Genomic DNA, 72,089 nt, shown 5'->3' on the forward strand with positions numbered 1-72,089 from the left:
ACTGGAAGATCTCACCAGTAATAATTTCATTCCATTAATGGAACAGAAACACTAGGGACATTTAGTTCACTAAATAACATAGTTCAGAAGATAGCAAAACTTTGAATGAATAATTGGTATAGTGGTAATACAATAAATGAAAACTCAATGAATTTGTTAAATTGTCAATACTAATACTAAAAAGATCAACCAAAATGACCAAAAATCAAAATAAAGACATTGGGGCTTTTAGATGCCTTCAAATTCCTAACTCTTAAAATATTGGACAACTCTATGAAAATAGAGGTCAGCCAGACAAAATTCAGCAAGCACATTTCCAAACAACCGGATAAACCAAGACAATATTTCAGCTATGTAATATGTGAAGATAATAGAAAATAGTGCCACTCAGTGAAAACTAAATTCAACCGCTTTCAAGTTACAATTTGGGTAACAAAAGTTTGTAACAAAAGTTTGATGCATTTCTGCAATCTGGATGCACTCTTCCTTCTTCATTCACATTTTATGCCTCTATATTGCTCTTATTGCCTGAAGAAAGCAATCCAAATATGAAAGAACATTTAGATTGTAAATTTAGGTTCCGAAACCAATATCATACATGCATGCATGTGAACACACAATCAATTGAAGCTCAATCTACAATTTACTCAAACTAAAACCCATAATCTATATCTATATATATTTTTTATTTTTTATTTATCAATCCTGCATAAATCCTAGTAGCCTTTAGTGAGAGATTTATAAAGGCTACCAGTAATTTATCAATTTCATAAATCTTGCATCGCTTGCACCATATCCCATTTCCAATGGACTGGATTCATCATATCAAGCACGATGAAAATAGTTTTTAGAAAATGCATAAAATTGGAAAAAAATAAGTAACGAAAATGAAACCTAGCACCCGTGTACCTGCTGAAGCAATCTTAGTGTGGCAAGCTTTTCCAGCGTGGGAATGTATTAAGATAGATGGACCTCTGGTACAGAAGATGCTGAAGTAAGCTTACCCCAAGTTTGGAAATTTTGGTTAACAAAGGCTGCACTTTTGATGCAAGATCTAGAGGGAGAAACTCATGCCCCAAAAGATGGTAAAGATCTTTTACTTCTTGAGTCACACAGGTCATTACGCCTTTTGCAACCTGCCAAAATGTCAAGATCAGACAATGCTGAAAAGAAATCAACATAAACACTTTCCCCCTGAACTAGTTAAAAATACCATGTCAAATAAAGGGGTGTAGTGGACATTCAAGATTAAGACCTATTAAATTGATTGACGGTGTTTATAAAATTATTGCCAGTGTTAGCATTGAGATTGAGGAAGGCAATTGCACAGCTCATCTCAGAATCCAACTAAGAGCAAAGATGACAGAGCCCGCCTCCAGAAATGGCACAATGTCTCACGTTCCATCAAATTCATCTAGAAAAGGAGCAGGCTTTGTTACTAATGGCATTCATATTAACTATACATGATCTCTCAATGCATCACATTCAAACTAAAACAGATGTTCATAAATCTAGTTTTGGTTGTCTGATAATTTCTTTCTTCAGGAAAAATAGAGAGGACATGTGCAATCAATATAATGTGCAAATCGTTTACACTCTCGAAGTATGTCAACTCCCCCACACCCTAAATCTACCCAATACATAATTTAATGGTTTTAAACTGCTAACAGAACATTCATACTTGATAATGAGGCACAGAATCATAATTGACAGGTCTTGTGAAATCCCAGATATTTCTTTCAAGCAAGGAAATTCATGTGCCTGCAGGAACCAAATATTCCAGTCAAAAACCCGATCAAGTCATTTCTCCAAGAACATTCCCAATTTGTTCACAATGGAGGTTGTCCAAAAGATTGGACAAAACTTAAGAGCATCATATGTTTCTAACTTCAACCTCCATATTTATCCAGAAAAGAAATTATTAGGTTCTATTACAAAGATTAAAGCAAAATCAAACCAGAAAAGGTCAATAAAATAATGATTGAGTGTAAAATTGGACAACACAACAAAATGGATGAAACTATGGCCCAAATCACACTCAGATTATTGGCAAACTATCTCCCAAAAATATATGTAGAAATTAACATGAAAGCATACCCAATTGAACATTACCACTTCTCTACTCTCAAGCATAACCAAATACGCAGACCTGCTAGAGTTCAAGTTCAGTTGCAATCTTTAACTGCCCAAATCTTGTATCAAGATTCAATTGCAAGCTTTCTGGAGCTGATAGATCAGGTCGGTCCCTCTGGTCTCTGTATTTATTAAGGTTGGCCAAATGATTCCTGATGATTTCACATAGCCTGCGAAACTCTGTTGTGCGTTTGTATTGCTTGCAGAACTGGAAGGCACGGTGTGTAGTCATCTACAGAAAACATAAAACAAAAAATTAAATAAAAAACTCGTTAGTTTTAACTGCTTAATTGGATTATCAAACATAAAGCCTTACTACTTTAAAACATCTCTGGATGTGAATAAATAACTAGGCACCTAGTCTCCCTAAACCTGCCATACAAATTCTGCATTTGAACCACCAAACCTTGTTTATATAATATATCTAGACACACAGAGAGAGAGAGAGAGAGTACCGATTATAGTTTAGAAACAAAGTAGACTATTCGCCACCATTGGAACTTGAGATGCGAGTAATCGATGGGTCAGAGTTCAGATCTGAATCTTCGAAATCGCTTCAATGGAGCTTCGAAATCGCGTCGATGGAGCTTCAATCTGAACCTTCGATGAAGCTTAGATCTGAAAATTCAATGGAGCTTCGAAATCGCTTCGATCTGAATCTTTGATGAAGCTTTGATCTGAAACTTCGATGGAGCTTCGAAATCTTCGATCTGAATCTTCGAAATCGCGTCGATGGAGCTTCGATCTAAATCTTCGATGAAGCTTAGATCTGAACCTTCAGGAGCTTCGAAATCGCTTCGATCTGAATCTTCGGTGGAGCTTAGAAAGGGTTGAGAGAGAGAGAGAGAGATCTGTGCGTATGTATTAAGGGTTGAGAGAGAGAGAGAAAGGGTCTGATTCAAAATAAGGTTTCACTTTCACAAAAGGAGGCGCGTGTGCGTACCGCATTTGGAGGCGTTTTTAAACGCCTCCCATTATAAAACGGTGTTGTTTTGTTTAAGAGAATATGCGGCGTTTATAAAACGCCGTTAAATATTAATAACAGTGACGTTTAAAAAAACGTCGTTAAAAAAGCGCCACCAAATTCGCCTTTCCCTGTAGTGAAAAAAGTGAGAGATAAATAAAATAAAAAATGAGAAAGGTCTAGAACTTCATTTCCTTTATGTTCATGAGAAAAGAAACAGGAAAAGTAGATAAAATATATCGGGCTCAAAACATAGAGGATTGCTCCCTTTAGCTCAAAACAAAAAGGGTTGTTTCAACAAATTCAAAAAAACCCAAAAAAAATTCACAATTTCTCATAATGCAAGTTTTTTTTGGTCACCATCATAAAGAGTGATAGTGAGAAACTTTATTAAAGTTGAGAGTATAATAATTATTTCATTTTTAAAGTCTAATCTTATCGCTCTATAAAAAAATACTTTAAAAGATTCTGACTTTTATCACAACTTTATAATTTAGTTTCTTTAATTATTTTTTTTTTTTTTGACGTTGTCTGGTTTAGTATGTATTGTAACACCCCCAAAACTTATAATAAATACATCTACAGGCATATATAAATGATAGCATAAATCAAGTAAATAGTCATTTCATTACATGAAGTTAATGATACAAAAGGGTTCAACGTGAATAAATGCCCTATTGGCTTATACCTTTCCAAGTCTTGACTTAGTTACAACAAAATGAGTTTCGTTCAATACATTTTAAGCCATTGGCTTTACAAAAAGAAATAAACAAAAGTAGAGAAGCTCTTGTTTCCAAAAGTCCCTCCAAGCTATTGTTTTGGCGGAGACATGTCACCAACACTTGAAAAAGTTATTCCCAAATAGGGTGAGTCACAGCTCAGTAGGAATCATCTAACATAGTATATGAAATTTAGCAAAGGTATAAGTACAAGGAGTGTATATAATGTCTATGATAAAACATCCACGATTTATATTCTTATAAGACATCAAATCTCAAATCATAATTCGGTTTCCTCCAATTCATTTATTTATGTCAATTCATGAGTTAATTTCATTATTTTTCATCAACCAAACTGAGACTACAACTCAATGATTTTCCAATCATACAAATCATTCATAAACACTTCAAACTATCCTTTCACGGATATTTAGTTCACGGGAAACCGTCAAACGGGATTCATGTAAATGTAGGCTATAGAAGTACTACAATTGTCATTTTACAGAAATTTCGTCCGCGGGATCAGCACCCATGTATAATTTCGGGACTTTCACCCAGGACACTCCGGCCAACTTAATTATAATGGAGTCCATCCCCTTTCTTCTCCCAAACAATGGAGTTCATCCCCTTTCTTCTCCCAAAGAATTATTCATACATATGCATTAATGTATTTAAATACATAATCATACGTGGAGCACTTCCTCTTTCCACTCCCAAATAATCGTACATATACAATGCATATAAACATACTCATATTCAATGACAATCAACAAAAGATTAGTTTCGATTCACCTAATCCGCATGCAATTTCTATAACAATCATAGTTATCCTCTACCTATAGCCCAATACAGTTATTTCTAAATAGATATTCAATCTCAAGACAGATAATTTATTCAAGATTTTCGAAGGATGAGATAATACATAACCAATCTCACCATTCATATCAATACCCTTCCAATCTCACATTTTCGATGTCAACTTCAATTATTTATACAAAATAATAGTTTGATCCAACTAGGGCAAACTTTTTCCTTTTTCCCAAACATTAACCAAGTGCCAAAATCATCAAATTAGACACAACACAACATCATTTTCAAACCCAACAATCATTTATTTTACCTTCACCCAAAACCCCTCTTTCCATTTTATACCAAAACCCCTCTTTCCATTTTATACCAAACCCTAGGTTTTGCTTAAAAGATTCCCAAAGCACACCATTGTTACACAAATGACAAATATTCAAGCTAAATAACATATGAAGGTGTAGAACAATCCCTACCTCAAGAAGAGAAGACGAGCAAAGCAAGGTTGAAATTCCAAAGACACCGAAATCCAAGTTTGTTCGGATCAAAATGAAGATCTTGAAGCACTCTACCTTTTTCTCAAAGGCACTAGGGTGAAAAGATCAACGGATCTAGATGAAATCGAAGAGAAAATGTGAGTTTTAGAGAGAGAAACTCAAGATTTAGGTTTTTGAAAAGTTTTAGAGAGAGAGAGGAATGAAAAAGTGGTTCAAAATGTCATCTTCACGGATTGTTATGCACGCAGTTCGCTCGAGCGTAGAAAGTGACGCTCAAGCATCAGACACAAAATTCCTCTCGAGCGCAAGAAGTGACACTTGAGCGTGGAATACACAATTTCAGAAGTTTGCAGACGAAAGACCCCACTCAAGTGTGAGACTAGACGCTCGAGCGTCCAGTACATTCTTCCAATATTTTGCAGAACTGCAAATTATTGAAAGTTGACAAATCCAGCTCGAGCGCAAGAATTGCCACTCGAGCGAAGAAGCAAAATTTGTGTAGCCTGCTCGAGCGCAAGAATGTCCGCTTGAGCGGAAGAGCCAAAATCTGGGTATCATATGTTTGAAAAAATAAGCAACCAATATGTTCCAAACATCCAACTACAACTCGATAACCAAGATAAGGGGAGACAGGGGAAACAAGACATGAATATCCGTTCTAAATCATACCAATCCGAGTCTGGAATGCAATAGATAACGGATCAAAACTGGAATCTCTATATATGTGTACTTGAACTGATTTTAAAGCATAAAATTAACAATTAAATAAACTTGCAATGACTAATTAGCGTGACTTTAACATAATCTTAAATTTTTTACTGTTGGATCAATTTTAGAGTGAGGTCAGTGGCTTATCATGTTGTCATGAAATATTATTTTTAAATTTACTTAATGCGGTAACGTAATCTTAAATTTTAATTTAAAATTTTCACCATTGGATCAATTTTTAGAGTGAAATCAGTAGCTCATCATGTTGTCATGAAATATAAATAAAATATTATTTTTAAATTTACTTATATTGATGCCGTAGAGGTTGGATTTTTATTTGTTGATTATAACCATCCATTTTATTTTAGATAAATTTAAAAATAATAATTTAGGTTAGTATATATTTAAGGGAAAACAATCCGACAGTAAATGTCAGGAAAAATAATTATAATTTTTTTTATTAATATATAATTAATTTTCAATAATATATAATTAATTTTCAATGACACTACTTTAGTGTAATTTAATAAATTTTCAAACCACTATCAATTTTATTGAGATTGTAGATTTGGATCGTAAGATAATAGATTGATGGTTTTGGGATATATATAGTTTTAGGACTATTTGACTAAAAATAATATATATCCCATGCTTTTTTTTTTTTTTATGAGATTAAATGTTTGTAAATGACTATTTTAATAAATCTCATGTTTGGTTTAAAAATTATAAATTGTTTAGAATAGCAATACTAAATTTGAAGTATATTTTATTTTATTTTTATTTGAAATATATTTTATTTTATTTTGCAAAGACTATTTTAATTTTATTTAAACAAGACATTAGAAGTATGTTTTCATTTATGATTTTGCTAATACAAAAAAGAGAAAGAAAAGAAGTAAAAGAAGACTTATATCTTGAGATTAATTTACACCTGTTTAAAAAAATTCAGCATATTTAAAAAAATTAAAAAAATGAAATAAATTATATATATATATATATATATATATTTGAGGGTCAATTTCATTATTTATCTAGTTAATACAAAGATTGGCTCAGTCTACCTATTTCTGTCCCACACACCCGCATGGGATTGAGTTATCTCACATTTGGTAGATTATTAGTCACCATTAGTCCAATTTTCACTTTTCTAACTAAACATTAGACTATCCATTTTATTAAACATAAAGTTCAATCTCATACCCTAATCCTACCAAACAAACACTCTTTTTGAAATAACCTCTATTTATTATAGAGAGCTCCATCTATCTGTATTTCTTTCCTACTTTCTTGTGTATTAAACTCTAGGATACACTACAACATTTTCTTAGTTTAGTGACATTTGAAAGTGCCACAAAACTATTCTTCCAATGACATTTTTTGGTCTTGTGGCATTTTGAACAAGTGCCACTTCTATCGGTGCCACGGTAGATACAAGTGCCACGGTAGATATTTGCAAGTGCCACTGCACCATCATGGCTGAAAACTTTCAATGACATTTTAATGTCATGGTAGATATTATTTGTGGTACTGCGCCATTAAAAAAAGAGTTAGTGACACTTGTAAGTGCCATTACACCATCAAGACTAAAACCTTTCAGTGACACTTTAATGTCATGGTAGGCACTATTCGTGACCCTATCAAGTGCCATTCATGACGATAATTCGTTGTAGAACAATTTGATCCGCTCTTGCGGGGACTCGAACCGCCAACCTTCCGCACCATAAACCTTATACACCACACTCTTCCCACTACACCTCCATAGTACCACATGATTATATATGCAACATATATTATTTACATAGTACATACATCCATATTAATATAAAAGTATATGTATAAACATAATTATTTTATTGAACATAATTATTTTATTGAACATAATTTATGTAAAATAAACTATTTACTACCAAAATAAAAAAAAAGGACCACTTTTGGCTACTAAAAATATTTTTTAGTCGCCGATTCTATACTTTTGGCTACTAATTGTTTTTTAGTTGATAAAAAACTTAACTTTTGTCGACCAAATCGGATTTGGTCACCGAAGATGCACTTTCAGCTACCAAAATTTTGGTCACCAAAAAATTTTATTCCCGCCTTAGGATTTTAGTTCTCCCGTGCTAAAAATAACCACTTCTGGTGACTAAACTTATTTTTTAGTCGCTAATTGTAGACTTTTGGCTACTAAAATTTTTTTTGGCACAAAAAAGCTTTACTTTTGGCTACTAAAATTTTTTTAGTCGGTAAAACCTATATAATCAGCGACCAAACTTATTTTTAGTCGCTAATTGTAGACTTTTGGCTACTAAAATTTTTTAGTCGCCAAAAAGCTTTACTTTAGGCTACTAAAAATTTTTTAGTCACTAAAACCCATATAATCAGCGACCAAACTTAGTTTTAGTCGCCAATTGTAGATTTTTGGCTACTAAAATTGTTTAGTCGTAAAAAAGCTTTACTTTTGGCAACTAATGCTGTTTTGGTCGCTGAAAGCTATACTTTCAGTGACCAAATTTTTTTGGTCAGGAAATTTAGTCGCCGAATATGCTTTTTCCTGTAGTGTATATTGAGTTTAATTCATTTATTTTTAATCATTTACTGCATTTTAAAAATTTAGAAAATATATTGGCATTTTTTGTTTTTTCAAAAATGCCATTATAAGCTTGGAAAGTTTTTGGCTTAGTGGCATTTCTCAAAATGCTATAAAATATTTGTTTATGACACGTTTCACCTAAGTGCCATAAAAAGTAATTTGCACTTACCTAGTGTCTTGACATTTTTTAAAAAATGCCATTGCAACTAAAGTTTAGTGGCATCTGTTGGTAAATGTCACGAACATAATTTTTTGTGTCATTATTTTATAAAATGTCATAAAATTGATGTGACATTTCTTTATTGAAATGCCACTAGAGCCTTATATGTTTTGTGGTTCTGTGGCATTTTTCTAAAACATTTAATGCCAATTTTTATTTTTGTGGCATTTTCTAAAAACATGCTACTAGTGTAGTGTCACTAAAGTGTAAATTTGTTGTAGTGACATTTTTGTTGTAGTGAAGTGACACTTTTTTTAATTGAAATGCAACAAGAGTCTTGTATGTTTGTGACTCTATGACATTTTTCTAAAAAATGCCACCAAATATTCTTTGTGTGACATTTTTTTAAGAACATGCCACTAGTATGGTGTCACTAAAATATGTTTTTGTTGTAGTGTTGTGACACTTGTTCATTGAAATGCCACTAGAGCCTTTTATGTTTGTCGTTTTGTGGCATTTTTCAAAAGCGTGCCACTAAATATCATTTTTGTGGCATTTTTTAAAAATATGCCACTAGTGTAGTGCCACTAAAGTATGTTTTTGTTGTAGTTTTGTGACACTTGTTCATTGAAATGTCACTAGAGCCTTTTATGTTTGTCGTTTTGTGACATTTTTCATAAACGTGCCACTAAATATCATTTTTTGTGGCATTTTGTAAAAACATGCCACTAGTGTAGTGCCACTAAAGTATGTTTTTGTTGTAGTGATACATGCTATATGCACTCTATTATAAATTAAAATAATTTTATTATAAAATTTCATAATATTAATCACAAAATGAGTAATCTCGTTATAAATTGGCATAAGAAAAAATGTAGTAACCAAGTCTCAAAATTTTGTAAAATCAAAAATAAAATTTTTGACATTTTGTTATGCTAATTTATAATGAGATTACGCTTTTTTTTTTTGTTAGTATTACGAAATTTTATGATAAAATTACGTCAATTCATAAAAAGTTGTATGTGGTATGCACCTATGGGTGCACATCATTCCCATATACAGGTTTCGTTAGGAAAGTAGGTTGGTTTTTTAGTTTTAGCTTAGGCTAAAATGTCTTATTTGAATTTGATATTTTAATTTTTTTGACTATTATAAAAAATAAAAAAAAATAATTATAATTTAAATATGATGATATTTTATTTTATTATTTTTTTATAATTATTTTAGCCTGCTAACCCATGCAAAGCAAGGGCACAATAGCCCCAAGCTCATCCTCCAATCTATTATCTTATGCATGAGTAATTATACATCTCGTAATTTTAAAATTTTAATTAAGTTCTATGGATATGACAGAAAATAAAATATAAAAAAATATATCTATAAGATTAAAATATTACATAAGAGTGAGACCCACTTACATTAAAACCCATTAAAGCTCGAGCTACCATCGTTAAAGCTCGACCAACCCATCATTTTTGCTTTATCAATCCCCAAAATCTTTGCAACCAGTCACTGCTCTTTCTCTCTCTCTCCCTGATCTTTCTTCTTTCTTGTTTTTGCTTTTGTTGTTTTGGATTTGTGTTGCAGAGATGAATGATCCTAATCCCAAGTATACTTCTCCTAATCCTGCTCAAGGTACCTCCTCTTCTCTTCTCTACTCCTCTCTCTCTTATCTGTGACTAATCAATCAATCAAGCTGATTTCAGAGTTGTTTGTTTTGTTGGAAAATTATTTTTTTCATGGGTTTGTTGGGAATTACTCGGGCTTATTGTGCTCGACTACTGTGAAGATCTCGTTGACTTCATAATTACCCATCATCATCCCTATTTGTTTGTTTGTTTGTTACCCGGGTAAATTACACACCCACCCTTACAAATCAGCCATTGTGATTTTTTTTCGCTCTTTTGAGATTTTAATTTCATAATAAATCAACTTTTTCATTAATACATTATTAAATCAATTAATTGTTTCTAATAATATTAAAAATATGTTTTAATTAGTAATTTAGATAATTTAATTATTATATAAGAGAACAATTATAAATTTTATTTTTTTAGTTAATTCTATTATATAAAAAATTATAACAAAGGGTATTTGTAATTTTCTAAACTATAGAGAGTAATTTGTACTTTAAAAATACCTAAAGGGTGCATTTGTAATTTACCCTAGTTATCCTAAAGTTTTGATGAATTTTTTATTATACACATCCCTTAAAACGGATATACTATTTGCATTTTTTATTATATCATTTTCTTTTTTAGTTATGATTAATTTTCTTATTTAGTTATAATATTATTTTAATTATGACTCATGGATCTTTAGTTATGTTAGACTATCTCCAATGGTTTATCAGATGTATCACCAAATTCAAATTTGATAAAAAAGAGGGATTTTTTGTGCTCCAATGGTTTAATCAAAACGATATCAAATTGAGAAAATAGCAAAAGTTTCACCAAACTGAAGATCTAGGTATCTTTCACCAATTTACTGTGTAGGACCGTTGTGAGTTGACACACCGAACGACCGGCCGGTTGTCCCCTCGGTTATCCGGTTACTTCAATAATTCCCACAAAAATGATACTAGATCTGAAGGAAGGAGATAAAGATGAAGAAGAACAAAGGAAGACGATCTAATCCCTCTCTCACTCAACACAACCCAACCATTCATATCTGCTCAACCATTCATATCTGCTCTTCTCTGCTTCTGTCTCTTCTATCATATCCCTGTCTCACGCAAGATGTTGAGATTCGCGTAGATAAAAGATTCGATGCTCATCCTTCAATCTCCCGTTACTCGATCGATCTAATCCTTTCTTGTAGTTTACGATCCATTCAGTGTGTTTCGTCCCTCATAGATCCTAAACTTTCCATTTCTCGAAAATTTGTCTTCCGAAGGTTTAAAATTTGTCTAATTCGATTAGATTTTGATTGCTAGATCGCTGTTATTATTATTATTTCTTGTGATTGGTGTATGCAATTTAGATATTTTAGAGTTGAAATATTTGACTATTATGCAGGATGGGGGCTACTAGTTCATTCTCATAACCACATCAGCTTCTCTCTTTCTCTCTCATTTCACCTCCTCCTCTGTTCAAGATTTGTATTGATTTTTTTTTCAGATTGCCTTGCCGGTCGACCGGCAGGTCGTCCCCCCAGTCGACCGAAATTTTGCTGATAGTGAAAAATATACCGTTAGAACGCTGGATATCAAATAGAGAAATTTCTTAAATTTTTATTCAGATTTGGTGAAATATTTGATTCATCATTGAAAATATTCCAATATGTAGTGTTTGATTATAAATTTTTTATAATAATTATAACATAAAAAATATAAATTTATGTCATTTTATTCTATCTCAACGTTGTAAGATCTCTTTCTTTTGTGATAATTCTTAGATGATCAAAAGTAAGTGGATATTATACCTTTGGGTTTGAATAATAAAATATTTTCTTTTATCCTTTTAACTTTTATTTATTATTTTATTTTATAAGTGGCTACTATCCTTCTTCATTTGTACGCCTCCCTGGATTGGTTTTAGGCTTTGTTTGTCATAACTTAAAAAAGTTAAAAAGTCAAAAAGTCACTATTCTATTTAAGTAAATCCAATCCATACCCAATCCATATTTTATAAAAAGTCAAGAAATACATTTATTTAGATCATCCCAAACCACCCCTTAGTTTCAATAGAATTATACACCTCGCTGGATGGGTTTTGGATTCAATTTTGAGAAATAATTTTTAGATGGGTTTTGAATTGTCTGTACTGAATTTTTTTTTTCACATTTTAGTCTTTTTAAAAGAAAAATAATATTTAGATATTTCAAGATTAGATGCATATAAAAGTTTTAAAAAAATTAATTAAAGTGTAAAAAAAATTCACTAAAACAAATGAAAATCTAAACAAAAATGCACACATATTTTTGTTTGAATTTTTTTTTATATAGTATTCTTTTGCAATATTTAAGTCAATTTGTTTGTTTTTTTTTTTTACTTTTTAGATGCAGCTTAATTATTTATATCTAAAAATACAAAAAAAAATTAATTGAAATATGAAAAAAATTTATTAAAAATAAATAAAAATTCATCTAAAAATAGTTTTTAAAAAAGCCAACCAAATATTTTTTTTATAATAATTGAGAGGGTAATTTATATGAACATTGGGCCGAGCTGGACAATGGGCCGTTATGCGCCACAGTACGAAGGGCTGAGTAAAAAGGCCTCAAATCCAGTCTGGTCTAAGCAGGACTTAAATTTAAGACCGGTTCCAGAAGTGCATTGTTATCTCGGTCCGGGAGAGCGCGACAGTTCGGTCGCTGGGTCACCACCCTCAGAGTTAGTCCGGTCGCAACATATTACGATTAGCCTGGTCGTGTCTTCTAAACCGAAGTATGATAAGCCTTCTTCAAGATACTTCGGTGTTAGTTCGGTTCGACACTTCTATGGATAGCTCGGTCTGGGCATGCGAAGCCGAGGTAGAAGCAAGGAAAAGAAGAGCTGGACTGAAAGTTAGATCTATCATACCTGCATATCTAGTAAGGCAATGGTATTTCGGTCCCATAGAAGTCTGACCATGGTAAAACCATCTCATTTGGTTTAAGCAGTGAGGAGGGTGTTGAAGGATAAGCATTATCTTTCAGGAGTATGAATCCTAGGAGGACTCTGCATGGAGGAGTAGAAGTATAAATCTTTCAGGAGTATCTTGAAGAAGGATAAGCCTTCTTCAAGATACTTCGGTGTTAGTTCGGTTCGACACTTCTATGGATAGCTCGGTCTGGGCATGCGAAGCCGAGGTAGAAGCAAGGAAAAGAAGAGCCGGACTGAAAGTTAGATCTGTCATACCTGCATATCTAGTAAGGCAATGGTATTTCGGTCCCATAGAAGTCTGACCATGGTCAAACTATCTCACTTGGTTTAAGCAGTGGGGAGGGTGTTGCAGGATAAACATTATCTTTCAGGAGTATGAATCCTAGGAGGACTCTTCATGGAGGAGTAGAAGCCCTATTAGGACTATGCCACACGGAACCTATAAAAGCTCACAAATATCACCTATGCAGAGGTAACACAACTTTGATTCCTGAATACACAGAGCTTTTGTCTACTTGTCTATTTTGCTGACTTAGGCATCGGAGGGTTTTCGGCACACACCCACCGGCTAGCTCACGTTTGTGTTTTCAGGAAGTAAAGCGACGACGTTTGAAGGAGCGCAGACTTGATTAACAGGATTATACGAGAAGGTTTATTTCTTTCCCATACAATTGGCACCGTCTGTGGGAAGTGCAGACTAGAACAAGACCTCTTGATCAAGCTTTTCCTCTTTAAAAGCAATGGCGCACAACGAAGATTTGCCGCAGTCCGCCATCGACGGACAAACACCAGAGGGGGGTGTAAGGCGCGAAGGCCTACCTTCTATCCCTCCCATGGCGGACTTGGAGCCCCGACGACAAAATCCCAAGAGGGATGCAAGGGGGAGGCACTACTAAAGAAAGGGCCTTTTGAGTCGGTTTTTTGAGTCGGCAAATTTTACCGTCGCAAAAGGTAGCCTTTTTGAGACGGCACAGAGTTACCGACTCAAATACCAAACCTTTAACGTTGGCACCGTTGGCCGACACAAAAAATTAATATTTGATAGCATTATTTGAGTCGGTTGAATTTACCGACGCAAAAGATAGACCTTTTGAGTCGGCATAGACCTTTTGCGTCGGCAAATTTGTGCCGACGCAAAAAATTAGACCTTTTTGTGTCGGCAACTGATGCCGTAGCAAAAAAAAAAAATTTATAGCCAAGATATATATATATTTACTTGATTATATTTAATAAATATATTTATTTATACATATACTTTTATATTAATATTGAGTGTATATACTATAAATAATATATATCTCGTTTAATATCTGAAAGAGGTATGGTGGTGAAGTGGATTTAGTGCGGTGACCTCGGGTCAAATTGTCCAAATGGTGTGTGTTTGAAACTTGGGAGCCTCAATGAGAAAACTATGAGTTAAATTTTTTAAAACATTTAACCACTTTTTGAGTTGGCAATCTACCGTCTCAAAAAATTAAAACTTTTTGCGTCGGCAGATTGCCGACTCAAAAACTTTTTGCGACCCCACCATTTTCGTCCCTTGAGTTGCCGTTGAAACGCCGTCACAAAAAGTTTTTGCGTCGGCAAATACGCTATTTGCGACGGCACGCTGCCGACTCAAAAGCCCTGTTTTCTAGTAGTGAGGAGGCGGACTAACAGCCCCCGTCACTCTCATTCACAAAGTCCTGACAGACAAAGGCGAAGGATTGATCCTCAAGTTTTGGAGGACCATGTAAAGAAGCAGGACGAATTAATACGACGGATGGCAGCGGACATGGAGATTATGAAACGCCAAATGAAGGGAAAATGAGTGGCGACAGGAGAGGGGCGCAAAAATAAGACGCCCTCTCGCCGCTCAGAAGACCGTGGAAGGCATTCCACACCATCACAAGCAGAGAGTAGAAGCCTCAGGATAGGCGATACTCAGTCCAAAACCTCCAAAACTCGTTACTCCAGGTCTGAGAGAACGAGATCATTAAGGTCTTACATTGAATGAAGTACATATCGACCCTCGCACTCGCACCAAACATCATCCAAGCAGACGGAGTTGCCAAGATCATCCGATTTGCGGATCATGCTGGAAGAAAAGGCACGATGGAAGGAGGATACTAGGGCGCACAACCCCCACAGGGTATCTGCCCTTCAGCGGTTGGCTCCTCGGATGAATGGAAGCGTCGAGGTCGGAATGCCGTCACCACGCCCTGCCTACGAACCAACGGACAAAGCGTTAGCAAGGCTGCAGACCTCGCCGTTCGTTCCGGCAATTGAAAACGCGCCCCTCCCTTCAGGTTTCCTTCAATCCAAATTCACCACGTACGAGGGGAAGACGGACCCCTACATACACCTAAGCCACTTCCGCCAGGTTATGGCAGTATATCGGCGAAACGAGACTTTGATGTGCATCCTCTTCCCATCAAGCCTTGGTGACCTAGGCTTGACTTGGTTCGAAAAACTTCCAGAAGGCAGCATAGCCTTCTGGGCACAATTGGCGGAGGCGTTCGTCACGAGGTTCAGAACGAACACCAAAACCCCGGTGGAGATTGACCAGTTACTCTCTATCGACATGGGCGAAAAGGAGACACTAAGATCCTACAATAGTCGTTACTGGGAGACATTCAACCAGATTGGGGACTGCCCCACCAATCTCGCCGTTGCACAGTACAAGAGAGGCCTTCTAGTCGGAAACAGACTAAGGGACTCAATCACCATAACACCGCCCCTCACCATGGAGGCCTTGATGGAAAGAGTGCATCAGCACATCAAGGTGGAAGAGGATGGCGCCCGTGCCAAAACAAAATCTGGCACGACCGCAGTACCAGATAAAAAAACCACAGCAAAGATCAACGCGGTAGAACGTCCGAACAAAAACGGACGAGGCAGGTGAGACAACGGAGAGGACCAGGATAAAAGATGGTTGAGAGTCCGCACTGCCATAACCACGGTATTCAAGAAACCGATTCTGAGCGAAATACGCGATGAACCTTTCGTCAGATGGCCAGCTAAGCTAGGAGAAGCACAGAAAGACTACGACGAAAGATCGCGATGCACCTTCTACAAAGAAAAGGGGCACCGCACTGAAAATTGCATGCCATTGAGACAGCATCTGGAGGAGTTAGTGGCTGCCGGTCACCTGGATAAATACATTGAAGGAGGGACGCAACCAGCCCCCCTGGACCACAATAACCCCAATGGAATGCCAATTGACGCCCCACCTCAAGGTGTGATCAATGTGATACATGGAGTATTCGAACCTGAGTGTGTATGCGAGCTCAGAGGATCGATCAAGAAGGCTGAGCACTTAAGAGAAGTACTAAGCGCTCAACCTACCATCAAAAAGAGGAGAACAGACCCTACGAACGTCATGTCTTTTTCAGACAAGGACTTGGAAAGAATATATTGCCCTCACAACGATGCACTGGTCGTCACCCTCCGCGTCAAGGATTACAACGTCAAACGAATTTTGATAGACCAAGGTAGCTTGTGTGAGATAATGTACTACGACACCTTCAAACAACTGAAATTGGAGGACAAAGACCTGGCACCGGCTGTATCCCTCCTGATCGGATTCAACTCAATACCAAAATGGCCAGTCGGCAAAATTATCCTGCCAGTCAGGACAAGAAGCGTGACAAAACAAGTGGAATTTTGGGTGCTGAAGGTCCCTTCCACTTACAACATAATCTTGGGAAGAACATGACTCCATGCCATGAAATCAGTAGCGTCATCCTATCATCAAGTAATGCGGTTCCCCAACGCAGCCGGAGTAATTGAAGAGGTCTTTGGAGACCAGATTATGTCCAAGCAATGCTTTGTCATGGTTAATGGCAGTCGCGTTGCCAAGGGATATGTTCATTCGGTGGAAGAACCTGAGAGCAATGAACTGTTCGCAGATGTCGGCAAAGCAGCTGACCAAAAAGCGTGGAAGATTTAGTAAAGGTAGGAATAGATGATAAGAACCCGGATAAGTTCTTTTTGCTCGGTTCGTCGTTGTCCAGCACTAAGAGATTAGAGGTCTTGGAATTCCTGACCTCTAACATCGAAGTGTTCGCCTGGACACCATACGACATGCCAGGCATCGATCCAAACTTCATCTGTCACCAACTCAATGTCCACCCATCTGCCAGACTAATCATTCAGCACACTCGCAGATCGGCACTCCACCACGCCGAAATAGTGGCAGAAGAAGTGGGAAATCTACTAGAGGCAGGAGCTATCAGAGACGTGCACTACCCCAGATGGATTTCCAACACGGTCGTAGTGCCAAAAAAGAATGGCAAATGGCGTGTCTGCATCGATTATAAGACAGTCAACAAAGCATACCCAAAGGACAGCTTCCCCTTACTATGGATAGATCAACTGGTAGACCTGACGGCAGGGCACAACCGACTTAGCTTTCTAGATGCGTACAGAGGCTACCATCAGATTACAATGTACGAACCAGACCAGGAGGTCACGTCCTTTACAACTCCAAGAGGACTGTATTGTTACAAGGTCATGCCCTTTGGCCTAAAGAATGCAGGGGCAACATTCCAGAGAATGATCACCAAGATGTTTGAGCCATTGTTAGGCAGAACAATGGAGGCTTACATCGACGACATGGTGGTCAAGAGCAAGGATGAGAACGACCATCTAAGGGACCTAGGTGAGATGTTCTAGATTCTGAAGAGGCACAAGTTGCGCCTTAATGCATCTAAGTGCGCGTTCGGTGTAGGATCTGGCAAATTCCTGGGCTTCCTGGTGACCAACCGGGGTATAGAAGCAGAACCCTCCCAGATCAAAGCTATTCAGGATCTGGAGAGACCTAACTCAGTAAAAGAAGTACAACATCTCACCGGCATAGCTGCTGCACTCAACTCATTCATTAGCCGGTCGTCAGACAGACTACGATCATTTTTTCAAGCATTGAAAGCCAAGTTCGAGTGGGACAAAGAATGTGACCGCGCTCTGGAAAGCTTGAAAGAATACATGTCTTCTCCACCATTACTAGTAACCCCAATACCTGGAGAAGACCTCTTCTTGTACCTGCCAGTCTCTTAGCACGCAATTAGCGCAGTATTGGAATAGAACATCTGCCCATTTATTATGTCAGCAAAACATTGTTGGGCGCCGAAACGAGGTACTTGCCACTGAAAAAACTGGCCTTGGCCTTAATGATGGCCTCAAGAAAGTTGTCGCACTACTTCCACGCCCACACCATAGTCGTCCTCACAGCTTTCCCATTAAAAGCTTTGTTTGAGAGGACAAACTTTTCTGGGCGAATCTTGAAATGGGCAGTAGAGTTGGGACAATTCGACATCAAGTTCCAACCCAGAACCGCGATAAAGGCCCAAGCTTTGGCAGACTTTGTCGCAGAATTCACCCTAGGAAGTCATCATATCTGCCCAGTCGACCTGACCGATACAACCGAACCAGGGATAGAAGTGGACGCCGGAATAGCGCAACCCCTAGTGCAGGATATTTAGCCAGACCCCAAGGCAGACCGGAGTAAAGAAAGCAAGGCAAAAGCAAACCAAGCTACACCGAGCCAAGACTCACCAACAAATAAAGACTTGGAACAATCAGATAGCGAGGGGCAGACAGCAAGCATGGACCTTGAAGAATACACCAGCAACATTCTTGACCCCACGACATCATCTGACCCCTCCACTTGCTGGAAGTTGTTCATTGGAGAGATGTGGAAGCTCTTTGTGGATGGGGCATCCAACCGCCATGGTGCAGGACTTGGCATAGTCCTCATCTCAGCAGACGGCCTGGTTGTGGAGCAAGCAATCAACCTTGGCTTCCCCGCATCAAACAACGAAGCGGAGTATGAAGCACTTCTTGCAGGACTCAAATCAGCATTCTACATGAAGGCCACCGAACTAATGGTCTACAGCGACTCACAGCTGGTGGTAAACCAAATTTCTGGCGACTATGAAGCAAAGGATGACAGGATGGCCAAGTACCAAGAATTGGTCAGAACAGAGATCAAGAAATTTGAAGTAGTAAGGATAGAACAGATTGGCAGGGAGGAAAATAGTAGAGCAGACGAACTAGCAGGCTTTGCGTCAATGGCAGATACATCCATCCCTCCTCCACTACTAATTGACTACCTACCAAGACCAAGCATTGAAGACCCCGAAGCAGAAGAGGTATGTTGCGCCGACCTAGGCCCCTCATGGATGGATCCCATCATACTGTTCTTAAAAGACGGCGTCTTACCGAAAGACAAGAAAGAAGCCAACAAAATTCGAGCAAAGTCGCAGCGATTTTGGCTCTCCCCAACTATGGCATTATACAAAAAGTCATTCTCAGGACCTTATCTAAAGTGTGTCCACCCCAGTAAAGTAGAAGCATTCTTGTTCGAAATACACGAAGGGGTGTGCGGAAGCCACCAAGGAGAAAGATCGTTAGCCTACAGAGCCATTTCATAAGGATACTGGTGGCCATACATGCAGGCAGACTCGGAAAAGTATGTGAAGAAGTGCGAGAAATGTCAGAAGTTCGCACACCAAATACATCAGCCAGCCAGAGAACTTCTACCATTGTCCAGCCCATGGCCCTTTGCAATGTGGGGCTTGGACATAGTAGGACCACTTCCAACAGCGCCCGAAACACAGGAAGTTCTTTCTCACAGAAACAGACTACATCACAAAGTGGGTGGGAGCAGAAGCATTAGCATCGATCAAGGAAAAAGATGTGAACAAGTTCGTCTGGCAGAATATCATTACTCGATTCGGCATACCTAAAGCCCTAATATCAGACAACGACACCCAGTTTGATGGTAGAATCTTTAGAGGCTTTTGTGAAGAATACAAAATAGAGTTCTACAATTCTACACCGGCATATCCCCAAGCCAACGGCCAGGCAGAAGCGTCAAACGAGGTCATCTTGGATGGACTAAAGAAAAGGTTAGAAAGAGCAAAAGGCAAATGGGCTGACGAGCTTCCTCATGTTTTATGGGCTTACCGCACCACACCTCGACGATCAACAGGAGAAACACCATTCTCCTTAGCCTACGGCATGGAAACAGTAATCCCACTGGAAGTTGGCCTCCCCACAATTAGAAGTGAAAATTTTGATCCAGACTTGAAAGGAAAAGCCATAGCATTGGAGCTTGACCTTGCAGAGGAAAGAAGAGACAGAGCACTGGTTCACATTGCCTCATACCAATAAGAGTTATCCAGGAAATACAACAAAACAGTACATCCAAGGCAATTCAAGATCGGAGATTGGGTGCTGCGCAAAGTAATGGGAAACACCTTGGTCCTATGAGATGGCAAATTAGGGCCTAATTGGGAAGGACCCTACAAAGTGGTCGGATTAGCTGGCAAGGGGGCATATCACTTAGAAGATGAGAACGGAAAAGCAATTCCCAGGCCATGAAACACTGCCAATCTCAAACTATTTTATTTTTAGCTTTTCTTCAAAATACTTGTAATTTTCTTTTTTCCCCAATAAAACAAGTAGTTTTCTTTTCAGCATAAATGTTTTATTCTGTAAAAAGAGATTGTATTAAGTAAGTTAGGGACATTAACAGCAAGATTGGTCAGAATAACCAAACACTTTACTCTAGGTTGGCTGGAAAAACCAATCTAGAGGTTGGCTGGAAAAATCAACACCCCTCCTAAGCCTAAGATAAGGATCTAGGCTGCAGGATGTTTGGTCAGAATAACCAAACACTTTACTCTAGGTTGGCTGGAAAAACCAACACCTCTCCTAAGCCCAGGATAAGGATCCAGGCTGCAGGACATTTGGTCGGAATAACCAAACATTTTATTCTAAATTAGCAGGGATAACCAATTTAGAGGTTGGCTGGACTAAACCAACTTTTGGTACTCTTTAGCCGAAATACAGACATCGGCTAAAGAGTGGTTGGCTGGATTAAACCAACTCTTGGTACTCTTTAGCCGAAGAAAGGATATCGGCTAAAGAGTGGTTGGCTGGATTAAACCAACTCTTGGTACTCTTTAGCCGTAGAAAGGATATCGGCTAAAGAGTGATTGGCTAGATTAAACCAACTCTTGGTACTCTTTAGCCGAAGTACAGACATCGGCTAAAGAATGGTTGGCTGGATTAAACCAACTCTTGGTACTCTTTAGCCGAAGAAAGGATATCGGCTAAAGAGTGGTTGGCTGGATTAAACCAACTCTTAGTACTCTTTAGCCAAAGTAAAGACATCGGCTAAAGAGTGGTTGGCTGGACTAAACCAACTCTTAGTACTCTTTAACCAAAGTAATGACATCGCCTAAAGAGTGGTTGACTGGACTAAACCAACTCTTAGTACTCTTTAGCTGAAGTAAAGACATCGGCTAAAGAGTGGTTGGCTGGACTAAACCAACTCTTCGTACTCTTTAGCCGAAGAAAGGACATCGGCTAAAGAGTGGTTGGCTGGACTAAACCAACTCTTGATACTCTTTAGCCGAAGTAAGGACATCGGTTAAAGAGTGGTTGACTGGATTAAACCAACTCTTAGTACTCTTCAGCCGAAATAAGGACATTGGCTAAAGAGTGGTTGGCTAGACTAAACCAACTCTTGGTACTCTTCAGCCGAAGTAAGGACCCCTAAAGAGTGATTGGCAGGTGTACTTGCAAATGTTTGCAAATGTTAAAGACCAATATAAAGTATCTCGGCAAGAAAATATTAGTCTGAATACAAAATAAATGCAAGCATGGCAGCAGACCAAACTGAATGTTGAAAGGCTCTTCATTTAAAATTCAAAAATATAGAGAAAAGAGTTCATTCAAAACCAGTTCAGAAGAATGTTACTTCAGCCGGGTTACAATTGTCCAAAAGCAGAAAAGAAAAGAAAATACAAAATCAGTTAAAAAGATCATCTATTTCGGCGTCAAGATCAGTATCAACATCAACCTGAAGACTAGTGGGAGCTCGGCTTCGATCGGAAGTATGGTCTCTGTTGGAAGCACGGTATCAGTTGGTTACTCAGTAGTCAGGTCTTCCACTGTGGGCTCCGCTCGAGCTAACTGATCGGCAGGATCATTGACGACCGGGGTGTCGTTAGGCTCGGTTTCATCATCATCTGAACCCTCAAGGAATTGTTGCTGAAGGGTAGCATTGTACTCCGCTAGTGAGCTCGGTATAAAGTATGAAGGAAGATTGAATACCTCGGCTTCGGGTCCATGACCGAGCTGCACCACGGCCCCCCTCCAACCGCATTTGAAGAAGAAATCCTTAGCTGTCTCACATTGTTGCATGTAAAGGGCCTCCCCCTCCTTGAAACTTGCAGCATTCGCTTCATCCACCTTCTTTTTTAGCTCGGCGATCTCTGCATTTTTCTTTCCTTCGAGCTTGGCCAGCTCACGCAGGTACTTGTCCTTCATCATGGTTAGGGCCTTTTGTTTGTCAGCATTAGCCGAGGTAAGTAGCCCGGTTAGACGGGTTACCTCGGCCTCTAGCTCGGCTGTCCTTCGTTGGGAGTCTTTTAGCTCGGTGGTTTTTGCTTCAACTTCGGCCATGGCTTGCCTTGCTGTTTTACGAAGCTCCAGCACACGCTTATGTGCAATTTGACTCTTTTGCATGGCCTGAAAAAGAATGGAAAGAAACTATTGACCAGACCGAGTAAAAAAGTTGGAAAAATTAGGGAGACCAGAGGGGCTACTTACCAGGATCATTGATTTCGTTGCTGACCGGATAGCCTTGAGCTCGGTCAACTGGTTGTGATGCTCTATATCAAGGGGCAGACATACACTCTTAGCCAGATTGAAGGCTAGCATATGGTCTTTGTCAGCCACCACTGAGTCAGTATCACGGATAGCACGGTTTTGAAAAGTCATTTTTGGAGCCCACTTGGAGGAACTAGCCCGGTCAGAATGCACCGGCGGAGGGCTCGATGGAGGGCTCGGTGGAAGGATGGTTTCATCTTCATCAGCAAGGCGTTGCTCGGTTTGGGTAGTCCGGGCGCGCTTGCTTGGGCGTGATGAAGAAGGTTGTTGAGATGGAAGGGTCACCACTGTTTCTTGAGTCTGGACTTGTTGCGGTACTTTGGCTCGAAGGGTTTTGGTTAAGAGGGCCCGTACTCTGTTCCTCTTCGCCATTTCTTCTTCTTCGGTAGTACGAACCAGGTTAATTTGTGGCAAGTTGGGGTCCGGTTCGGGAGAGGCTTCCAGTAAGAAGTCTGTTATTCTGGCTTTACGTCGGCTGCTGTATCTGTACGTCGGCTCAAAATTCAGCAGCTTGGCCCAATTTCTTGCTGGATATCGTAATGCGGCGCGGAGAGTGTTCAGATTGGGGTAACTGTATAATGACTTGAGGTGGGCTGAATCTGCATAAAGAAGGCAAGTGTTAGTTCGGTTCAAAAATAGGAGACCGAAATAAAGAGAACCATGCAATAGAGCCGAGGTAATTATACCAGTGGTTCCTTTATTCCAGTTTATTCGGTCACCAGGAATCTGGGCTTCATGGTCTTCGAAATTGCCAGATACCCAGAAAAAATCATCATCGTTTAAGTCTTTGTCCGATGTGTTCTTTATTATTTTCTCACGTCGGCGACGTATTCTTAAATAATAAATCCACCCGTCTTCTTTTGAACCTATAGAATATTGGTGAAATAGTTCGGCTAAACTGAGATTAATACTAGCACGACGGTTTAGCTCGGCTATACCATTTATTATACGGTATGAGTTTGTGGAAAGCTGAGTTGGGCATATCCTAGTTTGCCTAAGGAATTCACAAAGCAAGGGCTGTACAGGAAATCTTAGGCTGGTCTCTACAATGGAAAGGAGGGTGAAGGGAACAAAACCAGGGTTCCCCCAAGGTATGATATCCTGTTCGGCTAAGGTGAGATGGACGTCGTCAGGGATGTTGTACTCCCTTCAGAATTCGGCCAAGCCACCAGGTGTTTCTACTAAAAACCTATATTTACCCATTTACTCTTAAGTTATGAATAATTTAACTGTGATAGCTCGGTTAAAAAATGATGCTGAATAGCTCGGTTAAGCATGTGAAGGAGTGCCTGGCAACCTAAGTCTGCAAAGTGAAAAAAGAAAGGGGTTATGCACAGATCGATGGGCCGTGCTAAAAAGAAATCAAGGTAAAATAAATTAAGTCCTATCTCGGTTATGTGAAGAACTACGGGTGTTAGCTTGGTTTCAGCAAGGGGTCTGTTAGCTCGGTTTCAGCAAGGCATTTGATAACCCGGTTGAGCCTCAAGGGGCAGCTTTCTTAGTTCGATTTGAACTTGGAAGGCTGGTTTAGCCCCTAGATTCAGCTCGGGCATAGTTAAGGTTTTCAAGGCTTGACTTGTTAGAACTACAAATATAGCAATTAAAGAGTTAGCTCGGTTGGTTGGTCCGGCTAGACTGACATCCACGACAAACAACCTCCTAGTTTAGTTATATTGTGATTTTGGATCAAAACTAGTGTTTTTTATGTTATTTCTTGAATCAGAGAGGCTCTATTACTAAGTTTTTGCAGAAGATTCAAGATAAGGCAGAAAATAGAAGTAAAAAAAGTTTTGCAAAAACATATAAAACAAATGTTATGGGCTAAAAAAGTATGAAAGCCAGAAAAATAGAACAGATTTGTGTTACTCACCAAAGTAAGAGGAAGGAAAGGGAAGTAGAAAACAGCCACAAACGCAAGCTTCGTAAAATGCAAAACAATGGAGACGCAGGCAAGAGAGAGAACAAGAGGAGAGAAGATGAATAATGTGGTGAGATTCAAAATGAATAGGTTTGTTTTGTTTTGTTGCAAAAACCAGAGGCGGGAACTGTTCAAAATTCACGAAGTACGAAGATGGCGTGACAGCTGCCTTGGGCCAATCAGCGTATGCCACATGTCATGGAAATGAGAAGCGATTCAGTTGCTGTGATTGAAAAGACGTCTTGACCGGACAAGGAGAGCCCGGTGTGGAATTAGCTCAGCTGGAAAAGTTAAAGGGTTTTTAGTTCGGTTGGAAGGCTTAAAAACCTTAGCTCGGCTGGTAAAACAAGTAATCCCTATCATGCTACGCAGATGGAATTAACGGGAAATTGAGAGGGTAATTTATATGAATATTGGGCCGAGTTGGACAATGGGCCGTTATGGGCCACAGTATGAAGGGTTGAGTAAAAAGGCCTCAAATCCAGTTCGATCCAAGCAGGACTTAAATTTAAGACCGGTCCCAGAAGTGCATTGTTATCTCGGTCCGGGAGAGCGCGGCAGTTCAGTCGCTGGGTCACCACCCTTAGAGTTAGTCCGGTTGCAGCATATTACGGTTAGCCTGGTCGTGTCTTCTAAACCGAAGTATGATAAGCCTTCTTCAAGATACTTCGGTGTTAGTTCGGTTCGACATTTCTATGGATAGCTCGGTCTGGGCATGTGAAGCTGAGGTAGAAGCAAGGAAAAGAAGAGCCGGACTGAAAGTTAGATCTGTCATACCTGGTTATCTAGTAAGGCAATGGTATTTCGGTCCCATAGAAGTCTGACCATGGTAAAACCATCTCACTTGGTTTAAGCAGTGAGGAGGGTGTTGAAGGATAAGCATTATCTTTCAAGAGTATGAATCCTAGGAGGACTCTGCATGAAGGAGTAGAAGTCCTATTAGGACTATGCCACACGGAACCTGTAAAAGCTCACAAATATCACCTATGGAGAGGTAACACAACTTTGATTCCTGAATACACAGAGCTTTTGTCTACTTGTCCATTTTGCTGACTTAGGCATCGGAGGGGTTTCCGGCACACACCCGCCAGCTAGCTCATGTTTGTGTTTTCAGGGAGTAAAGCGACGACGTTTAGAGGAGCGCAGACTTGATCAACAAGATTATACGAGAAGGTTTATTTCTTTCCCGTACAATAATGATATATTCTTTTTTTGTTTTATTTCATTGTGATGTGATTGAAATTTAGTGAACTTTGTTCTAATAAAAAGATATTCTTCTTCATTATTATTAATGAAATTCTATGATAACACTCCATTATATGCACCTTTAGTAATGAATTTTGTACAGTTAGTTATGATATATTATGATACTAGTTATGACTCATTGTGATATTGATTATGTCATTATTTTGATTATGATTTAAATATTTTTTAATTATAACTAATGTGACATTTGATTATAATTTTTTTTTTTTAATTATGACTTATGATATTTGTGCAAAGATCCTAACTTACGTATAACATTACCATTATTATTATTGTATTTGTGAGTGAAAATAAATTTTAGATATTGTTGTCGGCTGAGTTTTTTAATTATAGTACTTAATTGACTCTTTGTTCCCATAATATGGAAAAAGATGCATGCACCCCAAAAAACAACAAAAGCAAAAAAAAAAAAAAATTTACATTGAAATTGTTGATTTCTCACATTTATTTACATCTATGAATGTGTGCGAATAAATACAAATACGAGGAGTTGGCGATTTGATAATTCACTACAGGAAAATGAGGATTTAATGGCATTTAATTAACGACGTTTAGTTAAACGTCACTTTTTTTGATAATTAACGGCATTTTTTAAACGTCGCCTTTTTTGTTAGGTAAAACGACGTCGTTTCGTAAATAGAAGACGTTTAAAAAACGCCTCCAAATCCTGTCTCTCTTCACACCCTCTTCCCTGTCTCTCTTCACACCCTCTTCTATCTCTCTTTTACTTTTATTTTGAAAACCCTATTTTGAGCACTGCCGTCTCCTTCTCACTCACTCAAATCTCTCTCTCACTCTTTGCTCTCTCTCTCGTTCAAATCTCTCTCGATTCTACTTCGATTCTTCTTCAGTTCGGTGATTCATCTCGGGATTGCGATTTTGAAGTTCGATTTTGAGCATAGATCGGTGAGTCATCTCCGTGGATTTGGAGCTCTTAGTCTTCTTCGATCAGAGGTTAGTTGCTCTCTCTTTCTCTCACTCAAATCTCTCTCGATTCTTCTTCAGTTCAGTGATTGTTCTTCGATTCTTCTTCAGTTCAGTGATTGATATAGTGTGTTATCATAGATTTGGGCACAATGAGATGGATGAGCCGTCTTTCACACAGCCACCTATGTACAAGGTTAGCCTTATTATATATTTAGTTTTCTAGACCTTACCGCTCTTGTTAGAATTGGGGTTGCAAGCTTAATTTTTGTTACTTTCGGATTTGTTTCTGGTTATGACACTACATCTATTATTAACATCTATTTGAATTTAGTGAGTAATTTTTTTTATATTTGTGATGTGGAATGGGTGCTGATAGGTCATCCGGAATCACCCCTCAGCACTTGAGATTTATGAAAAAAAAACTTTTAGAATCTGGTGAGATGATGAAGGAAGACATATCACCCTTTGAATCTGTGTGATGTGTCTGTGCATCCTCTATTATTTTAGCTATTATATCAATTTGTCCTGTAACATATATTACAGATCAGATTCATTCGAGTTGAGAGTGATTAGGAAAATGATGCTCTGCTCCTTATTCACTTCTTGTTTGTCAAATGAGCTCCAAAAAGCTGAGCCTGTGGTTGGTTGAATAATGGCAAGGTGAGCCTGAAGGAGGTTGGCAACCTCACTTTAGTTCAAATCACTATTGCTGTTTTATTCCAATGTTGCTCGTTAACTGTCTAATTTTGATATTGTGAATGGTAGACCAAATTGATTGCTTTTGTTGCCTGAATACACTGACATCAAAGAGCTTCCTCCTCATCGACTAGCTGAGATTCGTCGCTTTTTTGAAGACTGTATCCTTTGCACCTTTCTTTCTAGGTATTTGATATTTATGGAAACTAAGATGGAGACGGAATATTTTTCTTGACAATTAATTTAGACAAGAAGAATGAGAACAAAGAGGTTGCAGTTAATGATTTTTTGCCTTCAGCTACAGCTCATGAAGCTATCCAGCACTCCATGTAAGCTTTAAATACATCTTACAAACCTTGAGGAGATAAGTGGATGGGAAAAATGAGAGATTGGAGACCTGAGATGATTTCTATACTTGTTTAACTATTGCTGTTTTGTTTGGCTAAAACAATCTTATGTAAGAAAATGAGTGAATTTCTTTTATTTCTTGTATGTTGTTTGTTTTCAACTAAATTTTAAAATTTTCAACTCAACTATTCGTGAATTCTGTTTTCTGTCGTACCAGATGCTAGAAAATGAGAAACTCATTTTCCAGATTTCCAGCGAAACAAACAGAGAATTATTTTATTTTATTTGTCGTGAGCTGATTCTCATCATTCTTTATTGAAATTAGAATAGTTAAAGCAAATTATGAACTATATGGACTTGTATTGGATTTCTATTTGTCAAAATTATTTATCCTCTGTTGTTCTGCGCTTTGTAGGGTTTGAAAAGGAAATGTTTACAAGGACGAATGAGAAACAGGCTATGGAAAGAGAAGCGTATCTTTGGTCTGTCTCAGATATGTGAAGTGTACACCAAAGAAAACGACACAAACTTTATTTTACTGCTTAGAAAGTGCAAGGTTGGTTCACAGAGTTGACCCTAAATATGTCTAGTGTGCTTGTCTGAGCTTCCTATATCTCTCTTATTGGGTAATTTTCAAATTTTTTGTGGAAATTGTGAATGTATTAGTCACGAGGATTAGTTTTGAGAATCGAATAACTTAGCTATGTGGTTGCCATCTCTTTTTTTTATTAGCAATTCCGAAGTGAAAACAATTGTGAAGATTTTCCGTTTTGGATTTTTTGTTTGTTTGGTGTCTTATTTGCTCTTTTTTATCTTGTCCTGGAAATAATGGATTCTGCATTTTTGCAACTTTTGAAGAGCTAAGGTCGACTTGAGAACAATGAGGATAGTTGATTTGCTTGTGTAGAGCCTTGTAATTGTTGGCAGCCGATGATCTCTGTCTGTCTGGGAGCAGAGGATCTCTGTCTCTGTCTCTCACACACACACACACACATTATTCATCATAATATCAGAGTTCTCATCCAGACTTTCAAATAAGTTTTCAATTTTTTTATTTTTATTTTTTTGGTTACAGTAATCACTTGTGATGGCCATCTATTGAAACATGGTTTTGGCTTGGAACGAAGTATTTTTGAAGACTGCAGCAAAAAAGGGTTGCACGCAGGAAACCACTGGGGTTCTTTCAATATGAACTCGAGTGATGAGTGTCTGAGAATAGGATTCACCTGCTTTGAGGACTGTTTGCGCTTTTTCCCTCCAGAAATGTTCTCTGGAAGGTTTACTGCTATGCAAGTTGTCTGGTTATGTATCCTGGACATTTCCATGTTGAAACCAACAGTAAAAAAACTCAGAAAAATGTTCTCACAGTGAATTTTTTTTTTTTTTTGTGCTTATGAGAATGTTTACTGCTATGCAAGTTGTCTGGTTATGTATCCTGGACATTTCTGGGCTATACTTTGTTAGAATCATCAGTAAGGTGCTGATCTTTATTAACTATTTAAAAATACTTGTAATAAGGATGTAAATTGGAGTATGCACCTGCGATTCAAGATTATAATAATTTTTTGGCAAAGGCAATTGCAGGAGGGACTGGTCAGTTTGTTAAAGGGATCTTCAAATGCAGCAATGCTTACACCAACCAGGTTTGTTTTCACCAACTTATTAGTACTATATGAAAATAGAATATTCTAACATGCTTGGAAAATATAGTAGTAATATTTTAATTCCTAAAGGCAACATAATGGAAAATGTTGTATTTATTGATCTTCAAATGTTGTATTTGCGGGTGTGCATGTTTTTGTTGATGTTTTGTTTGACAATTATCTTCCATTTTCATAGAACATTGACATTGTTCACATGACATTTGTTTTTGCTATTCTGTCTATAGATCTGGATTTCAGTTTCCTTGAGATGAATCCCTTTACCTTGGTGAATGGAGAGCCATACCCATTGGATATGAGGGCAGAGTTGGATGACACTGCTGCCTTTAAGAACTTTAAGAAGTGAGCTCCTCCTCCTCCTTCTTACATTCTCTTTTGATACACAGTAAATTGATCTGTGAAAAGTTCCATTTAAAATAACCCTATTGTGATACTATCTAATCCTATTTATTTATGAGTTTAGGTGGGGTGTCATAGAGTTTCCTCTTCCCTTTGGAAGAGTTCTGAGTCCTATAGAAAGCTTCATTCACTCATTGGATGAAAAGGTAAGTGCATTACTTTTTATTTATGCATAGTACGAGAAATTTTCTATTTTGAGTAATCACCAATTGTTAAGTTGTAGAAATTTTCTATTTTGGTTTTGGTTTTGGTTTTGGTTTTTTTTTTTTTTTTTAATTTATTTTTATATAGTTAGTTGAGCCACAAAGTGTGCCTATATATTAAGGAAATGAGCTTTTTGACTGTAGATGCATTTTTGACTGTATATTAAGAAAAGTGTGCCTGTATTTTATGCTGGTTTCCCTGGTAAGATCATCTTCAAAAGTATATATCAACACACTATACTACATCTAGAATGGTAGGTGGTGTCATAAAGTTGTGAGCATTTTGTCTGTTCATAATTTCTTGCTAGTTCTATTTAGTTAACATGTTGGCTTCACCTTCATTCAACTATCAATTATTCAATGCCATCAATTTACTTTCTTGAAGTCCTAAACATTGGGTGTTCTACCTGGAGCTACTATTCTAGGTAATTGTTGCTTCTGGAGCTGTGAAGCATGAGGACCTTGTTGAGCAAGTGAAGAAGTTGTTTACCAAATTGCCATCGGATCCAACCACAACTTCTGAATTAGTTGCCAAAGGGCCAGCAATTTTTTCAGGATTTTTGTGTTAAAATCCTTTGGTTTTTTATTTTTCTTATTTTTTCTTTTTTTCCTTGGATCTGACAGTGGGTGTTTTGGTTCACTTCTTATTTTTTGTATTAAATGGGGGAGTGGTGAGAGAGAGAGGAGGGTAATGTTATTTTGTGGCTTTGTATATAAGGTAGTAATTTTTTGATTGAGAATTGTGAATTCAATTTTTGAATATGTTATTTTGTGGGAAAATTAATGCTATATTAAATTGAATAGGAAAGTGAATTAATGCAATATTTGTTATTTGAATGTGAGTTATTATTTCATATTAGTGTTATTTAGTTTTATTATTGGTGTTCTTTTAGTTCAATCACATAAAATTAGCACAATTTCAAAACCAAAAAAAAAAAAAGAAAAAAAAAAAGAAAGATAAGACGGCGTTTTTAAAATGCCATTATAACGGTTGGAATTTTTAAAATTTAAAAAACCTATGAAGGCGCTTTAAAAACGTTGCTAAAATCATAGTGACGTCATAGTATTGTTAGGGTAGGACATTTGGCGGCGTTTTTAAAAACGTCGCCTATACTAATATAGCGACGTTTTCCAAACGTCATAAAGTTATAGCGACGGCCGCGTCGTCGGCGTTTGGTACTAAACATCACAAAAAGAATTAGCGACGTTTTTGATACTTATAGCGGCGTTTTTTAAATGCTGCTAAAAGCCTAATTTCCAGCAGTGATTGTAGCAAAGTTGCGGTTATATTTCTAGTGAAAGTCATAGTGTGCAGATCTGACCAACATTATGTTTCTGACCAACAGTGTGCAGATCTGATAACATTACTATTATGTTTCTCACCAACATTATATTTTGTTCTTTTTTTTTTTTTATTGATGTAAATTCATATGTAATATATGATTTTTTCATCAATAAAAATTTTCTTTTCTGATAAAATTAAATAAAATTAGGAGAGATACTCCCCTAACATATAAACTCGGATTAAAATTTCTACTACTTTATTTTTTTTTCTTAACCTCACATAAATTCCACTTAGGCAAGGTCTATAACATAATTAGGGCTTTTAGTCTAGTGGTTGTATAGTACTACTTGGTAATGTGAAGTTTGCAGGTTCAATTCTTATAGAAAAGAATTTGATATATCTTTTGCTTACCTTACGTAAATAGCATAGAGATGAACATTAATTACATACCTAAGTGGATATTGTCACAGTGTTAACCTTTTTTTTAAAATTTTTTTTATTATATTTTAATTGGTTTAGGATATTGTAATTGGTTGAGGGATTAATAGACATCTTTCATAGTTATTATGGTATTTAAGAGGCAACATAAATGGCTATTTGTGATTAATGGAAGATGTGCTACCCTGTATATAACCCATAATTTTTCTGTGTACATAAATTCACTCTCTTTTTTTCATTTATTTTTTTATTTTTAAGTCTCTTCTTAAAAATTCAAGTCCAACTTGTAAATGATGGTATATAGGGTAAGTCCTTGTAAAGCTTGTGGCTCATTTAAGGGTACTTAAAAAATGAAATAAATCCAATTAACCAACTAACTAGTTTGGAAATCAAATTACAAATAACTTACAAAAGCACCCAAATTTTTTTTTTTTTTGATTCTCATTAAGTATATTTCCTAATATAAAAAGGGATACTTAAAGAAAGTTGAGAAATAAAACACTACAAGAACATCACAGATTGGGGGACTTCACAAACAACAGAACGAAATCTTATTATTGACATATGCCAGTGTAAATCATAAAGTATTATAACGCAGCCGGAAAAATTTCAGAATCATACCTTTTAGTAGAGCCTGAAGCGAAGAATCTCGTGAGTAAATCACGTGCTTCCAGGATATGAACAACCAACCCAGTAGTGGAGTGATACTACAAAATGAGTATCACCCACACAAGTCACAGTGCAGAAGTTGGATCGTTCTCATATGGGAGAGAGTTAGAGAGAGAGTCTAGGAAAAAAATTATGGGTAAAAACTACATAACGTATCTGATATCGATATATAACTTAATCATATAATCTGATATATAACCATATATATCAATCTATCCATATAAGTTGATATGATAGATATAGATATCATGAGTGGTTATCCAAATAAGTTTTGAATTCAAATTCAAACTTACTTGGATAAGGTTCAAAGAGTTCAAAGGGTCGTGCCACATGGGCGCCCAATTTCTAACATCTCTCACTCGCACATAAGTTGGCATGACACTGCCATATCTCTATCTCAATCTCCCAAAAAATGAACAATCTCATACTAGCCAATGCATCGTGTGACCGCAGAGAAACACTTATATGTGGGAGCTCTATACTAGAAACTCAAAATGAGCCAGCATAAAGACATCAACCCAAAAAGAATAGAAATAGTGTCTCATAGACCCCAGACCCATCTAATTACACCGATCCAAAAAAAAAACATCTCTAATCCCTCAAAAGAGCATGTTTGACCCTCTCAATTCTTGCAATATATTCACACTCAATCCGCCTCTCATACAGAGCGATGTGAGTTGCCGGCAATGAATATACAACAGTAGTGTAATACTAGATAATCTTCACTTTGCCCTCATGCCATTTAGTTTAGGATTGACCACTTTCCCAATGATGTCCCTTAAGGTCGAATCATACATGACCGCAGGCAACATACCAAAGTAACAGAACATCAACCCCTTACCTTATGACATAGTCAAAAGTCACAAAAGGGTACATAAATGAAAGTCATATCAATAATGACACATAAGACTCACACAGTGAGGAAACAGGGATCCATTCTCTCACCTCATTACTCGGTCGCTAAGCACATATAGTATGAATACATGTTACGGTGGAGTAACCCTTCCAAAAGAGTGACGTCATACTTGATACACACTACAGATCTTAGTCTAGTCACTTTCTAGCGCCTAACTCGAATTCTCTATTTGCTCGCCTACCAGGCGCCAAATGAGATCTCGTATCTGGCTAATCATAACAGGTACAACATAGAAAGTGGGTACTAACATCCACGTATGGTCCTTATCACGACATCATCTTGATTGTAACCAAGGCGACATACATAGTGGATAATTTAAGCCTCTTTTGGCTCCAAATAAAAATAAACCACTAGTCTCATCCTTGCTCGCTCTTAAGCGCCAAGGGCGATTACTCATGTAAGTGAGCTAATCTTGCCTGCTGACATCATCATCTGTTAATCATTATGACACAAACCATAATAATGTCAACATCCCATCATCTCATAACAAATAAGTGATCGATTTTAAAAAAACACAACCACAGTCTGCACAATTATAGATTCAAGCATAAGCCTTATCAGCACCTCTTGCGATAAGTATATACAACGGAATCCACCATTTGCACCTCACATGAAATGGTTCAAAATCACTACCTCTTGTGCAATTACCTCTTTAAAGATATTTTGGTGACCAATCTGCTTCCATTCAAGATGTGCCCAACTAGCGCATTAAATCTTACAAGGAGCAAATTAATATACTACTAGTAAAGTATTTTATCCACAGTCTAATGAGCAAGGTCAATGTCTAAACAACTTAGTTGACCATTAAGCAAAGATAACACTTATCATGCCGAATACGCCCACATAGCGTATTTCAGGCTCCCACAACAAAAAAAGATCAAGGAATATAGGTCATCTGTTTCTCCCAAAGACAATCTAAGGATTCACTCAATAGCTAAGGCTCTGACTTTTACCAATAGGTAAGTCAATAGGTTTGCAATTTTGCATCTAGAATCATTCTAGGATATTCCTTATGTAAGTCATCGAAAACAAACCGGGAATTCTCCCAAAACAATCCCTAAGGATCATACATCCGATCATATAAATTACATCACCCATGTCCATCATATCTAAAATAGAGGACTGCCCACCCTAGGTGGCGATAACCTTATAAATTCCTGGCTCATAATGACTAAGTAAGGAAAAACTTCTTTTGGACCATTGATCATGCCTCAATGGTCTTCATCGATCATCGTTTGCCTATTATGGTTTGACGAAATCTAAGAACCATTATTTGGATAACTATTTTAGGTTATAAAAGATTTATTGGAACTAGCAACCTTTTTGCGCTCCTAACTTTTCACCATAAAAGCAGAAGGTAAATTCCTACGGATCTACTTATCCAATTCTTCAACAAGAAAGTTGGGTCACAATGTCCACAAATCAATGTTCCGAACTTATGTCAATCATAGCCTAAGTCGAAATAACCTCACTCCCCAGGAGGAAGTCTTCTCATGGTCTACACTTTTCTCAATGGTGCAACTTTTTGGTATTTAGCGAGCCTTATGCCTTAACAATGACTATCCAAATTGCGCATAACCTCATAATAGTTTCGCGTCATAATGGAAAGTCAACCAAATTATAGAAATTGTTAATCCTCAAAGACTTTGTCTTAAACTGTGCAACATTGATCCACTTTCTAAAAACAGGGAACTAGAGCCTTTGGCATTATCCCAGGCTCTTTATCATCTTGCAGAGCAATCATGAATGTTTCCTTCTCAATCACCTAGTGATGACGTGAAAAATTTTCACATTCGCTACCACGCAACTAAGAATGTAGAGTATTCTTCTCTAATGGACTAATCCATTAGTAGGCACATCGCTCCCACTGTCCCTAAGATATTGGAAATTTCTTTCCATTCTCAACTAGGCTACATAGAGCGCTATGCTTAGAATTCTCTATCTTATAGAGTTACAAAAACTGTATTCACGTCACCTTTACTAAGAAAAATTTATGTGACTTAGTTACATTCCCACAAAGCTACTTACCTATATGCACATGACTCGGAGGGTTTACATGACAGCATACAATAATGCACCGCGTGACCCTATGTGTTTATAAGACAGTATACAATAATGCGCCATAAAACTCTAGGTCTTAACTTTGCAACCTTATGAGAAGTAAAAATAAAGATAAGCTGCTTAACGGTTACAGATCGCCCATGGATGGCTCTCTACTAACCCATTACTTAAATGGAGTGTAAAATCTGATATGGAGGGCATTTAGTTAGGAATATAGGCAACAAACTAAAGTGAAATTCCCAATTGGGAAGCATTTTGCGCCATCATCCACCTAACATTAACAATACTTAATTCCTTATCTCTACTACACCATTGTGTTGTTGAGTATTAGGAATAATCAATTTTCTAAGCATCCATTTCTCTTTATAGAGTTTTCTAAAATAACTCAAATAGATACTCGCTACCTTGGTCAAAACTAAAAGCACGAAAGTTGTTTTCTAATTGATCTCAACCTCATATGTGCAATGTCAAAAATCATCTCAAAACTTTTGACTTACAGGAGATCAAATAGTCTTGACTCAGATGCGTATCATAATCTATAAATGTGTCGAGACTGAGGCTTAGCTATCATACCCTTACACATATCTAGTCAGAAATATCATAGTGGACTAAATGGGCCAATACAAATGACCTTCTACGGCTTTCCTACTTACTTGTGCGCACCCATTGCGAACAAAGTTACACATTCATATAAGAGCAGGATGTCACAAGCGAGTGGGCCCGAGAAGGCCTACTCAAACCATCGTGTCATTATCTCATTAATGTGATTAAGTATAATAATCCACTGGTTCATGACCAATGTCATAAACTAATTCCAATCATCTTAATGTGTGAGTTTTTGAAGACAAGTTTTAAAGGTTTATGCCCAACTAGGTAATGACTCACAACTAATTCATATTTACTAGATCATAAAAAGATGTCATGGAGATATGAAGTGCGCCAAAGTCGCAAATTTAACTAGTAAGTGCTAATTCCCTGCACCTTCAAGTTAATTTTATTCTCCATACACTTTACTGCATCTAGTTGAAAGATGACGATACTCTTCTTGCCATCTCTGTTTCTCACTTCATAGTTACTTGCAATTAATTCTACTATCCACAAGAATGAGAGAACAAGCTATCAATCTATGACAGCTCCTGAAGTAACTTAAGCGTGAATTAGGCTACAGAGTCTAATTCAACACAATGCTCTCACAAGCGATGCGTCAAATTCTTAGAGTCATAACAACCTTGTCGGCCTGACCTTTTTCATTACTATGCTGCAACGTTTGCGTTTAGTGGTAAACGTTATTCAAAAAACGTTAGCCTAGCTAAGGAATCATCCAAAGAAGCACATTGTCTCCCACTCAAGTGTGGAAACAGTAAGTGTCCAGACTTAGACAAGTTGGCACTGCTAATAGAATTTGCAGCCACTTGGCGCTAATCTTTTCACTTAGTGTTAATAGATTTTGCTGCTACTAAGCGCTAATCTTTCAACTTCAAGTGATACTTTAATGCACACTGTTATAGTGCGTGAAATTTTGCCCCATCCACTCCCAACAGTTGGATAGAGAGCAAAACACTGCTCATACTGGCTACTCATCTTACACTTCATGACTAATTCATTTAAGCTCACATTTCTTGGATGACGTGACTCTTGAATGTTACTTCATCCAATGATGCAACATTATTACAAGTCAAAATACGCAGCTCAATAGTCAAGATCATATACAGATCTATTGAGGGCTTACTAATTTCACAACTCCAAAACTCGCCAATCAAAGCTACATAGCATGCTGCTAACCATAGTGCACACATCAATTTTTATTGTGCCAAACAAGGCAACAAAACCACAGTGACTTTGAGTCATGTTTCCTTATTTTGGCTCAATTAAGGTCTGACCTAAAGTGTCCAAGACTTTTGCTCATCTAAATAATAAGATTACATTGTTCACATTTGAACATTTCTACTAAGTCTAGGTCAACAAAATTAACTTCCATAAACTAAATCAATTTAGAGAGAAATTCGCATTGGGATTAATTTGATTAGCATAATATAATTTGCCACAAAAATCTAAATTAAATAGTAACAATATTACATAAGTCACAAGATCAAAAATCCGTTATGCTCGTAATCATCTCTTGCGCCATAGGTGACAATTATCCAAAATTTATTTTAATTCATGAGCAAAATATTAGTTTTCGAGAGTAAATCTACAAAGATTTCTCTCAACCGAACAACCTTCCACTGATTATGGCATGTCTAAAAAAATGATAAAATATTCTAATTCCATACAATAACATCTTAAAGTAGATTCACAATCAACTCATGCTATGTTACATTTAGTAATGGAATTTAAATAAAAAACAATTAATCATGCTATTCTAATTACAGCATATTAGAAACTCTAGGCAAAAAATAATAATATGCTGTATATAATATTCAGATTATGCCATAACAGAAAGTATATCACTTTTGAAATTTTCTGAAATTTTTTCTGAATTTTTCTAGAATTTTAAATAACTAATAAACACACATAAAATCAGAAATAAATATTCCAGAATCTGGTAAACTAAAAAAAAATATACCAGTAAATAGTAGACCATTACAATGGTCTACAGTAAAACCTGCAGCTCCAGAAACTTAATCATGCAACACCAGAAGCATTTTAAAGCAAAAATAATGAATTATTATTTCAAAAAAAAATATTTTTTATTTTCATAAAATTTTAAAACTTTTACAGAAGATAGAAAATTTAATTCTCAGTCTAACAGTACCAACCATGCTTAAAACAAAATTATAACGAATTACTTATGACCATATAACGCAATTATGGATTTAAAAAAAAAAAAAAAAAAAAAAAAAAAAAAAAAAAACAGACCCTTAACATCAGCAGCCAAGCCAGCGGAGAAAAACGGCGCAGCTCAGAGGCGGCTCAGTGCGCGGCGCTCGTGCGTGGCGCCGACGGCGCGCGTGGAGGCGCGTCGGAAGCGCATCTGGCGCGTATCAGCTTGTGGAAGTCGCTCACGGCGTCAGGTGGTGCGTGAGGTCCACGCGCCGCCTTCCAGGGTGTTTTTTGGTCCAACTTCAGTACTGTCGAACTCTATTTTTCAAAATAAATACATTTATGACATTAAAAATGACATTTAATGAACATAAAAATGAGATATTTTATGCTCTTAATCTAATGAGACTGGACATCTTCCTCCTTTATTAATATTCAAGCATATATCATGTATATATATTTATATAAAAATATACACATATTTTAATGCATAAAAATAAGCATGAAAATACCCATATTCGCTCTAATACCAATGTAAATCACAAGTATTATAACGCAGCAGGAAAAATTTTAGAATCATACTTTTAGTAGAGCCTGAAGCGAAGAATCTCGTGGGTAAATCACGTGCTTCCAGGATATGAACAACCAACCCAACAGTGGAGTGATACTACAAAATGAGTATCACCCACACAAGTCATAGTGCAAAAGCTGGATCGTTCTCATATGTGAGAGAGTTAGAGAGAGAGTCTGAGAAAAAAGGTTATGGGTAAAAACCATATAACGTATCTGATATCGATATATAACTTAACCATATAATTTGATATATAACCATATATATCAATCTATGCATATCAGTTGATATGATAGATATAGATATCATGAGTGGTTATCCAAATAAGTTTTGAATTCAAATTCAAACTTACTTGGATAAGGTTCAAAGGGTTCAAAGGGTCATGCCACATGAGCGCCCAATTTCTAACAGCCAGCAACAAACATCAACACAAACATTGATAGTGAGAGGGAGACACAGACAAAGACTGAGTGAGTGAGAGTGATACAGAGGATTTATACCTGAAATTGTTTGTAGGGAGAGTTGAAGATGCTCCGAAAAATTGCGATGGTGAGGGCCCTAGTGGGTGAGACATTGTAGAACAAGATGAGTATGAGAAATCAAAGAGAAAAAGTGAGACACAGAGATATAAACAGAGAGAAACTATTATAAGTTGAAAAAAAATATGTAGATGAATCAGAAATGGCGAAGACGGACGGCGGCGCAGACGAACGGCAAGGTTAATGGTACGGTGAGGTGATTGGCGCGACTGAGCTTTAATCGAATTCGACTGAGGTGCGAAAGAGGAGCGTATTTATTTTTATATGAGTTTGAATTAGTAAAGTTATCCCCTACAAACCTGTTGGTCGGCTAATGTCTGTACGCGAATTTAGACACCAAAACGATGTCGTTTTGGTATCACGACCAAATTATATTAGTCGCTAAAAGATCATACAGTTCCCGCCCAAATTTCATTCTCACGCCCATATTTTTGGTGACAAAAATTGTAATTTGGTCGCAAAAAATTACTTATTTGCAACAAAAAAAATTTAGTCAGTAATATTATCAATTTTTAGCTACGAAATTTTATTTTGGTCCGCAAATGTCACTTTTTTGCAACCAAATTTTTTTTGGTCAACGAATGTGTAAATTCTTATAGTGAGATTATATGTATCTGTACGAGCAAAAAATAATCTTCTTATATAATCCCGTTGATCAAGTTTGCACTCCTCCAAACATCTTCGCTTTGCCACTTGAAAATACAAACGTGAGCTAACCGGCGGGTGTGTGCCGGAAACTCCTCCGATGCCTAAGTCAGCAACAAGACAATAGGCAATAAGCTCTGTATATTCTAGAGTAAGAATTGGGATACCTCTACATAGGTCTGGTCATGAGCTTTTATAGACTTGGTTTGGCTCAATCCTAGTAGGATTCCAACTCTCCTTATAAGAGTCTTTCTAGGAATCACACACCCTACTCACTACCAACTATGTGAGATGGTTTGCACAATCCCAGTAGGACTCTAAATCTCCTTAGCAAAGTCCTCCTAGGAGTCTCATCACTGCAAGCCAAGTGAGATGGCTGAACCCTTTACCTTGGTTATACATTCCTGACCGAACTGCCTTATTTCGGTCCCCTGCCATTCGGACCGTGTGATCGAAAGCCGATCTATCGAATGCCACCCTGTCGAGTTATACACAACTCGGCCCTCGCCATTAACGTTACCTCAACTCCATGCTCAACATGGGCGAGCCGTGATGACCATGCTACAGGTTGGCATCCTGCCGAGATACACCTAGCTCGGCCTATCGCCCTGCCATCATCCCGGTCAGAAGGTAAATAGGTCCCAATCCTAGCAACACATCCAACCATCCTGGTACCTACCTCGGCCCAAAGCCAAAATACAAAATATCTCCTTGGCCCATTACGCGGCCCAACTTCCAAATAAGACTCGTCCTAGCTCGGCCCAATTTGCTCACAAATTACCCTCTTAATTGCTCCTTAATTCCATTTGCGTAGCATGATTGGGATTATTTTTCCTCCAACTGAGCTAAGAACACCCCACTCTGCCGAGCTAAAAAATTGTTTGGTTTCACAGCTTGTTCAGCCCCAATAAGCCTTGTTAGTTGCTCAACATGTCTTTTCACTAATCTGGTACGACGTCATTCCCAGGATACATGGCGTGCCCCCATTATCCTCGTTCTCCTGTTACAACCGTCATATACCTCCAAAATTTTGAACAACCCCTGTTTTTTTACCTTCAACGTATATATCCTTTGAGTTTGTAATCGTACGACGAGTTGCTCTTTCTGTGTCTCGCTGAGCAGACTAGCTTGGTTTATACTAACCCTGCCAACTTGCTTTGGCCGAGGTAACCCTCATCCCGGCCAAAGAGTTCAAAAATTTGTTAGTCAAACCTGCCAACCTTCTTCAGCCTAGATCCTAATCTCGGCTGAAGAGAACGAAGTGTTGGTTATTCCGGCCAACCCTCTCCAGCCTAGATCCTGATCTCGGTTAAAGAGAACAAAATGTTGGTTATTCCTGCCAACCCTCTTCAGCCTAGATCCTGATCTCGGCTGAAGAGAGCAAAATGTTGATTTTTCCAGCCAACCCTCTCCAGCCTAGATCCTAATCTCGGCTAAAGAGAACAAAATATTGGTTTTTCCAGCCAACCCTCTCCAGCCTAGATCCTGATCTGGGCTGAAGAGAACAAAATGTTAGTTTCTTCAGCCAACCCTCTTCAGCCTAGATCCTGATCTCGGCTGAAGAGAACAAAATGTTGGTTTTTCCAGCCAACCCTCTCTAGCCTAGATCCTGATCTCGGCTGAAGAGAACAAAATGTTGGTTTTTTTAGCCAACCCTCTCCAGCCTAGATCTCGATCTTGGCTGAAGAGAACAAAGTGTTGGTTATTCCGGCTAACCTTCTCCATCTTAGATCTTGATCTCGGCTGAAGAATGGAAAGTGTTGGTCAAACCTGCTAACCTTCCCAATTACCCCCTAGTCGGGCAAAGACTTATTAGAAAGAGTAGGCCAATCCTGCCAACCTTTCCAATTGCCTCACAGTCGGGCAAAGACTTTTGCGCGGTCAATCCTACTTGTCAACCGTGTTAACTCTCGCCAAAGGCTTTTTGTCTGGTATCACTGTTGCACCAGACTCTACCTTGGTGCGCGCCCATCTTTCTCTACCCGAATGTGTTGGTGCACTCTCTCCATTAGGGCTTTCATAGTAAGGGGGCGACGTCATTGTTATTGAATCCCTCAACTTATTGCCAGCCGACAAACCTCGTTTGTACTGCGCGATAGCTAGGTTTGTAGGGCAATCTCCAATCTAATTAAAAGTCTCCCAATACCGGTTATTGTAAGACCTCAATGTTTCTTTGTCACCCATGTCTATGGAGAGAAGCTGGTCAATCTCCATTGGTGTCTTGGTGTTCGTTCTGAATCTGGTCACAAATACCTCCGCTAGTTGCGCCCATGAAGCTATGCTACCTTCTGGCAACCTTTCAAACCACATCAAACTCAGGTCACCAAGGCTGGAAGGAAACATGATACACATTAGAGCCTCGTTTTGCCGATATACGGCCATAACCTGGTAAAAGTGGCTCAAGTGTATGTAAGGGTCCGACTTCCCCTCATAAGTAGTGAATTGGGCTGGTGGAAGCCTGAGGGTAATGGTGTGTTCTCTATTGTCGGAATGAACGATGAGCTCTACAACCTTGCTAACGCTTTGTCTGCTAGTTCATAGGCAAGGCGTGGCTCTGGAATTCTAACCTTGACACTCCCATGTGTTCTAGGAGCCAATCGTTGTAGTGCGGAGACTCTACGGGAGTCGCAAGCCTGAGTGTCTTCTCTCATTCGAGCCCTTTCAGTCCTCATTCTCTCAGGCCTGGAGTAGCGTGTCCTGGAAGTCTTTGATTGTGTATCGCCCGACCTGAGGCTTCTTCTTCCAGTTTGTGATAGTGTGACTTGTCTGTCATGACCTTCTAAGTAGCAAGAGTGTGTGTTGCCTTTGTGCCCTTCTTTTGTTGCCACCCCTTTGCCTTTTATCTGGCGCTTCATTGTCTCTATGTCAGCCGCCATTCTTTTTATTACTTCGTCTTGATCCCTTACATGATCTTCGAGAACCTGAGGATCCATCTTCCGCCTCTATCTATCAGGGCTTTAAGAGCGGTGTGGACTTGAGCCCTGTCTTTCTCTTGTTTCTCTCCGCGGATTCCTTTGCTGGGGATCTAATTCCACTATGGGTGGGATGGAAGGTAAACCTTCGCGCCTTCCACCTCCTTCCGGTGTTTGCCTACCAATAGCAGATTGTGGCAAGTCTTCATTGTGCGCCATTGCTTTCAACTAGAGAGGAGAACTTGATTAAGAGGTTTTGCTCTTTGTGAAATTCACACAGACGGCGCCAATTGTACGAGCACAAAATAATCTTCTTGTATAATCCTGCTGATCAAGTTTGCACTCCTCCAAACATCTTCGCTTTGCCACCTGAAAATACAAACGTGAGCTAACCGGCGGGTGTGTGCCGGAAACCCCTCCGATGCCTAAGTCAGCAACAAGACAATAGACAATAAGCTCTGTATATTCTAGAGTAAGAATTGGGATACCTCTACATAGGTCTGGTCATGAGCTTTTATAGACTTGGTTTGGCTCAATCCTAGTAGGATTCCAACTCTCCTTCTAAGAGTCTTTCTAGGAATCACACACCCTACTCACTACCAACCAAGTGAGATGGTTTGCACAATCCCAGTAAGACTCTAACTCTCCTTAGCAAAGTCCTCCTAGGAGTCTCATCACTGCAAGCCAAGTGAGATGGTTGAGCCCTTTACCTCGGTTATACATTCCTGACCGAACTGCCTTATCTCGGTCCCCTGCCATTCGGACCGTGTGATCGAAAGCCGATCTATCGAATGCCACCCTGCCTAGTTATACACAGCTCAGCCCTCACCATTGACGTTACCTCGGCTCCGTGCTCAACATGGGCGAGCCGTGATGACCATGCTACAGGTTGGCATCCTGCCGAGCTACACCTAGCTCGGCCCCTGCCATCATCCCGGTCAGAAGGTAAATAGGTCTCAATCCCAACAACACATCCAACTGTCCTAGTACCTACTTCGGCCCAAAGCCAAAATACAAAATATCTCCTTAGCCCATTATGCGGCCCAACTTCCAAAGAAGACTCATCCTAGTTCGGCCTAATTTGCTCACAAATTACCCTCTTAGTATCGTATCTTAAATTTGTGTAATTTTATTGTCAAATTTTATTATATTAATTGTAAAATGTATAATCTCGTTACAAATTGAGATAACAAAAAATGCCGTAACTAAATCATAAATTTTTATATGTCCAATCACAAAATTTTAGACACCCATAAAATTTCATCATATTAATCACAAAATGCATAACTTCACAAATTGACATAAAAAAAAAATGTTGTAACTAGGCTATAAATTTTTATAACATCAATTACAAAATTTTAGACAATTTGTTATGCTAATTTATGACAAGGTTATACATTTTGTGATTGATATCACAAAAATTCATGATAAAGTTAGGCCAGTCATAAAATTTTAAACATTTTGTTATATTAATTTGTGACAAAATTATATATTTTATAATTGATGTTACCAAAATTTATGATAAAATTACACTAATTTAACACGAACTTATGATAAGATATATACGATATATACCTTTGAAGGATGGACCCAATAGGCTTTCTCATATTTCTAATAATTGATTTATTTATTGATTATTATATTTTGTGAAATAGGGTTATTATCAAGGCCCCCCAGTGATGGCACCACCTCAGTATACTGCTCCACCACCACCACAGAGCCAACCTGGTTTCCTTGAACGATGGTATATCTAGTTTCTTCTCTTTATTACATGATATATGGAGGAAAAATTTTGAGTGTGCATTGTACACCATATATAATCTTACACAAAATCTTTTATATTAAAATAAAAATTAATATCATACAGAATAATTATAAGAAAATATAAAAAATCAAACAAGAAACCTTACTGAAACTATAACAACAAACAACAAACAACAAATTCCACAAAAAGAAAAAAAGAAAAAAAAGGTACAATATGAGAAATCATTAATCTTCTCATAAATGTGATTTGAAAGAACAAGATACACATTTAAATAAAGTTCAACCCCATCGTCACCGTTGTTGTCGTCGTCCTTGTCACCGCTACCTAACTCTGTCACTGCCTTCTTGTACATTGGTCATCGCCGGAAGCCAAAGTTGAAGAAGAAGAACACCCACAATAGTAGGGAGGAGAATTGAAAGAAGGGAGACCAGTATGAGTATTAAAAATTCAAAAATCTATGTTAGAAATCGGGAAAGAAACTCTCAAACACCTCTTCCTAAGTATAAAAAATCCAAATTTACACTTTGAATGTGCTTTTATTTCTCGTTAGAAAGTTGATGAAAAATTGTCGGAGGGGCGCCGAAAATCACAGAGAGAAACTCAACATAATGTCATAGCCATAGAGGAGGTAATTGAACTAGGAGACGTGGGGTATCTTGTCTATATTTTGTCTCTTAATCTCTCAATTTGTTTGGCTAGATACAGTCTTAGACTGTTAAATCTCTAAACAGGGACTACTAAATCCCACTTCTAAGGTTTTAATATTGGTCGTTTATATATCGTATGCCTATTATGTATGAGAGTTTTAGATTTTTGATGCTATTATTCATCGATGTATATTAACCGATATATGATTGTAGTACTGATATTGATACATATCTCGGTACCTTAAATTATGTTCACTCTAAATGATTTCTTCTCCTCTACCATCTAATAATGGTCAAAACTAATTCTCTCTCCAAAAAAAAAAAAAAAATGGGCCAAAACTAATTCTTTAAATTTTATTCTACTTTAGCTCAATAATGCATGGTATATATAATTTCATCCAACAATCTCATGATTACTGAAAAAACATATGTGAAATCCACTGAATTAGTTATCCTATATACGCTAATCCAGTCCTCTAAACAAACATAACCATATATTATTAATATACAAGTATATTTTAATATATATGTATATGTGTGTGTATGTTTGTTTGTTTGTTTTATCTTTTAAAAATTCCAATATTGATAAGTAATTTTTTGTTTGAAATTGCAGCCTAGCCATATTCTGTTGCTGTGACCCCTCCATATGGTGTTGTTGCTGTGACCCCTCCATATTATGGCTTGTTTTGGGAAGTTGACTTTTAGTCACTTTTTTTGGTTTGTAGCAAAAGCTATAAGTTAGTTTTTTTGAATTTTTTTTCATTTGGGAAGTTGGTTTTTAGCCAATGGTGAAATTACAATTCTATCCCTCATGGGTCAAAATGTGTTACATGAGTGAAGTTGTAACTATTTTAAACTAAATGGGGATAGTTTGGTCATTTTATTATGATTTAACATCATAAACAAATATTAATAAAAAAAATCAAAAGTTACTTTTTATCAACTTCCCAAATCATTTGTCTAAAAAAGCCAAAAACTTGATTAAAAGTCAAAAAATTACTTTTTACCACCTTCTCAAAATAGGCCTATGTGCGTTCTAGGCATCTAGCTACTATACCCTGCTTTTTTTTCTTTTTCTTTTTTTAATTGTAAAAATACCAGAATTTTCTGGTTTTCTTTTTTCTAGATGGTTGTGATGTTCAAAATAATTTAGTAGTTATCATTACATATAAGTTATGCAATTTTTATTTTTTTTCGAACCTTCTTCTTGGTTGTCACATTATCCCTTGCAATTGGCCATCATGGCCAAATTTTATTTTATTTTTTTTGAATTGGCAAGAGATAATTTATAAATACCATGACAATTTTAAACTCTAATTTTGTGAGAATGAACATTAAACTATATAAGAAAATCTAATAATGTGAAATCAAATAGAGTTGCTTATGCATATCATAATGACAACGTCCATCACCCCTTAGTTAGTGGGTTCAAATTCAAAACTTCAATAGTAATTAAAATTGCGTTTGAATTTTACGCAGCGATTTGTGAAGTGACAATTTTTTACCTTTGTCACTTTATTTAAATTCCAAATTCAAATTTAACCTCGTGTAGTAATATTGTTAACCAAAGTCAATAAATGGGTTTTTTTTTTTTTTTTTTTTTTTTCTTTAAGGTTGTGTTTGGTTCGTGGATTTGGAGAGTGATTTGAAGAAGAAAAAAAAAAAAGAAAAAAAAGTGTGAAATATAGTTATATTTCATTTACATTTTACCTATATTTTTCTCTTTTTATTTATAAATCTCTATCCAAATTCATGAATTAAGTATAGTATCAACATAATGAAAGCTTCGTGACAACAAACATTCACACTCCGTTCACTGCTGGAAAAATGACTTTAGCGCTATATGTCTGAAAAACGCTTTTAATTCCTTTAGTGACACTTACTACCAAACGCTGAGGACGCGGTCGTCGCTGTAAGTTTATGACGCTTTAAATGCGTCGTAAAATTAGTATAGGCGGCGTTTTTATAAACACCGCTAAATGTGGCAGTCAACGGTAACATGACATCACATAGGCATTTAGCGACGCTTTAAAAACGTCATAATAGCTTTTTTATTATTTTAAAAATATAACTATAGTGGCGTTTTGAAAAACGCCGCAAAAGATTTTTATTTTTTTATTTTTTTTTTGAACTACTAATTTTGTGAGATTTAACTTCAAAAATATACCTGTAAAATAGCAATAATGAATAAAACTTTGTATAGACATATATTTATGTGAGATTAGTATTCCCTCACATCTATAATAGTACCCCATACAACATCATTCAAGAAAAAAATCCAATAAGTTCAATCCCAAAAAATAAAATGAGAATAATTTAAAGATAAAAGTGAAATTAACAATTGAATAATAAAAAGTAATAATAGTGCATAAGGCAATAGGGTTGGGAAGAAGTTATAATGATTTCCACTACTCAAATCAATGCCATAAATTAGGATGGATAACGTTTGTCATTGGGTCAGATTACCACCTTAAAAGTTGTGTTTAGCCAAGAAATAATTATGCCTTCATATTCATTGGGTCAGACACAAAGCATCAAGCATTCATGTCCAGATTTTCTAACCAATGTCTCCAAATTTCCAGAGTTGAACAGAGTATTAATAATACACATCAAATATTACCCTTCCTACATAAAGCAAGAACCACCATACTGCTAGAAATTTATTTTTTCACCCCAAGTCACGCACCTATACCACCGCTTCTGAAGCATTTGGAATCTCTGCCATAATCATGTGCGCATTTGAAAGACCGGCATCATCACCTTCTGTACAGCCAACCTGCTCAGAGAGAGAGAGAGAGAGAGAGAGAGAGAGAGAGAGAGAGAGAGAGAGAGAGAGGATGAACTTATACTAATGGTAACACTAGGAGGTTCAATCATTGTTACTGCAGCAAAGATTCAAGCTTAATTCTACAGGTTTCCAACTCCAATTTTCTGCACTTCAACCTTGAGAGACTTGAGGTACCTGACAGCTTCATCGAAAGTATTTAAGAACCAAAAAAAGAACATGGAAAATCAAACATGGCAAAGCGAAGACAAAAATATCAACAAAATACCTGGTCACACAGTATAATTGTCTGAGGGCCAAATACTGATTTGCTGAAACCATGGCCCCTGCATGCATCATCAATGTGTAGAAAAATATAAGCTCACAAATGCTGATTACGAAAGAAAAAAATAAATAAAAGAGACAGACAAAACTGAATTGCAGAATTTAGCAAAAAGACACCACACAACAGAGTTTTTGCATGCATTTGGTCCATGGGAGGCAAGAATTTCTATAACCAAATTGAAAAATGTTTCTGTTTAGTGGAACCATTTTCAAGAGCCTTCTATTGGTGAAGGCTTATGTAAACTATTAAGAGACAGCTTAAGCTTCTAAAGAGAAATTATGGTGAATTGACCATCTGAAGAGACAACAAGGTGTTTTACTGGGAAAGCGTTGCTTCCACAAAAATAAAAAAATATATTAATTGTTTAATACATTTGATCTTTATAAAAAGCAACATAAACATGTCCTTAAACCAAAATAATAATATCTATGTGCTCATCTTAACAACCTGCCCACGAACAAAATAAGACCAACTTGTGCAACCGCAGATCTCTTTTGAGAAAAAGACAAAAATCAAGTATTTAGTCCACTAAATCAGCCAACTTAATCAATCAAACCAGAAATGATGACGAAGATACATCCACCCATGACACAACTTAACAACTTCAAGAACATATTCAATCAAATCGCAAAATGATGTTTATTTTTCCATTGACCTCAAATACTCTACATATTAAAACATACGAAGTAAGAAATTACCAAATGTTCTAAAGTATGAACACAAATGGAGCACATATACAGATTCTTTTTGGCCCATCAAGTAACTTCATCATTTAGTTGTCGAGCCTTTCTGAAAATCAACAATAAAATTCTGCTCTCAAAGAGTTTATCTTGCAAAGCATATTAAGCAAAAAATAATAATTTAATTTTTTCCTCAATTTTGAAACTAGTTTACTCAAATTGCATTCAATATGCCAGTATCACTTGTGTTCAACTTAAAATCTCAACAACCTGTAGCAGTACTACATTTCATCGTACTAGAAGGTGAGGCACACACTGTGTGCCAAATTAACAAAATATAATATATATATATATATATATATATATATATATATAAAGTAGTTGTAACTATTTGTAAGTGGAAAGTCAGGTTTTACTTTTGGAAAATAAAAGTCCACAAAACTTCATGAACACCAAATTGGGTGCTCCCTCTATATATATATATATATAAGTATATACCTAACATTTGTTTCTATTTCAACAAGGTACTGTTAAGGACAAAAAAGATATGATGGGACTTAAGGCTTAGTTTGGTTTGGTTTGGTTTATATAAATACTTTACATGGAAGAATTTCTTACTTCACATGGCGACTGCGTTGTCACTTCTTTTAAGGTACAGCTCATATAAGGAATGATACTTTGCAGGGATATAATCCTTGAATCTGTCAACAATGACAACAAAAAGATTGAGATCCAGGAATGCTAAGGCAAGCAGATAAAGGACTTTCCACAAATATAGTTATTGAGTGCAAAAGGAAATTCCTTGATAGGAAGTTGATGGGATTATAGGAAAAACTGAAAAACTGCAGAACATAAACTGCAGTCAGATTCACCAAAATAAACACAAATTAAAGAATTTGTTCCCAATACTTATAAACAGTACTTAAAACTTGTTGCCAGACAGAATTTTATCTTTTGAAGATCTCAAATAATAATAAATTGTTGGCATATATGCTTATTGAAGTCTTAGATTGGTAATATTCCTACATATTGAATTGATGGTGGAATCCTACATTCTTTTGGTGTAGTGAATAGAGTGGAAATTGGAACCTCTCATATTTGGTTCAAGTAAGTTTAAAAGAAGATTGCCAATTGATGCAGAAAATTATTAGTTTTCATGTCATCAAAAGAGTTAATGAAAAGCACTCCATCCTTTATAGAGATGCTAATATCTCATGTTTGTGGTTTATGGAATTGTGTTTCCTTTCAGGTGGGATTCTTCCATTTCAAAGTTTAGAACGACTAATGGTGAAAGAGAAGAGTCCAAGATGAACAATGAAAGGAAGGGTATACCAAAAACCCTATAGCCTGTCTGATATGCTTGAGCTCATCCCAAGCTGAACCTGCATACTGCAATATGTTTTTGCTTACTAAAATAGAAATTATACAACACAAAGTGAAGTGGTAATAAATCAATGCTGATGCTACCTCATCTGTTGCATTATAACACCAATGTTCGAGTTCAGCGAGTCCTGCTTTAACATATTCACCGTTATTGAATGAACAACATTCTCTCCTTAATAGAAGGCTGTGGTCCCAAAAAGCGTGCACAAGGCCATAAGAAAAAACTTACTTGCAGTATAAAAACTTCAAAAAGCATCTAAAGACAACAAGCAGACTACCTGAAGAATAGTTGAACATTGATGAATGAAAATATTCGTGTAAACACCTTGCGAACTAAAAATGGAGGTACCTGAAAATAGTAAAATGAAAAAGAAAACAGGTAAGCAAAAGGGTGCTTCAAGAGAAAATCTATGCACAGTAGATAGAAACAGAAGCATTCCCCCAAAATCCAAGCCAGTCAACTATGTAAATGGCACATTTAAGTGGCATGTTTGGAGAGCTGAAGTGGGTTGGAAGCAGACAAATAAAAACAATGTCAAGAAGCCAGACAAAGACACCAATTTTATCAAAACGGGTAATGGGGAAGAAAAAATGACATAACAAGGAATGAAAGCAGTGACAAATTTTACTGACATGATTTGTTTTTAGACTGTTCAAGAAAATTCCTAGGCTCTTCACAATCCCTTGCCAGTGAGCAATCAACGCTTGCTGTGCTGCTGTAGTTGCAACTGAACGTGATGATCCCTTAACCAAGCTTGCCCTCGAAGTTCTTGGTGCCTATTTTTTCATATTCCGAAAGAAATTTTATACAGAAATAATTTACCAAGTAAATTAATAAAATAACCCATAGAATAAAGAATTTCATTCCTCCTTTTACAATAAATTGTGCCTAGTAATTTAAGAATCAAACAGATTCAATAACTTGGATGCATAATCCAAGCAATGGAGAAATCTCTTTCTTAAGGTTATCTCAAATCATTCCATAAATCTTTTCTACAAATGCTGTAAGTTACTGGTTGAAAAGCAAAGCTGGGTATTTGGCTTCAACTTGGTGTAAAGTTTCTGCTCCACTAGTCAGGCCACCATTTACAAAGGAAAGATTAACTCCTTGCGGAGTTCCTCAGAAACTCTGCAAATGAAAATAATAGGAAACACCTGAACTAACGAAAGGACTAAAACTTCGTTTGATGACAAAACATGGAAATTCAAATGGGAACTTTAAATTACCTGTGTCATCCTTCCAAACAGAGTAGCTGAGGATGATCGACGGCGCAGAGGAGCCATTCCAGCAGCACCACTTGCTTTCAATGTACGCTGGAGTAGCAGCAGAAGAGTTGATGAATTGGACAACCAATAGGCTAAGATGTCATTATTATCCTAGGTCTTTAATCCAAATAATAATACTTAGTTATGAGAAGCCAATTATGACAAAAAGCGAAAGCAAGACACACTAGTAGCATATAGGATTAGATTATTCAATACAAGTCTGGAAGTCCCTATACCTTGACTTCCATTTGCTTGTGAGCTAAGATTTTAAAACATACTATAATTGGACCCATTTATGGTCAGATTTCAAACTTGAACTTTAATTTTCCCAAACTGCCTAATTAACACCCCAACCGTGCCTTTCTAAAAAAAAACACACACTTCAACTGTGTATCTGTACTTCCAAAATTTGTACTGATAGTCCTCTCTTCAAACTTTTGTTTTCATGTGTTGCTAATGACACTCACCTTCCTACACATATTTATGCTAGGAATTTCCATCCATCAAACAATGCACGAAATCTTAAATGGGAAATGTCCCAAGAAAGTATTCCAAACATACACCAATTACCACTAAAAAGCAAGTCTCTATTGGAGCTCTATAGCTTGACTAAAGATACCTCAGACTATGCTTGGTACAACACCAGGTAATCCTATCTTACTCAACTTTCACAATTTTCTTTCCAAACTTTCCACAGATCTGACATGTTTTTGAATTCATCTTGCAATATACATTTTGATTGCTGCAACTTACCAATGCGTTCTGATATTAACCCATTCCTACAAATAGCAAACGTTGGCCACCAATGGTTGCATTTGTAAATGGTGAATATATAGGTAATTACATGAACACAGGCAAACAAATGTTTGTTTTGCAGCTCAGTGATCTAATATGTATTTCCAGAATATTGATTCACAATTACGGTTAAATTTTTGTTGAACTATAATCTTTTTTGGCCCAATATTGTGTCCTATTTATCCAAATTGTCCTATGAAAATTAGTGTAGAAGTTTCTTTCAGTTCAAAAAAGAACCTAACAGATCAATTCAACAATTCAACAAACACACTTATTGATGTATACAAATGTTATACATGCAGTAAAATTCGAAAGAAATAGAGAGAGAGAAAGAGAGAGAGAGAGAGATAGAGAGAGAGAGAGAGTATCGATTAATGTTCAATAAATGAGGATCAAGTCATTTACTAACTTGATCTAGAGAGAGAGAGAGAGAGACGGTGGAGCTCGCTACCTTGCCGGTGTAGATGACGGTGGCGATGGAGCTTCGAAATCGCTTTGAATCTCGAAACCGATCTGAATCTTCAAAATCGCTTCAAAATCGCTCTGAATCTTCGAAATCGCAGGTGCAGATGGAGCTTCGATGAAGAAATGTGTGCGTATAAGGATTGTGAGAGAGAGAGAGAGAGAGAGAGATGTGCGTATTCAAGCTAAGACTCAGTTTTATATATTCAAGCTTCAAGAACAGCCGATTGATCTCCTCCGTCTTCTTTGTCGCTGAGAGAGAGAGAGAGAGATGTGTGCGAAATTTGCACTCAGATTAAAAAATAAGGGTTTCATAAAGGGGTGCGTGTACCTTCAGCATTCGGAGGCGCTTTTAAACGCCTTCAATTAGAAACGGTGCCGTTTTGGTTTTAAAAAATATGCGACGGTTACAAAACGCCGTTAAAAATTAGCAAATGTGACGTTTAATAAAACACCGTTAATTGCCTCATTTCCTGTAGTGTTGGATGAGGCAATTGGTTAGAAATGATAAGAAATGGTGAGAAAGATAATTCTTTTCTCATAATTGGTTTGTAAGTTGGGTGTGAAATGGTAAGAAAATGAACTCCCTCACTTAGGGGTGGTTTGAGATGATCTAAATAAGTGCACTTTTTATGAAATATGAGTTTGGTATGTGTTGGGTTTGAAGTGATGCATTAGAGAGGTGATGCGACTTAAATAAGATGATGTGACTTAAATAAGATAGTGACTTTTTAACTTTTTTAGATCATGCCAAACAAGGCCTTAATTCCTATATTATATAATTCCAATATTATATTATTCTCACTTACATAATTTTCTTTCTTACTCATTCAAATGTGATAGTGGGAACACATCATCACGAACTGACCTTTCAGATCATATTGAGGACATAAATTGATCAAAAACAGCAACTCATCATCCAGCAAACACATATAGAATTTCCCTTTGTTCTACTCATACAAATGTGTGTGGGTTATATAAATATTTATGTATTATATAAATAAATTAAATAAAAATTTATTTTTGTAGTTTGTCAATAAATAGAAATTAAAAATTTAAAGAGCAGTTTTAACAGTAATTATTTTGTGAATTAACTTCTAAGCAGTTATAGGGTTATACGTAAATTTTTAAACAATGATACAAGGGTATTATTGACATACAAAAAAAAAAAAAAAAAGGTTTGAAATATCAACTTGAATTTTTGGTTTATAGATGCCATCTCTCTCACTCCTCCTTCCCACCTCTACTTGGCATCCATCACTTTATATTTGTCTCTTCACCACTCTTTAAAAAAAACATTCTATTTCTATTATTCTCTCTATCTATATCCAAAACAATAATTGAAACTAATATACGACGATAGATATAAACATCATGTTTACATGTATAGAGATGCAAATATCTTTCTTATGTTGGTGACTTCAATAATTGAGTTTTTCAAATAGTTGTCATTTGCATAAACTCAAGGTTGGGGTTATTATGTAAAATTAGGATAGGTGTCTATAGGAAGAAGGGAAGAGGGATGGAGTGAGGGCAAAATTGGCATTATCTTTGCTGAGGTCATTATCTTCAATTAGGTCAAAATTTGTTGACTAATAGAATGATTAAATTATTACAAAAGTTTTACAAGAGGAGATACAGTAAAATTTTAGAAAATAAAAGGAGTGTCAATGTGATTTATCTTAATTTTTAGGGGAAATTATCTCTCAGTGTAAGTTGAGAAAATTGTTATATATGTATGAAAAAAATTACAATTTTAATTATTAATATTGACAAAATTTTACTAATTATTTTTTAAATTTTATACCGATATAAAATTTCTCCTAATTTTTATTACATAAATAAACAAAAGCAATTGTGGCGTGTCGGGCAGGAAAAACGTGTTGCTTTTGTGTCAAAGTAATGCCACTAGTTCCATACCTATCTTATTTATTTTAATCTTTGGATTCTTTGAGAGAGATTACTTAGCGATTTGTTTAATAATCTAATAAAATATATAATTTAATATTTAACTAAAAAAAGTTAGGATTCAGACTTATAGTTTACTTGGGTATGTATCTCTATACAAGGGATTATTGCATCTTAAGGGAATAAGGAACTTAGAAAATTTGTAAAGAAATTTATCTCGAAAAAATAATATATTGTCCAAGTACAATTTTCATATAACAAGAACTACACTTGAAATGAATATCAACCATAAAATATTTAAAAATTTTACAAAATAAGAGACTAAGAAGAAGTTTAGAGTAAATGGCTAAATTAGAAAATTGATAGATTTTTGTCAATCTCTCATCATAATTTTAGATCATTATGGTACACAATTCAAAGAAACTGATAATTTAAGATTAACAATTATAAAAATGTTAATATTATCTAATCCAGTCTAAACAAAAAGGGTTATGCACAATTTTGAGGGAGGAACAAGATGGTGGGGTTGGTTTGCTCATCTGTTAATCACTAGTACAGTTCGATACTATTCTTGAAGAACATAACAATATTATAATATATATTATTACTAGTTTCCAAAAGAAAATTCCAATTTGAACCAATGCAGTGGTGTGTGTGGAATATATCCCCTCTTCTTCTTCCACATATGTTGTAACATAACAAAGTTCTATCTAGTTGTCTCTAGAACTAACCAATTTCCAGAACCTAATATTTTAATTCTTTTAATTAATCATTTTGGCATAGACAAGTGAAAGTAGTGCTCTGTTTTGGATAGGGCTGGAAATGACTTGTAGTTATATAACAAGTTGATTTTAATTGAGTCTTTAATGAGCTAAACACCAGTCGAGTTTGAATAGCTTGATATTTTAACTGTATGTAAATTTATCGAGTTGAATAGCAGGTTGTTCAAATTTGATTTGAAAATTAAATGAACTTTTAACTTGACTAATTTACAAATCGAGCCGATTTCGAACAAGCTTTTAAATAATCAAACACAAATTGAGTTCTAATAGCTTGGTTCATTTAATAACTCTAATTTCAAAGTATTAATGTAATATATGATATATAATATTTGTGTTAAATGAGATTGAGTAAAAGAAAATAAATAGAAGTGACTTTCTCACATTATCTAATCATTTCATCAAGTCACTTTTATTGATTCGAAGACATCATATAAGATGATATGAGAATGGTGACCCAAACATACGTCACTATCTCAATCTATTAGAAAATGTGCATTATGCCTTGAGATCACCTTTATTCTTAGAGCACTCGCTCTCTCGCATCCCTTTCCTCCAAAGTACTCCAAACTTCCTTGAGGTATATAAAAAGACTCAAACACATCCTACCTCAGTACTCTACTAAGCCCCAATCTTTCAATAATCAATCAGTTCTCTATTTCTTCTTTGTTTTGGATTGTGTGGCAAAGATGAGTAACTTCAAGAGTGATAACCCTAACCCTGCTAAGGGTACCCCTGCTACTGGTACCCCATGCATCTCACTCTTCTCCCTATTCTTTGTCTCTCTTTTTTCTTTCTTTATTCTTATTTTTTGTCTTGGGTTTTGTGCTGCAGAGAAGAGTGAGCCTGAGAAATCTAGTCTTGACCAAGTTGACCAAGGTACCCCATGCTGATTGCAAAGTTGTTGTTCTTGCTGTTTTTAAAAGAATAGATGTTAATTTAACAAAGGATAAATTATGCTTTTCACCCTCTTATATTCTAATTGTAATAATTAAATTCTCAAATATGCTGTTTTAATATATTCTTTTCATCACTCATTGTTTAAAAATGGACAAGCGTTCACGTGATGACCACGCAAAAAGGAAAATTTTTGTTTACACTTTTCCCATTCAAACTACCACTCAAATTCTATTTTAGTACTTCTTATGAACCTTAATTCCTCTTATACGTGTTTGGAATTTTTCTCTCTCAATTAAAAATTTTCTTTACAATAATGACAAATTTTCTTCCACTCAATTTTCTCTCATTAAGTTTCATTATAAAATATATATATATATATATATAAAACCCTCTTCTTCATTATTAATGTCCTTATGAGTGAAAATCAAATTTCAGATATTGCTGTATGATCCATTGAGTTTTTCAATTATTTCCAATTGATGCAAAAACAGAATTGATTGACATTTTTATTATTTTTAACACTTTGTCCCCATAATATTTTCTAATATAAATCAAATTATGGGGGTCCCCAGGGAAGGCACCACAGAGAATTGACCCAGAAACAAAGGAAGCTGGTATCCTTGCAACATGGTATGCTTATACAATTCTTTATTCTTCACTAATTTATTTTAACTAGTCATTTTAACAATTTACATTATCTAATATAAAAAAAGAAAAAGAAAAAAGAAGAAGAAGAAGAAGAAGAAGAAGGAGAAGAAGAAGAAGAAGATGATGAGGAGATAGGTAACAAATTATTTTTTAGATGAATCATACTTAATATCTCTATATTCTATTAAAATTTCACTTTAATTCATTCACTTTTAATTATCATAATTAACTTTCTACACTTGAAGTCAGTTGTAATATCACAATTCCGTTCGTCTGACGTAATAAGACTAATGGAACTTGTCATATGAGTCATTCTCTTCTCATTAGCACTTTCATATTTATACTAAAATCTCAATTTAGTCGTTGCATTTTTACTAAAATTTTACTTTGTTCCTTTCATTTTTAATTTCCATTGACTTACAGTAAGGAGTTGATTGTCACAATTAAAAGTAGGAAGATGCCAAGTTTAATTAACTCTTTCAATGAGTTTCATAAGTAGATGAACAAATCTAAACCTTTAATTTGTGGGGAAAAAAATGTTGATGTAGGACCATATGATATTCGGGAATAGACTTTGAGTTCGGATCCCAAATGGTCCCAGTTTGAACCCGAACCCAAGGAAGTGGTTCTCATATTTTTTTATATTTGGGATAAATTACATATTTAATTTCTATAAATTGATTTAAATTTCACTTTAAATCTTATATTTTTAAACTGAATAATTTGGTCTCTACAATTTAAGCCTACTTTCAATTTGCTTCTTCTATTCAAATTGAAACTTAAAATTAATGATTTTAAGACACTTGTCAATCTCTTGAGTTAAATATATAAAAAATATTAAAAACGAAAATTTGGATAAAATAAACAAATTAAAACTAAACTTAATGTGTAAATATTAAATTATTCAAATTAAAACTACAAAGATTTAAAAGAAAATCTTGGTCAAACTAAGGAGGCAAAAAGTATAATTTATCATGATAATTTATGTATGTTTTTGTTTGTTTATCTTTCTAAAATTCAAATTTTAATTCTTTTGCAGCCTTGCATCTTTGTGTTGCTGTTTCGCCGCAGGAGGGGTTGTTCTGACCGACGAACTCACATCTTAAGGCTATTTTGACTGTTTCAATAATTCTACATCTTCTTAATTTATTATTTTAAAATGATTTCTAATGATATTAAGATTAGACCTTACATGATAAAATATTTGATAAATTAAAATTTATCAAACAAATCATTAGGAGTGATTTTTAAAAATGATAAATTAAATGTCTCAAATTTTTATTTATTTTTTTTCCTGGGTGTGATTGTGGTGTGTAAAATAACTTTTTTTTTGGTTAAGGAGCTTATTTTGCTTTTGTGTAACCTGCATGGTTGTCACATTATTCGTTGCAATTGTCCATGGCCAATAATTTTTAATTTTTTTTTTAAATCGGCATGAAATAATTTATATATATCAAACTAAGTTTGTGCAATAGATATTCAATTACATAAAATAAAAAAAAATTAACAACGCATGTCACAACCACAACGTCAACCACGCCTAATGTATTCAAACTCAAAACTTCAATAATTGAGATAGTAAAATTCTTAATATATATAATTTAATCACAAAATCAGATACTATTCTTTCACATAAGATGAAAGCTATTAAATATGTGATTCTTATATTATTTAATAGGATTGTATGTAATTTTGTTATTGAATTATCTGTATGTTGAAGAACCGATATTGTTAATTGCATCTCATTAAACTACATGGAAATATCCAATTAAATAGGACAAAGAAAAAAGTTTAAAAAGTTTTGAAGTTCATTTTGAAAAGAATTTTAAAAATTCAACATCTATTTGATAATGAGTTTTGAAACTAGTTTTTGAGTTATATTTTGAAAATAGTTTTTAGAAATTTGCAAATTGAAAACTTGTTTGGTTAGTAATTTTCAAAATTAATGGATTTGGGACGTTTGCTGTGCACCCAGCACAGCAGGTACTACTGTGCTATCTTATGGGCTCATTTCAGGGTCCGGTTTGATAATCCGAATCGTTTACATTTTAGAGTATATCAAGTAGAACATACTTATAAAAAATCAAGTTAATCGGATACCGTTAACTCTTTCATTTACTCACATTTGTATCTACAAAAATAAATAACATTGTAATTTAAAATATTAAAATGAATATAAATGTGAGTAGATGAAAGGGTTAACGATATTCAATTAACTTGATTTTTTATAAGTACATTCTACTTGATGTACTCTAAAATGTGAACGGTTCGAATTATCAAATCGGACCCCGAAATGAGCCCATAAGGCAGTACAACAGTGCCTATTGTGCTGGGTGCACAACAAGCACCCCAAATCCTATATTAGTTCGTAAGAACGTTTTTAAAATTTTAAAACTGCTTTTTTTTTTTATTTATATCTACTCAATCTACATACATTTAAAACGTTTTATATTTATTACATTTGTTTTTCATTTCTTCACATTTTGTTTACTGTTTACGTATATTGTTTGGATCGCTCATATATATCTAAAACATAACAAATTATTTGGCCAATAGAAAAAAATTTCAAAATTACTTTTCTTTCTACTACACATCAATCAATTATTTTTTTCACTCCTCTACCTTTCTCCAAAGAATTTATAGTTTGCTTTAGGGGCAAATCCAAATGGTGTTTCAACATGCATTTCATTGGCTAAAATAGTAAGTCCCACCACTTTTTGTCGAGACAACATGACAAGTGTTATGATTTGTGTGGTGTGTAGCAATACTCCTAAATCACCAAATAACTTCTCCTTTCCCAATCATTTTTTCACTCACTATTTAATCAATTATAAAAAAAAATATCAAATCATTTCAAACTCAAACTATTTTCAAAATATACAATCAAACAAAATTTTAAATTTCCTAAACTCTCTCCAGAAAATTATTTTAAAAATAATATCTCAAAACACAAACTAAACAAGGCCAAATATAAAACTTTTTGGATTATAAATTTTGAAAAGAGTTCAAAAATTTAAAACTTGTTTGGTTATAAATTTTGAAAGTTTAAAACTTGTTTAATTATGAGTTTTAAAGAGTTTTCAAATGATTATGTCTTCATAGGATACCCGCTCGAGTGTTCTGCAAAACAGTCAAAAGTGCTGGATAGGTGAAAATCACGCTCGATTGGGCGCTCGACACTCGCTCGAGCATGAGACACAATGTCCCGCTCGAGTGTCAATTATTCCGCTCGAGCGGACTTCAAAACAGTGCAAAGTACTGTGAGCACGAATTTTACGCTCGAGCGCCAGTCACCCCGCTCGAGCGTGAGTCCAAATTCTGGAAATTCCAGATTTTAACCTCAAGCTCAAAACCAAGTTTTAAAACATAAATTTTGATCCTCTTGGGCCAATTTTCCAGAAAACATCCCAAAACTCATAGTTTAACATGATTCCAAAGCTCAATTGTAAAATCAAAGCCCAAGGGTGTTTCAAACAACTCAATTTCAAACCAATTTTCAAGAATATGAAATACATGCAAACATGCATGAATCTAACCAATTCAAGGCTTCAATACAAGCTCAAATGAGCTAACTCTTACAAAAACATGATGAAATCATGGTTTATGATCAAAACACGGACATGCATGTGGCAAATTCATGAAGAACAAGCTCTAAAATGCAAGAGTATGCCATGCATGCAATAATTAAGCTTCAATTCAATACTATTGAACCAATTCTTGACTTAACTCTTTAAACTACCATGATCCATGCTAGAAGGAACTTAAATACACAATAAGGAGGATGAAATTCATACCTAGGTTCCTCAATTACAAGTCTAGAGGCTCAATATGCAAGAATCCTTCAATCTGTACAAGACTCTAAGCCAAATTGTGAAGAACTTAAGCTTTCTCTACCTCTCACTCTCTCAAGTCAGCAAGAACAAGAAATGGACTGATGAATTGTGTTATGTGATCAAGTGTGTGTAAGGCTCAAATGTTTAGATGATGGGCCACTAAAGTGGCAAAATTGTGAATAAGGCTAACTATGCAATTTAACACCATTTAGCCTAATGTAATCATACCAAATCACATTTTAGATAAATACACCATAAAATCATACTAATTCCAATGAACACAAATCATCAATCAATTTTAGATTCGGCCGCCGACAAGGCCTTCAATTCACAATTTAAACACAAAGGCATGAACAGATAATCAAGCAGTCAACAGATAGATATACAATTAAACAGATATACTTAATCAATTCAGTTCTAGATTTCAGTCAGTCAGTTCAGTACTTCAATCCATTCAGTTACCAATCATAATCAGTCTTAGTTTAGCAGTAATCAATGGTTAATCGGTAAACAGTGACGAGGGTTGTTACACTCATATATATCTAAAACATAACAAATTATTTGGCCAATAGAAAAAAATTTCAAAATTACTTTTCTTTCTCCTACACATCAATCAATTATTTTTTTCGCTCCTCTACCTTTCTCCAAAGAATTTATAGTTTGCTTTAGGGGCAAATCCAAATGGTGTTTCAACATGCATTTCATTGGCTAAAATAGTGAGTTCCACAACTTTTGTCAAGACAACATGACAAGTGTTATGATTTGTGCGGTGTGTAGCAATATTCCTAAATCACCAAATAACTTCTCCTTTCCCAATCATTTTTTCACTCACCATTTAATCAACTATAAAAAAATATCAAATCATTTCAAACTCAAACTATTTTCAAAATATACAATCAAACAAAATTTTAAATTTTCTAAACTCTCTCCAGAAATTATTTTAAAAATAATATCTCAAAACACAAACTAAACAAGGCCAAATATAAAACTTTTTGGATTATAAATTTTGAAAAGATTTCAAAAATTTAAAACTTGTTTGGTTATAAATTTTGAAAGTTTAAAACTTGTTTAATTATGAGTTTCAAAGAGTTTTCAAATGATTAAGTTGAATATTAGTTTGAAAAACCAAAAATAAATCACTCTTTTTGGTTTTAGTTTTTAGAATTCACTTTTCAGAAAATTCTATTTTTTATTTTTCGTATTTTTCTGTTTTCATTGAATTTTTTAATAATTTAAGCAATTTTTTAATTTTTAGACACACTTAACATAAATACACTCGCAGAATATAATACTTGTGATTTTTTTTTTAAATTCACTAAATACCAAAAATATAATATATATATATATATACACACAAAAATTCTATATATTTTTCATATTTGTGTGTATTTATTAATTTTTAAAAATATTTTTCACAAATATTTTACTGTTTAGATACATCTAAATAAGATGCATCTAAGAAAATCAAAAAATTGCTTAAAATTTTAAAAATATTCACTAAAAATAAAAAAAGTTAAAAATAAAAAACTCAATCTCTAAAAAACTGAAACAAGATACACGGAATAGATTTTTGAGTTTTGGGCCGTCAATGTTCTGTACATTAGTAACATCTTTTGGAGTATTGTTTTATTTGACTCCTCCAACATCTCAAGTCGCCTTCAATTCCTACTTTTGAATCCTGCATGATAATACTTTAGCATGGAGCTTAATGGTCTTTCCCTTCTCCCTTTTTTCTAAAAAATTATATATTTTTTCTCTATGTAATTAGTAATTAGTTTGATGACATTTATAGTTAGTTGTTTATTATAAATGTAGAAATTCAATATAGCAACGATAATATGTTATTATCACCAATCAATAATAAAACTACATAAGTAATAGTAATGATATGATATCATCATAACATAAAAACTTTTTTTTTTTCCCATAAAGAGAATAAAAAAGGCAAAAGGAACGGAAAAAAAAAAAAAAAAAAAAAAAACTAACTATGACTGGCCGATGATTGGGCCTTTTAATTGGGTCCCTTTCTCATATTGGGCTAGCTTTGTTGAGGTTTGTGGTTAGTGGGTCAAACCCACATGTATTCCTTTCTCCCAAATGGTTGGACTTTGGAGATTCCACAAAATGCCAGCTTGTCCAAATGGAACACCTTAATGAGGATAGGTCTGTCTTCATAGGATACCTCCCCTCTTCCCCTTTTTTCTGTATATTTATGCACAGTGAAAATTAGTTGACATGTGAAGCTTACACACCCCAAATTTAGTAGAAAATTTAACAGCAAAAGCTCAGTTAACAAAGGGTTTTTATTTATTTACTTATTTAAAGAATCTTTAATTATTTGATTTTTGTTTTCTCAGCAAAAGTTCTTCAATTAATTTATAATTTTTTCAAAGAAAACTCATGTACAAATGATAATGACATTGACACCTTGCTAGGAAGAAAGTTCAATAAGCCAAGAAATGAGAAACAACCCATTACATTAGAATACTTTTGAATACTACATAGGCATAGTGATGTTATATTAAAACTTGACCTCCTTTTTTTTGTCCCTAATATAGGAATTTCGAGACATTATTTAATATGAATATTTTGAAACAAAAAGATTGTAGGTTAGAAAATATGGTGTTTTTTAAATTCTTTTATTTCCTTACCTATGTCCTAATAAAAGAATCTCGAGACATGGAAAAAAATTGTAAGTAAAAGATCCGGTATTAAGAGAACTATATTACAATTTGTGTGGGGCTTATGTGGCAGGAGAGAAGTAAATAGGGAAGTTGCCAAAGCATGTGGAAGGGGCAGGCATATGATTTGGGTGGGCATATATATATATATATATATGAATTGAAGACACCACATGTATTTGCTCCAATTACAATTTTCCCCCATTAGAGAAGACCAATTTTCCCCCAGTAGAGAAGACCACCCTGTAAAGATAGATAAGAGGGGTGGGTGAGGTGGTCCTTCACCATGTTCTCTTTTCTTTCTTTCATCATCTCAAATTTAAAATTTTGTGGAGAAAGTGCTAAAAAGGTAGCATCACACACCGATCAAAGTTTGTTCTGAACATAATTGTAACAAAAGTTCCTCTCAATTCACCCAAAAAAACTACAGTATAAGAGAGAGAGATGTCGAATCCCACCACCCGGTACTGCTGTTTCTCTTCGTTAAGATGGTATACAAAATAGACAAAAGAGAGCATGATAGCTTATTCAGAAGTGTTTTGATGCTCATGTTGAAATCAACTTAACTGTCATATTCGGCTTGGATTTAGAAAATGAAAACAAGTAAACTAACATGACCAGTATTGTACCAATTTTTATTAGATAATAATATGGAGAGTTCGAATCGTTAGACATGTTCAGCTGAAATAAAATAGTGCTAAGTCATAAGTCCCACCATTTGAAATTCCACTGAAACAATGAGTACTTGCCATGTCATTGGAAGTTGGTTTTGAAGATCTAAAATTAATAGGATATAGCATTACTAGACTATTACAGTAGCCAATAAATACCTATTTTGGCTTTTAAAAGTTGCCTTAAAAATTCATTTTTCCTTTTGAAAGATTAATATAGTGGCAGCAAGTGGGCATTTGATTCTGCTTGATTGAGTTCAAAAGCAAATAATTTAATAAAAATAACACTTACGAACTCCACCACCACTTGCTCTCTCAATTAATAAATATAGAAATTCTAATTCAGTCAACTGGGTGGTGTGCTCAGATTCTGCCATTGGCTTCTTCAACTGTCGGTTGACCCCCAATATGTTCAATGATCGGAAATTAATTGTAAAATTCAATGTAAACAAATTACAACTTGATTAATGATTCTAAAATTTAGACATCCTAATTAATGCTGCAAAGGATCTCCCATGTCTCATCCAGCTTCCCATCAAAATACAGAAGACATTGAAGGAGCAAAATTAACTCAGTCAAAATGCAACCAATTAAAAGGAGGAAGTGGAGATATCACTACATATGCAAAAACAATTAATAATTCATCCACACCAAATTTGTTCAGCCCAAATCAAATTCTGACCGGTTTTTGAAAACTCTTACCAGTCAGAATCTGATTTGGGCTGAACAAATTCAGTAAATGTAGCGGGTACTAATCATGTGAGGACCAATTCTAGTGAAAGCATTTAGATTTCTTTGTTACAAAATACAATGATATGCTATTCATAAAACAACGTTTGTGTTTAATAACTATCACATGCATATATATAGATAGGCTTGGATCCATATCCAAGTGTAACTCCTTATAACTTCCCACCATCAGGAAAGTTGTAACTTCCCATGAAACCACCATAGTTACTCATTACCCATTAAACTGATTAAATATATATATATATATATATAAATAAATAAATAAATAAAATTAACATGTGGCATATGGACCACTTTATGGATATTTTTACATTCTCCCACTTGGCACATATAACATATGTTGTTGACTATCGAGTAATTAACAAACTGATTATGGCCATTAAATAAAAATACTCAAAACTAAGAGTTATAATACACATTACCCATTAAACTGATTAAATATATATATATATATATATATATAAATAAATAAATAAATAAAATAAACATGTGGCATATGGGCCACTTTATGGATATTCTTACATTCTCCCACTTGGCACATATAACATACGTTGTTGACTGTCGGGTAACTAACAAACTGATTATGGCCATTAAATAAAAATACCCAAACCTAAGTGTTATAATACACGAATCATGGTGGTTATACTCCATCAATTGAGTATTTCCTTCAATGTATTACATTGTATGATACTCTTAACTTTATGTGGTGTCATTATGAATAACTTCTAATAAGTTATTCTGGGTCCAATGATCCCTATGGATCAATAGTCTCAATGGACTGCATAGCATTACAAATATTTTAGGTGCACAAAATGATGTCATTCATTAATAATAATCAAAATGTCATAACAAAATAAAACAAAACAATAACTAGAAAAATTATTGAGCTAACCAATCAATCCCATGCCCTCAATGTGTTTTGAAAACACCTTTATAGAAAGACCTTTGGTCATGGGATCTACAACCATCATATCGGTACTAATATGCTCAATGCTGACTTCTTGCTTCTTAACACGGTCTTGAACCGTAAGATACTTTATGTCAATATGCTTGCTTCAGCTGCCACTTTTGTTGTTGTTAAAGAAGAAAACCATAGCCGAATTATCACAATAAGCCTTTAATGGCCTAGAAATTGAATCCACAATTTGAAGTCCTGTGATAAAATTCCTTAACCAGATAGCCTATGATGTTGCTCCAAATCATGCTATAAACTTTGCTTCCATTGTTGACGATGCAATTATCGTCTCTTTGGCGCTCTTCCATGAAATAGCACCGCCTGCTAGCAGATAGACATATCTTAAAGTGAATTTTCTAGAATCTTGACAACCCGCAAAATCCGAGTTTGAATATCCAACCACCTCAAGATAGTCAACATGCTTGTAAGTAAGCATGTAGTCCTTGGTTCCCTTTAAATACCTCATGATTTTCTTTGCAGCCTTCCAATGCTCCATTCCTGGATTGCTTTGGTATCAGCCAAGCATCCTAATTGCAAAAGCAATGTCAGGTCGTGTACAAACTAGAGCATGCATTAAACTGCCTATGTCAGACGCATAGGTGTAGCCCGACTTTTTGCCCTCCTTTCAAAAGGCGAATAGCCCTACAGTTCAGACTCCACTTGTGGTTCTGAATTTGATTTCACAAGTGCAATGTGAAATGGTGAAAACATAAAAAGAGTCTAAATCCAGCAATTCTTTTTGAAAAATCAATGTTTGAATCAAATGCCAAAAATGGACTGTTTTGCCAAATTATAGAGTCGCCACCTAAATATTTTTGAAAAATTTAGGAAACCCGAGACTCGTGCCAAAGGCCATTAGTCTGTCATCACCAAAGTGTCTCAGCTCGGAAACTTAGGTACGAGAGGGGAAGGTCATGAATTGAGCATCCCACTCGCTTGATCAAAGATCGGTCTCTACTAATCATGATATGATTTTTATTTACATTATATGCTCTTGTTTTGATTTATTAGCTATATTACTATGTGATGCGCACACAAGGTATAGGCTAGTTTGCAAGATTTGGGACACTTGATCTTATGTTTTGTTTTGAAATTGGTTTGCGAATTTGCCACTTGAAAAAGTGGGCTAAAAATGGACATTAATCAAACTATCCCAAGTCAAGCAACTAGCTTTCATCCACAGGCATTCAAACAGTTATATTATTTAAGTAACTAGCCTCATGGTATTCATGCTTTGGACATGGCAACACAAACATTCGATGCAAGATGCTAAGACATAAAAATGCTCACCTAGTACTCCGAGGTGAGCCAAAAGAAACAAAAGAGTTAGAAAAAATGCATGATCCTAACTATGTAATATGACTAGTGCAATACATGCAATATGCAATTACTAGGCTCGGCTACTAATATGCCATATGAATCAATTTGACAGCATGAAGTTTAAGCACGTATTCAAAGAAGTATTTAACTAACAATGCAAGTTAGAATGACGCGCCAAGCCTCGGTGCATGCAAGACAAGTGGATACAAGGCATGAGAGATGCTAAATAAAACATGATACCTTAAACTAATCAACATAAGCTAGTAAATAAAAGGGAGAAAGATGTGGGGTTGGAAGACATACACATTATTACAAGTTTGCGCGCTCACGAAAGAGGGTCCGAATCAAAGTCCAAAAGTCCGAATTAAACTAATTATTACAAAACCGAATGAATAAATAAGCAAAGCCAATTAACTAGCTAACTATGCTATTACAACAAGGATAATCATGATAAGTAAACTAACTATTTGAGCTAATTAACTACAACAATTACAAAGGGACAATAATAATAATTACAACATTAATGATTAATGAGACTAATTATAATAAACAATATTAAATTAACTACAACGACGATCATGATGTAAGCAAGGATGCACAAGGATTGCATGCATGCACATACACAATGTTCAAGAACAGCTCTATCTGTCCCATGGCTTACTCTGTTTCACTTCAGCCATTGCCTTCTGTTTTTTGCAAAAATACACTGCTAAGCAAACATTGAGGACCGGCCAGCCCTCAATAAAGCTCAGCAAGGCCTAAAGAAGGCCGGCCGTGTCTCAATTTTGTGCAAAACTCTGTTTTGTGTTCTGAAGTGAAAACAGTGCAAATAGAGCTGTTCAAGCTCTGTTTGTCCATTCCTTCCTTCTTTGTCATGAGAAAGCCTCGAGAGAAGGTTAGAATTGTTTCCAAAACCATCAATGAGTAAGTTGATTGCTTGATGATTTCGGATACAATTTTGGACAAAAATCAATGAATGCAATGAATATGACCACTCCTCCCTCTTTATCATGGAATGAACTCAAAAAAGGGAAGTAGAGACGTTTCAAGGATCATCAAAACACCATAAATTAGTGTATGACCACTCTTGATTCGATAAACTTGGCCTAACATCCGGCCAAGCCTAAGCAAGATGACTCATTTTCTTTACGTGTGTTGGTTACTTTTAAACCAATTCTTTTAGTCATTTCCATTCTTTAGTCCATTTGTCCGAAGTGATGATTAAGTCCTCTAAAAGGAGAGAAGCATCAAACGGGAATTAATTCTCAACATGAAAGAGAGATTATGCCGTTGACAATGAATCTCTGTAGAGATTAAGCCATTAAGCGTGAATCTCTAGTTCATGTGTTGAATAACCATCAACCCATTGAAACGACTCTCAAATGAAAGAAAGTAATGGCAAGTTGATTCTTAAAATGAGGTCATTAACATGAAAGTTAGACAAAGAAAGGCTAAGAACAACATAATACAAGCTATGTACAAAGACCAATGCTACAACAAAAGAACTAATCAAAGCTTGAATCAATTAAATAGATTAGGACAACCCTAAAATAGTCTCTGACAAGCCAAAACAATAGTTAAAAATGCAAGAAAAGAACTCAAAAAAAAAAAAAAAAAAAAAAAACTAAAGAAAAGTAAAGACAATAAAACTATATAAGCAAAAACAAGGAGGGGTGGCCAACCCCTGTAATTTCAAGACCTCAAACCATGTTTTTTGGCCTTAGTTCAACTCTGAAAATCAGTTCAAAAATCAAAGGAAAAGAGTGTAGAGGAACCAAGGGTTGAGCTATGAAGATAGGTGCAAGTAAGGATGTTAACCTTACCACCTTTGGTAGCTTATCCAAACCCAAGTTCCAACATGTAAAATGGACACAAAACAGCCCAAGAATAGAAGAAATAGATAGAAATGAAGTAAGCAAAAGCAAGAACAAGAGTTGCAAGCTTATACCTCTCAAAATGGAGTAAGCTTGGGTTGATGATCAAACTCACTCTTGACACACTCTCAAACTTGAATTATGTTTCACAAGGGTCAACCAAGGTTCTAAGATGATAAGTCAAGATTGTGTATGGTGTATATAGATGAGAAAATGAAGGTAGGTTAATTCAAAGATAGCTTGCAATGGAAGAATAAGGAAGAAGGAGCTCTCTCTATGTGCATAGGCTTTCTCTCAATTGTTCAATCCTTAAAACAGAGGTATATGGTCGTGTTTATAGAATTTGAGCAAGAAACATCATAAATATCTTCAAAAATGGACAACTAGTGGCCTTTCGCCCAGAATAGTGTTTCTTGCTATCAAAGCCCGGCCGGCCCTCAATAGCCACGGCTGGGCCTCAATGAATTCCCCTGTTTTCTGTTTCAGCCTAAACACAGGGTAGCACAAGGTGTACAAATGAATTTACTGTGTATGATCAATGAGAATATGGAAGGTTTGGGGTTGTTTCGAAGCTTAAATAAGGCTCTTTCATTAAGACCTCGAACCACGCACAATACCACTTTCATCATCAAGTGTACCAAACAAAGTGCTTAACCTTGCGGGCAGTCAAAAATGGGGTGTCCACAGTTGCCCCTATTTGACAGAGCTCGAAGTCATAAAATGACATGAGTGAATGTCTAAGCCCAGAGACGACCTATTTGACAAGGCCGTAAGGCTTGGGCAATAAATCAAGACATAAATGCAAAAGATGAACTCGGGCAAAATGTAACAATGAAATGCAGCAAATAACTTATGATCATGCAATGAAGTAATGCAATGAAACACAATGTAAATGAAGTAATGAAACAATGCTATAATCTAGACAAGAATGCAACGTTTGAATGACAAATACAAAACAAAGCAAAATAAACCTTGTCGTGTTTCATATGGAAAGAAGTGAATAAACAAGCACGCCTTGTGTGAAAATCACAAAGAAAGCACAAACCAACTTACGTATCACGTAGAAAGGATGTAAGAAAATGCAAACCTAACTATGCCTCGCGTAGAAAGGGGAAAGGGCGACATAACCATCGAGCGCACCCGAGGTCTCAACCGAGATCCTAACGCGTCTCATGCGATAGGAGGAAGGGCGGTGTGAACAAATAGACGCACTTGATGCTTTTAACCAAGGTAAACAATCCTCACGCATTACACGCAAGCAGAGGAAAGATGGAGTGAACAACGGGTGCACCCGTAGTTTTTAACCAAGGGTACAATCCTAACACATCACACACGAGAGGAGGAAAAGTGGTGTGAACATTGGGTGCACCTAATATTTTTAACCGAAGGTACAATCCTAACGTGTCACACACGAAAGGAGGAAATGTGGTGTGAACACCGGGCGCACCCGATGTTTTTAACCAAAGGTACAATCCTAACACACGAGAGAAGGAAAGGTGGTATGAGCACCGGGCGCACATGAAGTTTTTAACCGAAGGTACAATCCTAACCCGTCACACGCGAGAGGAGGAAAGGTGGTGTGAACACCGGGCGCACCCGATGTTTTTAACCAAAGGTACAATCCTAACACGTCGCACGCGAGAGGAGGAAAAGTGGTGTAAACACCGGGTGCACCCGATGTTTTTAACCGAAGTTACAATCCTAACGCGTCACACGTGAAAGGAGGAAATGTGGTGTAAACACTGGGCGCACTTGATGTTTTTAACCGAAGGTACAATCCTAACGCGTCACACGTGAGAGGAGGAAGAATGATAAATAAATTGCATAAGTAGGAATTAAAAATAAACATGGATTCTACACAGAGATGCGTAAATCAAAATAATCAAAGCAGTGTAGTAAAGTGGAAGCGAATTTACCCATGTATTAAAACAATGATCACAGTGCACCATGTTTCAATTGGTTTGTGAAATGATGGTGATTTCACTGTGGCATGAATGATTTTATCTAGAACTCCTCTAAATGAGCCGTACATACAATATCGTCTAGTTACAGAACATAATAAAAGAATGAACTATGATTTAGACAAAGCAAATTATAAACTACTCGGAATAGTTTAAACAAATTAAAAGTTTTGAAGAAATGCGTTTAAACAAGAAAGCTTAAACAAATTAAATCAAGAATCAAACAAATGCGTTCACACAATAAATAAATAAAAAATGAACAAAAAATCCTTTCATTTCTTTTTTACTCTATTTATATTTTCTTTTTCAACTCTCTTATTTTTGGTTTTTCTTCTTTCATTGTCTTTTTTTAACTCTCTTATTTTCAACTCCATACTACAAAAAAAAAAAAAAGGGGAAGAGAGAGAGGAAAAAACAAAACTGAACAGTGTTGTCATTGAGAGCCGACCGGGCCTCAATTGCGACAGCCGGCCGGGCATTGCGACAGCTGGCTGGGCCTCGATAGTGACGGGGCAGTTTTGGCCTTTCCTTACGATTTATGCGTTTAAAACAAACCCAAACCCTATTTCCTCACACCTTCTCATCTGAAATCATTCACTCTCTCTCTCTAGATTTCCTATTTTCCTTGCGTTTCCCAACAAATCTCGCCATTTTTTCTTCGAAA

The 72,089-nt window shown here is 35.9% G+C and overlaps 1 protein-coding gene, 2 long non-coding RNA genes and 1 pseudogene across 15 annotated transcripts; 2 read left to right on the top strand and 2 right to left on the bottom strand.

Annotated features, from left to right (window-relative positions):
- Window positions 1-451: 451 nt before the first annotated feature.
- On the bottom strand, window positions 452-2,123 carry LOC145820007 (uncharacterized). Its single transcript, XR_014360886.1, has 4 exons — window positions 1,682-2,123; window positions 1,256-1,414; window positions 910-1,136; window positions 452-528 (listed from the first exon to the last, which is right to left on the bottom strand). It is a non-coding gene; the product is annotated as an uncharacterized LOC145820007 (long non-coding RNA).
- A 7,873-nt stretch (window positions 2,124-9,996) lies between these two features.
- Window positions 9,997-31,072, top strand: LOC114304624 (ATP-citrate synthase alpha chain protein 3-like). Of its 13 annotated transcripts, XM_082914250.1 has the most exons (12): window positions 9,997-10,207; window positions 26,856-26,958; window positions 27,070-27,124; window positions 27,475-27,591; window positions 27,697-27,788; window positions 27,875-27,956; window positions 28,391-28,531; window positions 29,051-29,452; window positions 29,550-29,618; window positions 29,864-29,978; window positions 30,100-30,181; window positions 30,664-31,072. In XM_082914250.1, exons 9-12 carry the CDS (start codon window positions 29,594-29,596, stop codon window positions 30,805-30,807), a joined length of 366 nt encoding a protein of 121 aa, XP_082770376.1. In that variant the 5' UTR covers window positions 9,997-10,207; window positions 26,856-26,958; window positions 27,070-27,124; window positions 27,475-27,591; window positions 27,697-27,788; window positions 27,875-27,956; window positions 28,391-28,531; window positions 29,051-29,452; window positions 29,550-29,593; the 3' UTR covers window positions 30,808-31,072. The 13 variants fall into 13 exon arrangements, 8 of the variants coding, with proteins under 8 accessions (XP_082770376.1, XP_082770379.1, XP_082770377.1 ...); XM_082914251.1 differs by lacking the exon at window positions 29,051-29,452 and having other exon boundaries at window positions 9,998-10,207; XM_082914252.1 differs by lacking the exon at window positions 29,051-29,452 and having other exon boundaries at window positions 9,998-10,207; window positions 29,560-29,618.
- An 18,616-nt stretch (window positions 31,073-49,688) lies between these two features.
- Window positions 49,689-52,181, bottom strand: LOC114317023 (myosin-11-like; annotated as a pseudogene).
- A 4,185-nt stretch (window positions 52,182-56,366) lies between these two features.
- Window positions 56,367-58,742, top strand: LOC145820006 (uncharacterized). The gene is made up of 4 exons (XR_014360885.1): window positions 56,367-56,576; window positions 56,667-56,711; window positions 57,305-57,362; window positions 58,420-58,742. It is a non-coding gene; the product is annotated as an uncharacterized LOC145820006 (long non-coding RNA).
- Window positions 58,743-72,089: the final 13,347 nt, after the last annotated feature.

Source organism: Camellia sinensis, chromosome 2 (assembly GCF_055761805.1).
Source record: "Camellia sinensis isolate YWXY chromosome 2, ASM5576180v1, whole genome shotgun sequence".
Taxonomy (NCBI): Eukaryota; Viridiplantae; Streptophyta; class Magnoliopsida; order Ericales; family Theaceae; genus Camellia; species Camellia sinensis.

Coding starts and splice junctions, on each gene's coding strand:
- LOC114304624 (XM_082914250.1), top strand. CDS start 29,594: ATGCAGCAATGCTTACACCAACCAG. Junction 29,979..30,099: donor GCCTTTAAGAACTTTAAGAA/GTGAGCTCCTCC, acceptor TTATGAGTTTAG/GTGGGGTGTCATAGAGTTTC. Junction 30,182..30,663: donor TTCACTCATTGGATGAAAAG/GTAAGTGCATTA, acceptor CTACTATTCTAG/GTAATTGTTGCTTCTGGAGC.